The sequence below is a fragment of the Zea mays genome, chromosome 6 (assembly GCF_902167145.1).
Source record: "Zea mays cultivar B73 chromosome 6, Zm-B73-REFERENCE-NAM-5.0, whole genome shotgun sequence".
NCBI lineage: Eukaryota > Viridiplantae > Streptophyta > Magnoliopsida > Poales > Poaceae > Zea > Zea mays.
The window spans coordinates 154,042,030-154,113,624 of NC_050101.1; the positions used below are offsets into that span (position 1 = coordinate 154,042,030).

At 45.5% G+C, this 71,595-nt stretch overlaps 4 protein-coding genes and 1 long non-coding RNA gene across 12 annotated transcripts; all 5 read right to left on the reverse strand.

Annotated features, from left to right (window-relative positions):
- Positions 1–32,389: 32,389 nt before the first annotated feature.
- Positions 32,390–37,562, reverse strand: LOC103630309 (uncharacterized). Its single transcript, XR_002262893.2, has 7 exons — positions 37,250–37,562; positions 35,084–35,198; positions 34,382–34,816; positions 33,369–33,557; positions 33,178–33,258; positions 32,948–33,060; positions 32,390–32,856 (listed from the first exon to the last, which is right to left on the reverse strand). It is a non-coding gene; the product is annotated as an uncharacterized lncRNA (long non-coding RNA).
- Positions 37,563–40,189: 2,627 nt separating this feature from the next.
- LOC103630310 (actin-interacting protein 1-2) lies at positions 40,190–42,259 on the reverse strand. The gene is made up of 3 exons (XM_020540242.2): positions 42,021–42,259; positions 41,060–41,246; positions 40,190–40,586 (listed from the first exon to the last, which is right to left on the reverse strand). The coding sequence occupies exons 1-3, from the start codon at positions 42,242–42,244 to the stop codon at positions 40,356–40,358; spliced, it is 642 nt and encodes a 213-aa protein (XP_020395831.1). The 5' UTR covers positions 42,245–42,259; the 3' UTR covers positions 40,190–40,355.
- Positions 42,260–42,863: 604 nt separating this feature from the next.
- Positions 42,864–43,539, reverse strand: LOC103631504 (inositol polyphosphate multikinase IPK2). Its single transcript, XM_008652401.3, has one exon. It carries the CDS (start codon positions 43,533–43,535, stop codon positions 42,864–42,866), a length of 672 nt encoding a protein of 223 aa, XP_008650623.1. The 5' UTR covers positions 43,536–43,539.
- Positions 43,540–45,900: 2,361 nt separating this feature from the next.
- LOC100280017 (uncharacterized) lies at positions 45,901–49,131 on the reverse strand. Of its 8 annotated transcripts, none has more exons than XM_035959540.1 (4): positions 49,013–49,131; positions 48,750–48,930; positions 46,541–46,938; positions 45,901–46,379 (listed from the first exon to the last, which is right to left on the reverse strand). In XM_035959540.1, exons 1-4 carry the CDS (start codon positions 49,097–49,099, stop codon positions 46,047–46,049), a joined length of 999 nt encoding a protein of 332 aa, XP_035815433.1. In that variant the 5' UTR covers positions 49,100–49,131; the 3' UTR covers positions 45,901–46,046. The 8 variants fall into 8 exon arrangements, with proteins under 8 accessions (XP_035815433.1, XP_035815432.1, XP_035815437.1 ...); XM_035959539.1 differs by having other exon boundaries at positions 48,750–48,939; XM_035959544.1 differs by lacking the exon at positions 46,541–46,938 and adding an exon at positions 48,607–48,654 and having other exon boundaries at positions 49,013–49,114.
- Positions 49,132–52,707: 3,576 nt separating this feature from the next.
- On the reverse strand, positions 52,708–54,905 carry LOC109940637 (protein ALP1-like). Its single transcript, XM_020540243.2, has 2 exons — positions 54,581–54,905; positions 52,708–54,506 (listed from the first exon to the last, which is right to left on the reverse strand). The coding sequence occupies exons 1-2, from the start codon at positions 54,817–54,819 to the stop codon at positions 53,474–53,476; spliced, it is 1,272 nt and encodes a 423-aa protein (XP_020395832.1). The 5' UTR covers positions 54,820–54,905; the 3' UTR covers positions 52,708–53,473.
- Between the last annotated feature and the right edge of the window lie 16,690 nt (positions 54,906–71,595).

Below are 71,595 nucleotides of genomic sequence, written 5' to 3' on the forward strand. Positions count from 1 at the left end.
CTTTTATATCCTTACATCTAAATAGAAATTTATATAATCATTCATCGGACGATCTACTCTTACATTCAACGACTTCTCCACCGGGCATAGTGCTGGTAATTGGGTCGGGCCGCCTCGATCCGGGCCCATCATGCTTTGGACTAAACAGGCTCAGACCAAGAAGGCCTAAAATACTTTTGGGCCATGTTGTACTAGGTCAAAAGTAGAAAAAGTGGTCCGAACCGGCCCTAAAACATGTTCTGCCTTCGTTGGATCGTGACGGCCTAAGCCCGAGCCATATATTTGAACCATAAAATCCAAATATTACAACTACATAAGGTCCATAACTTATTAAAGTAAATACATTAAATAATGCTAATATCATTTGACCACATAAACTCCAAACATTACAACTAAATAGTCCATAATTTGCTAAATTAAAGGGATTAAATAATATGGGCCTCATTGGACCGTGTCTGTCCAAGCCCACCCCATGTGTGTGGGTCGTGATGGGGACCCCGACGGGCCAAAATTTGAGGTCCGACCTAGGCCCGCCTTTGGGTCGTGTTAGCCCTGAAAGAAAAATGGACCTAAAACATTTCCTATAATCGATTTTGGTGTTTGACCTCCATCACAAACCACATGGACTAACTAGTTTGCTTAGATGACATTTATCTCAGGTGCATAAGGTTCAACATAAACCAAGAAAGAAATTAAGTTGGGGACTCAACCATGTTTGGAGCAATGACTAGTATTGAGAGCACCTAGAGGGGGGGGTGAATAGGTGATCCTGTGAAACTTAAACTTATAGCCACAAAAACTTGTTAAGTGTTAGCACAATAATCGCCAAGTGGCTAGAGAGGAGTCTTAACAAAACACAATACCACAAGAGATCAAACACAGAGATGACACAGTGGTTTATCCCGTGGTTCGGCCAAGACCAACGCTTGCCTACTCCACGTTGTGGCGTCCCAACGGACGAGAGTTGCACTCAACTCCTCTCAAGTGATCCAATGATCAACTTGAATACCACAGTGTTCTTCTTTACTTTGATCTTTTCCCGTTTGCGAGGAATCTCCACAACTTGGAGTCTCTCGCCCTTACAATTGAATTTCACAAAGAAGTACGGAGTAAGGGAGGGAAGCAACACACACAAATCCACAGCAAAATGCGCGCACACACGGCCAAGAATCGAGCTCAAAAGACTATCTCAAAGTTCTCACTAGAACGGAGCTCGAATCACTGAGAATGACAAACGAATGCGCAAAGACTGAGTGTGGATGATCAAGAATGCTCTAAGGTTGCTTCGTATACTCCTCCATGCGCCTAGGGGTCCCTTTTATAGCCCCAAGGCAGCTAGGAGCCGTTGAGAACAAATCTGGAAGGCCATCCTTGCCTTCTGTCGTCGGGTGCACCGGACAGTCCGGTGTACACCGGACAGTGTCCGGTGCCCGATTTCCTTCCTTAATTGGCGAAGCCGACCGTTGGCAGACTTGGAGCCGTTGGCGCACCGGACATGTCCGGTGCACACCGGACAGTCCGGTGCCCCCTTCTAGCCGTTGGCTCGGCCACGTGTCCCGCGCAGATCGCGCGGCCGACCGTTGGCTCACCGGACAGTCCGGTGCACACCGGACAGTCCGGTGAATTTTAGCCGTACGCCGTCGGCAAATTCCCGAGAGCGGCCACTTCGCTCGAGGCAGCCTGGCGCACTGGACACTGTCCGGTGCACCACCGGACAGTCCGGTGCCCCAGACCGAAACAGCCTCTTGGCTGTACACAGCCAACTCTTCTCTTTTCTTCTTCTTTCTGTTTCTGATACTTAGACAAGTATATTAGTACACAAAACCAATGTACTAAGACTTAGAAACATACCTTTGCTCTTGATTTGCACTTTGTTCATCCATGGGCATAGATTCACATTTAAGCACTTGTGTTGGCACTCAATCACCAAAATACTTTAGAAATGGTCCAAGGGCACATTTCCCTTTCAATCTCCCCCTTTTTGGTGATTTATGCCAACACAACATAAAGCAACTAGAACAAGTGCAATATCACTTCAAATAAAGACTCAAATTTATTTTGACTCACTTTGGCATATATATGGATCATCCTTTGCCACCACTTGGTTTGTTTTTGTAAATCAAACTCAAATCTCTATCTCTAAGTCAAACACACATGTTGAAGCATAAAGAGAGTCATTCCAAAAGAGATTGATCAAAGATTTCAAAAACTCCCCCTATTTCCCATAATCAACACTTCTCCCCACAAGAAGCCAACTTTTGACAAAAGAGACAATGCAAGAGTTTTGACAAACCAAAAGCTCTATTCTACTATTTTCAAAGTTTCTCAAGTGGTAGCTGATCCATCTATTGCTTTGGCCTTTATTTTCTCCCCCTTTGGCATCAAGCACCAAAACGGGATCAATCTTGGCCCTTTAACCCCATTGCCTCACCAAAATCTTCAATTAAGAGCAAATAGGCAACAAGAGTATAAAGATGAACTTGGAATAAGTTACCCTCTCATCGGAGTGCAGTGGAAGTCTTTCATGGTCCAAGTCCACCTTTTTCCCTTTCAATCCATCTTCGAGACTAAATCATCAAACTCAAACACATGGTTAGTCTTCAAAGGGTCAAGTTGTAACATATCTCCCCCTAAACACGTGCATCACTTTGCAACGGACTTGTGAGGTCCAGGGAGTGTTTGTACAACTTGAGCACCACAATAAGCAACAAAATGCAGAATGAACATGATCAAAGGCATAAACACATGTATGCTACAATTCAATCCAAGTTCGCGAATCTAAGACATTTAGCTCACTACGCAACCTGCAAAAGGTCTTCTCATCTAGAGGCTTGGTAAAGATATCGGCTAGCTGGTTCTCGGTGCTAACATGAAACACTTCGACATCTCCCTTTTGCTGGTGGTCTCTCAAAAAGTGATGCCGGATGTCAATGTGCTTTGTGCGGCTGTGTTCAACAGGATTCTCCGCCATGCGGATAGCACTCTCATTATCACATAGGAGTGGGACTTTGCTCAGATTGTAGCCAAAGTCCCGGAGGGTTTGCCTCATCCAAAGCAGTTGCGCGCAACACTGTCCTGCGGCAACGTACTCGGCCTCAGCGGTGGATAGGGCAACGGAGGTTTGTTTCTTAGAGTTCCATGACACCAGGGACCTTCCTAAGAATTGGCACGTCCCCGATGTACTCTTCCTATCGACCTTACATCCAGCATAGTCGGAGTCTGAGTATCCAACTAAGTCAAAGGTAGACCCCTTTGGATACCAGAGCCCGAAGCAAGGCGTAGCAACCAAATATCTAAGAATTCGCTTCACCGCCACTAAGTGACACTCCTTAGGATCGGATTGAAATCTAGCACACATGCATACGCTAAGCATAATATCCGGTCTACTAGCACATAAGTAAAGCAAAGAACCTATCATTGACCGGTATGCTTTTTGATCAACGGACTTACCTCCTTTGTTGAGGTCGGTGTGTCCGTCGGTTCCCATCGGAGTCTTTGCGGGCTTGGCGTCCTTCATCCCAAACCGCTTCAGCAAGTCTTGCGTGTACTTTGTTTGGGAGATGAAGGTGCCGTCCTTGAGTTGCTTCACTTGAAACCCAAGGAAGTAGTTCAACTCGCCCATCATCGACATCTCGAATTTCTGTGTCATCACCCTGCTAAACTCTTCACAAGACTTTTGGTTAGTAGAACCAAATATTATGTCATCGACATAAATTTGGCACACAAACAAATCACCATCACATGTCTTAGTAAAAAGAGTTGGATCGGCTTTCCCAACCTTGAAAGCATTAACAATTAGAAAGTCTCTAAGGCATTCATACCATGCTCTTGGGGCTTGCTTAAGTCCATAGAGCGCCTTAGAGAGCTTACACACGTGGTCGGGGTACCGTTCATCCTCGAAGCCAGGGGGTTGTTCCACGTACACCTCCTCCTTGATTGGCCCGTTGAGGAAAGCGCTCTTCACATCCATTTGGTACAACCTAAAAGAATGGTGAGCGGCATATGCTAGCAAGATACGAATGGACTCTAGCCTAGCCACAGGAGCAAAGGTCTCCTCAAAGTCCAAACCTGCGACTTGGGCATAACCTTTTGCCACAAGTCGAGCCTTGTTCCTTGTCACCACTCCGTGCTCGTCTTGTTTGTTGCGAAACACCCACTTGGTTCCCACAACATTTTGCTTAGGACGAGGCACCAGTGTCCAAACTTCATTGCGCTTGAAGTTGTTGAGTTCCTCCTGCATGGCCAACACCCAGTCCGGATCTAGCAAGGCCTCTTCTACCCTGAAAGGCTCAATAGAAGAGACAAAGGAGTAATGCTCACAAAAATTAACTAATCGAGATCGAGTAGTTACTCCCTTGCTAATATCACCCAGAATTTGGTCGACGGGATGATCCCTTTGAATCATCGCTCGAACTTGGGTCGGAGGTGCCAGTTGCGCTTCTTCCTCCATCACTTGATCATCTTGTGCTCCCCCTTGATCAAGCGCCTCCACTTGAGGTACCTGTTCGTCATCTTCGGTTGGGGAATGCACCATAGTTGAGGAAGAAGGTTGATCTCGTTCATCTTGCTCATGTGGCCGCACTTCTCCAATCGCCATGGTTCGTATAGCGGCTGTCGGAACATCTTCTTCATCTGCATCATCACAATCACCAACTTGCTCTCTTGGAGAGCCATTAGTCTCATCAAATACAACGTCGCTAGAGACTTCAACCAAACCCGATGATTTGTTGAAGACTCTATACGCCTTTGTATTTGAGTCATAACCTAACAAAAACCCTTCTACAGCTTTGGGAGCAAATTTAGAATTTCTACCCTTCTTCACTAGAATGTAGCACTTGCTCCCAAATACACGAAAGTAAGATACATTGGGTTTGTTACCGGTTAGTAGCTCATACGAAGTCTTCTTGAGGAGGCGATGAAGGTAGACCCTGTTGATGGCGTGGCAAGCCGTGTTCACGGCTTCCGACCAGAAACGCTCGGGGGTCTTGAATTCTCCAAGCATCGTCCTTGCCATGTCGATTAGCGTCCTGTTCTTCCTCTCTACCACACCATTTTGCTGTGGTGTGTAGGGAGCGGAGAACTCGTGCTTGATCCCTTCCTCCTCAAGGAACTCCTCCACTTGAAGGTTCTTGAACTCGGACCCGTTGTCGCTCCTTATCTTCTTCACCTTGAGCTCAAACTCATTTTGAGCTCTCCTGAGGAAGCGCTTGAGGGTCCCTTGGGTTTCAGACTTATCCTGCAAAAAGAACACCCAAGTGAAGCGGGAAAAATCATCAACAATAACTAAACCGTACTTACTTCCTCCTATACTTAGATAGGCGATGGGTTCGAAGAGGTCCATATGTAGCAGCTCCAGGGGTCTTGATGTTGTCATCACATTTTTGGTGTGATGAGTGCCTCCCACCTGTTTCCCTGCTTGACATGCTGCACAAGGTCTATCTTTTTCGAATTGCACGTTAGTTAAACCTATCACGTGTTCTCCCTTTAGAAGCTTGTGAAGGTTCTTCATCCCCACATGTGCTAAGCGGCGATGCCACAGCCAGCCCATGCTAGTCTTAGCTATTAAGCATGCATCTAGACCGGCCTCTTCTTTTGCAAAATCAACTAAATAAAGTTTGTCGTCTAATACACCCTTAAAAGCTAGTGAACCATCACTTCTTCTAAAGACAGACACATCTATATTTGTAAATAGACAGTTATACCCCATATTGCATAATTGACTAACCGATAGCAAATTATATCCAAGAGACTACTAAAAACACATTAGATATAGAGTGCTCATTAGAAATTGCAATTTTACCTAACCCTTTTACCTTGCCTTGATTCCCATCACCGAATATAATTGAATCTTGGGAATCCTTATTCTTGACGTAGGAGGTGAACATCTTCTTCTCCCCCATCATATGGTTTGTGCATCCGCTGTCGATAATCCAGCTTGAACCCCCGGATGCATAAACCTGCAAGGCAAATTTAGGCTTGGGTCTTAGGTACCCAACTTATGTTGGGTCCTACAAGGTTAGTGCAAATCTCCTTAGGGACCCAAATGCAAGTTTTGTCTCCCTTGCATTTTGCCCCTAACTTCCTAGCAACTATTTTCCTATCCTTTCTACAAATAGCAAAGGAAGTATTCAAAGCATGATATATTGTAGAAGGTTCATTAACTCTCCTAGGAACATTAACAACATTTCTCCTAGACATATTGTGAACAGTATTTTTCCTACCAACATTTCTATCATGCACATAGAAAGAACTAGAAGCAAATATGTCATGAAAATCGAAATAATCATAAGCATTGTAACTTCTATTAGTATTTCTAGTTTGTCTCTTATCATGATACATAAACGCATGGTTCTTTTGCACACTACTAGCCATAGGGGCCTTCCCTTTCTCCTTGGCGAAAATGGGAGACTTATGGCTTGTTAAGTTCTTGGCTTCTCTCTTGAAGCCAAGTCCATCCTTAATTGAGGGGTGTCTACCAATCGTGTAGGCATCCCTTGCAAATTTTAGCTTATCAAAATCACTTTTGCTAGTCTCAAGTTGGGCATTAAGACTGGCTACCTCTTCATTTAATTTAGTAATGCAAGCTAGGTGTTCACTATAAGCATCAATGTTAATATCTTTACACCTAGTGCATGTTACAACATTTTCTACACAAGAGATAGATTTACTAGCAATCTCTAACTTAGCATTCAAATCATCATTAATGCTCCTTAATTTAGAAATTGTCTTATGGCAAGAAGATAATTCACAAGAAAGCATTTCATTTCTTTTAACTTCTAGAGCATGAGATCTTTGTGCTTCTACAAATTTATCATGTTCTTCATACAATAAATCCTCTTGTTTCTCTAAGAGTCTATCTTTCTCATTCAAGGCATCAATCAATTCATTGATTTTATCAATTTTATTTCTATCCAATCCCTTGAACAAGCTAGAGTAATCTATTTCCTCATCGCTAGACTCATCATCACTAGAAGAATCATAAGTATTACTGTCTCGAGTACATACCTTCTTCTCCTTTGCCATGAGGCATGTGTGACACTCGTTTGGGAAGAGGGATGATTTGTTGAAGGCGGTGGCGGCGAGTCCTTCATTGTCAGAGTCGGAGGAGGAGCAATCCGAGTCCCACTCCTTTCCTAGATGTGCCTCGCCCTTGGCCTTCTTGTAATTTTTCTTCTTTTCCCTCTTGCTCCCGTGTTCCTGGTCACTTTCATTATCGGGACAGTTAGCAATAAAATGACCAATCTTACCGCATTTGAAGCATGAGCGCTTCCCCCTTGGCTTTGGTCTTGCTTGGCTGTCCCTTGCGACCCTTAAGCGCCGTCTTGAAGCGCTTGATGATGAGGGCCATCTCCTCATCATTGAGCCCTGCCGCCTCAACTTGCGCCACCTTGCTAGGTAACGCCTCCTTGCTCCTTGTTGCCTTGAGAGCAATGGGTTGAGGCTCATGAATTGGACCGTTCAACGCGTCGTCCACGTATCTTGCCTCCTTGATCATCATTCGCCCGCTTACGAATTTTCCAAGGATTTCTTCGGGCGACATTTTGGTGTACCTGGGATTCTCACGAATATTATTCACCAAATGAGGATCAAGAATGGTAAAGGACCTTAGTAGTAGTCGGACGACGTCATGGTCCGTCCATCGCGTGCTACCATAGCTCCTTATTTTGTTGATAAGGGTCTTGAGCCGGTTGTATGTTTGGGTTGGCTCCTCGCCCCTTATCATCGCAAATCTTCCAAGCTCGCCCTCCACCAACTCCATTTTAGTGAGCATGGTGATGTCGTTCCCTTCGTGAGAGATCTTGAGGGTGTCCCATATCTGCTTGGCATTGTCCAAGCCGCTCACTTTATTGTACTCTTCCCTGCACAAAGATGCTAATAGAACAGTAGTAGCTTGTGCATTTCTATGGATTTGTTCATTTATAAACATAGGGCTATCCGAGCTATCAAATTTCATTCCATTCTCTACAATCTCCCATATGCTTGGATGGAGAGAGAATAAGTGACTACGCATTTTGTGACTCCAAAATCCGTAGTCCTCCCCATCGAAGTGTGGAGGTTTGCCAAGAGGAATGGAAAGCAAATGCGAATTCGAACTATGTGGAATATGAGAATAATCAAATGAAAAGTTCGAATTGACCGTCTTCCTGTAGTCGTTGTCGTCGTCCTTTTGGGAGGAGGAAGATTCGTCGCTGTCGTAGTAGACAATTTCCTTGATGCGCCTTGTCTTCTTCTTCCTCCCGTCTTTTCTTTTGTGGCCCGATCCTGAGTCGGTGGGCTTGTCATTATTGAGCTCGTTGACGAAGGTCTCCTTCTCCTTGTCGTTGATCACCATCCCCTTGCCCTTAGGATCCATCTCTTCGAGCGGTTAGTCCCTTTCTTGAAGAGAACTGCTCCGATACCAATTGAGAGCACCTAGAGGGGGGGTGAATAGGTGATCCTGTGAAACTTAAACTTATAGCCACAAAAACTTGTTAAGTGTTAGCACAATAATCGCCAAGTGGCTAGAGAGGAGTCTTAACAAAACACAATACCACAAGAGATCAAACACAGAGATGACACAGTGGTTTATCCCGTGGTTCGGCCAAGACCAACGCTTGCCTACTCCACGTTGTGGCGTCCCAACGGACGAGAGTTGCACTCAACTCCTCTCAAGTGATCCAATGATCAACTTGAATACCACAGTGTTCTTCTTTACTTTGATATTTTCCCGTTTGCGAGGAATCTCCACAACTTGGAGTCTCTCGCCCTTACAATTGAATTTCACAAAGAAGTACGGAGTAAGGGAGGGAAGCAACACACACAAATCCACAGCAAAATGCGCACACACACGGCCAAGAATCGAGCTCAAAAGACTATCTCAAAGTTCTCACTAGAACGGAGCTCGAATCACTGAGAATGACAAACGAATGCGCAAAGACTGAGTGTGGATGATCAAGAATGCTCTAAGGTTGCTTCGTATACTCCTCCATGCGCCTAGGGGTCCCTTTTATAGCCCCAAGGCAGCTAGGAGCCGTTGAGAACAAATCTGGAAGGCCATCCTTGCCTTCTGTCGTCGGGTGCACCGGACAGTCCGGTGTACACCGGACAGTGTCCGGTGCCCGATTTCCTTCCTTAATTGGTGAAGCCGACCGTTGGCAGACTTGGAGCCGTTGGCGCACCGGACATGTCCGGTGCACACCGGACAGTCCGGTGCCCCCTTCTAGCCGTTGGCTCGGCCACGTGTCCCGCGCAGATCGCGCGGCCGACCGTTGGCCCGGCCGGCCGTTGGCTCATCGGACAGTCCGGTGCACACCGGACAGTCCGGTGAATTTTAGCCGTACGCCGTCGGCAAATTCCCGAGAGCGGCCACTTCGCTCGAGGCAGCCTGGCGCACCGGACACTGTCCGGTGCACCACCGGACAGTCCGGTGCCCCAGACCGAAACAGCCTCTTGGCTGTACACAGCCAACTCTTCTCTTTTCTTCTTCTTTCTGTTTCTGATACTTAGACAAGTATATTAGTACACAAAACCAATGTACTAAGACTTAGAAACATACCTTTGCTCTTGATTTGCACTTTGTTCATCCATGGGCATAGATTCACATTTAAGCACTTGTGTTGGCACTCGATCACCAAAATACTTTAGAAATGGCCCAAGGGCACATTTCCCTTTCAAGTATTGGTGCTGCGAGTGGCGCACCGGACACTGTCTGGTGCCCAGGTCAAGGCACCAACAAACTGCCTGTGGGGGACAGATATCCCCCGGGTCCACTAGAAGGCAAGAAGGTCTCACGAGAGGCTTTAGGCCTGTTACCTCGCAAGGCCATCCCTTCGTGGGCTGGGACAGAACTACTGACAGAGTGGGCCGACACGTGAAAGAAGTGAAAGGGAATTAGGCTTACACCTAGTTCCTAAATAATTTTGGTGGTTGAATTTCCCAACACAAATAATTGGACTAACTAGTTTGCTCTAGTGTATAAGTTTTATAGGTGCCAAAGGTTCACAACAAGCCAATTAAAAAGACGAATGTTGGGTTCAAAATAGAGAGCTAAAGGCATCCCGAAAGGCTCCCTGGTCTGGCGCACCAGACTGTCCGGTGTGCCACCGGACAGTGTCCGGTGCACCAGGGGACCTCGCGCTGAACTCCTCAGCCTCGGGAATTTTCAGAGTCGGTGCGCTATAATTCACCGGACTGTCCGGTGTACACCGGACAGTGTCCGGTGCTCCAAGAGGACGCGGCTCTGGAACTTGGCAGCCTCGGGAATTCGCAACCGCTGCTCCGCTATAATTCACCGGACATGTCCGGTGTACACCGGACTGTCCGGTGTGACATCGAAGCAACGGCTACTTCGCGTCAACGGTCGCCTGCAACAGCAATTAATGCGCGCCAGTACTCGCAGACGTCAGACACGCCCATACTGGCGCACCGGACACTCTACAGTACATGTCCGGTGCGCCACCGGACATCCAAGCGGGCCCAGAAGACAGAGCTCCAACGGTCAGAACCCAACGGCTTTGGTGACGTGGCTGGCACACCGGACATGTCCGGTGTGCACCGGACTGTCCGGTGCACCATGCGACAGACAGCCCCACCAAACGGCTAGTTTGGTGGTTGGGGCTATAAATACCCCCAACCACCCACCATTCATTGCATCCAAGTGTTCCACTTCTAAACCACTTACAAGAGCTAGGCATTCAATTCTAGACACACCAAAGAGATCAAATCCTCTCCAATTCCACACAAGGCTTTAGTGATTAGCGAGAGAGATTTGTCGTGTTCTTTTGAGCTCTTGCGCTTGGATTGCTTCTTTTCTTTCTCACTTGTTCTTGTGATCAAAACTCCATTGTAATCAAGGCAAGAGGCACCAATTGTGTGGTGGCCCTTGCGGGGAAGTTTTGTTCCCGGTTTTGATTTGAGAAGAGAAGCTCACTCGGTCGGAGGGACCGTTTGAGAGAGGGAAAGGGTTGAAAGAGACCCGGTCTTTGTGACCACCTCAACGGGGAGTAGGTTTGCGAGAACCGAACCTCGGTAAAACAAATCCGCGTGTCACACTTCTTATTTGCTTGTGATTTGTTTTGCACCCTCTCTCGCGGACTCGATTATATTTCTAACGCTAACCTGGCTTGTAGTTGTGATTATTTTTGAGAATTTCAGTTTCGCCCTATTCACCCCCCCCCCCCTCTAGGCGACTATCAATTGGTATCAGAGCCGGTGCTTCATTAGAGCCTAACCGCTCGAAGTGATGTCGGGATATCATGCCAAGAAGGAGATAGAGACCGGCGAAAAGCCCACTACAAGCCACGGGAGCACTTCATCGGAAGAGTCCCGCACCAAGAGGAAGGAGAAGAAGAAGGACTCCTCCAAAGGGAAGGAGAAGAGATCTTCTTCACACCACAAAGAGAAGAAGGAGAAATCCTCTTCCCACAAGCCGCATCGGAGTGGGGACAAGAAAAAGAGGATGATGAAGGTGGTCTACTACGAGACCGACTCTTCATCGGCATCCACCTCCGGCTCCGACGCGACGTCCGTCACTTCTAAACGCCAAGAGCGTAAGAAGTATAGTAAGATCCCCCTACGCTACCCTCGCATTCCTAAACATACACCTTTACTTTCCGTCCCATTAGGCAAACCACCCACATTTGATGGTGAAGATTATGCTAGGTGGAGTGATTTAATGCGATTTCATTTAACCTCACTCTACAAAAGTATATGGGATGTCGTTGAGTTTGGTGCACAGGTACCATCCGTAGGGGATGAAAACTATGATGAAGATGAAGTAGCCCAAATCGAGCACTTCAACTCCCAAGCCACAACCATACTCCTCGCCTCTCTAAGTAGAGAGGAATATAACAAGGTGCAAGGGTTGAAGAATGCAAAGGAGATTTGGGATCTACTCAAGACCGCGAACGAGGGTGATGAACTCACCAAGATCACCAAGCGGGAAACGATCGAGGGGGAGCTCGGTCGCTTCCGTCTTCGCCAAGGGGAGGAGCCACAAGATATGTACAACCGGCTCAAAACCTTGGTGAACCAAGTGCGCAACCTCGGGAGCAAGAAATGGGATGACCATGAGGTGGTTAAGGTTATTCTTAGATCACTCATCTTCCTTAACCCCACTCAAGTTCAATTAATTCGTGGTAATCCTAGATACACACTAATGACTCCCGAGGAAGTTATCGGGAATTTTGTGAGCTTTGAATGTATGATCAAGGGCTCAAAGAAGATCAACGAGCTTGATGATCCCTCCACATCCGAAGCACAACCGGTGGCATTCAAGGCGACGGAGGAGAAGAAGGAGGAGTCTACACCAAGTAGACAACCAATCGACGCTTCAAAGCTCGACAATGAGGAGATGGCTTTAATCATCAAAAGCTTTCGCCAAATCCTCAAGCAACGGAAGGGGAAGGATTATAAATCCCGTTCCAAGAAGGTTTGCTACAAGTGTGGTAAGACCGGTCACTTTATTGCTAAATGTCCATTATCAAGTGACAGTGACAGGGATAACGACAAGAAGGGCAAGAGGAGAGAAAAGAAGAGGTACCACAAGAAGAGGGGCGGCGATGCCCATGTATGCCGCGAGTGGGACTCCGACGAGAGCTCCACCGACTCCTCTGACGACGAGGACGCCGCCAACGTCGCCGTCACCAAGGGGCTCCTCTTCCCCAACGTTGGCCACAAGTGCCTCATGGCAAAGGACGGCAAAAAGAAGGTTAAATCTAAATCCTCCACTAGATATGAATCCTCTAGTGATGAAAATGCTAGTGATGAGGAGGATAACTTGCGCACTCTTTTTGCCAACTTAAACATGCAACAAAAAGAGAAATTAAATGAATTAATTAGTGCTATCCATGAAAAGGATGATCTCTTGGACTCCCAAGAGGACTTCCTTATTAAAGAAAATAAGAAGCATGTTAAGGTTAAAAATGCTTATGCTCTAGAAATAGAAAAATGTGAGAAATTATCTAGTGAGCTAAGCACATGCCATGACACTATTACCAACCTTAGAAATGAAAATGCCAAATTAATTGCTAAGGTTGATTCTCATATTTGTAATGTTTCAACTTCCAATCCTAGAGATGACAATGTTGATTTACTTGCTAGGATTGATGAGTTGAATGTTTCTCTTGCTAGCCTTAGAATTGAGAATGAAAAATTGCTTGCTAAGACTAAAGATTTGGATGTTTGCAATGCTACTATTTCCGACCTTAGAACTAAGAATGATATATTGCATGCTAAGGTTGTAGAATTAAAATCTTGCAAAACCTCTACATCTATCGTTGAACACACTTCTATTTGTGCTAGATGTAGAGATGTTGATGTTGATGCTATTCATGATCACATGGCTTTAATTAAACAACAAAATGATCATATAGAAAAATTAGATGCTAAAATTGCCGAGCATAACTTAGAAAATGAAAAATTTAAATTTGCTCGTAGTATGCTCTATAATGGGAGACGCCCTGGCATCAAGGATGGCATTGGCTTCCAAAGGGGAGACAATGTCAAACTTAATGCCCCTCCTAAAAGATTGTCTAATTTCGTTAAGGGCAAGGCTCCCATGCCTCAGGATAACGAGGGTTATATTTTGTACCCTGCCGGTTATCCTGAGAGCAAGATTAGGAGAATTCACTCTAGGAAGTCTCACTCTGGCTCAAATCATGCTTTTATGTATAAGAGTGAGACATCTAGTTCTAGGCAACCAACCCGTGCTAAGTTGCCTAAAAAGAGAACTCCTAATGCATCAAATGATCATGACATTTCATTCAAAACTTTTGATGCATCATATGTTTTGACTAACAAATCCGGCAAGGTAGTTGCCAAGTTTGTTGGGGGCAAACACAAGTGCTCCAAGACTTGTGTTTGGATACCCAAAGTTCTTGTTTCTAATGCCAAAGGACCCAAAACCGTTTGGGTACCTAAAGTCAAGAACTAAACTTGTTTTGTAGGTTTATGCATCCGGGGGCTCAAGTTGGATCATCGATAGCGGGTGCACAAACCACATGACTGGGGAGAAGAAAATGTTCTCCTCGTACGAGAAAAACCAAGATCCGCAACGAGCGATCACATTCGGGGATGGAAATCAAGGTTTGGTCAAAGGATTGGGTAAAATTGCTATATCTCCTGACCATTCTATTTCCAATGTTTTTCTTGTAGATTCATTAGATTACAATTTGCTTTCTGTATCTCAATTATGCAAAATGGGCTACAACTGTCTCTTTACTGATGTAGGTGTCATTGTCTTTAGAAGGAGTGATGATTCAATAGCATTTAAGGGAGTGTTGGAGGGTCAGCTATACTTGGTAGATTTTGATAGAGCTGAACTCGACACTTGCTTAATTAATTGCTAAGACTAACATGGGTTGGCTCTGGCACCGCCGACTAGCCCATGTTGGGATGAAGAATCTTCATAAGCTTCTAAAGGGAGAGCACATTTTAGGACTAGCCAATGTTCATTTTGAGAAAGACAAGGTTTGTAGTGCATGCCAAGGAGGAAAGCAAGTTGGTGCCCATCATCCACACAAGAACATCATGACGACCGACAGGCCGCTTGAGCTACTCCACATGGATCTATTCGGCCCGATTGCTTACATAAGCATCGGCGGGAGTAAGTATTGTCTTGTAATAGTGGATGATTATTCTCGCTTCACTTGGGTGTTCTTTTTGCAGGAAAAATCTCAAACCCAAGAGACCTTAAAGGGATTCTTGAGACGGGCTCAAAATGAGTTCGGCTTAAGGATCAAGAAAATTAGAAGCGACAATGGGACGGAGTTCAAGAACTCTCAAATTGAAGGCTTCCTTGAGGAGGAGGGCATCAAGCATGAGTTCTCTTCTCCCTACACCCCACAACAAAACGGTGTAGTAGAGAGGAAGAATAGAACTCTATTGGACATGACAAGAACCATGTTTGATGAGTACAAGACTTCGGATCGGTTTTGGGCCGAGGCGGTCAACACCGCTTGCTACGCCATAAACCGGTTGTATCTACACCGAATCCTCAAGAAGACATCCTATGAACTCCTAACCGGTAAAAAGCCCAATATTTCATATTTTAGAGTCTTTGGTAGCAAATGCTTTATACTTGTTAAAAGAGGTAGAAAATCTAAATTTGCTCCTAAGACTGTAGAAGGCTTTTTACTAGGATATGATTCAAACACAAGGGCATATAGAGTCTTTAACAAGTCCTCTGGGCAAGTTGAAGTTTCTTGTGACGTTGTGTTTGATGAGGCTAACGGCTCTCAAGTAGAGCAAGTTGATCTTGATGAGATAGGTATTGAAGAGGCTCCATGCATCGCGCTAAGGAACATGTCCATTGGGGATGTGTGTCCTAAGGAATCCGAAGAGCCTCCAAATGCACAAGATCAACCATCCTCCACGCAAGCATCTCCACCGACTCAAAATGAGGATGAAGCTCAAGTTGATGAAATAGAAGATCAAGCAAATGAGCCACCTCAAGATGACGACACTGATCAAAGGGGAGATGCAATTGATCAAGACAAGGAGGATGAAGAACAGAGGCCGCCACTCCCAAGAGTCCACCAAGCAATCCAACGAGATCACCCCATCGACACCATCCTCGGCGACATTCATAAAGGGGTAACCACTAGATCTCGTGTTGCACATTTTTGTGAGCATTACTCTTTTGTTTCCTCTATTGAGCCACACAGGGTAGAGGAAGCACTACAAGATTCGGATTGGGTGGTGGCGATGCAAGAGGAGCTCAACAACTTCACTAGGAATGAGGTATGGCATTTAGTTCCACGTCCTAATCAAAATGTTGTAGGAACCAAATGGGTCTTCCGCAACAAGCAAGACGAGCATGGTGTGGTGACAAGGAACAAAGCCCGACTTGTGGCCAAGGGATACTCCCAAGTCGAAGGTTTGGATTTCGGTGAAACCTATGCACCCGTAGCTAGGCTTGAGTCAATTCGTATATTATTAGCCTATGCTACTTACCATGGCTTTAAGCTTTATCAAATGGACGTGAAAAGTGCCTTCCTCAATGGACCAATCAAGGAAGAGGTCTATGTTGAGCAACCTCCCGGCTTTGAAGACAGTGAGTACCCTAACCATGTTTATAGGCTCTCTAAGGCACTTTATGGGCTCAAGCAAGCCCCAAGAGCATGGTATGAATGCCTAAGAGATTTCCTTATAGCTAATGGCTTCAAAGTCGGCAAGGCCGATCCTAATTTATTCACTAAAACTCTTGACAATGATTTGTTTGTATGCCAAATTTATGTTGATGATATTATATTTGGGTCTACTAACGAATCTACATGTGAGGAATTTAGTAGGATCATGACACAGAAATTCAAGATGTCGATGATGGGGGAGTTGCAGTATTTTCTAGGATTCCAAGTCAAGCAACTCCAAGAAGGCACCTTCATTAGCCAAACGAAGTATACTCAAGACATTCTAACCAAGTTTGGAATGAAGGATGCTAAGCCCATCAAGACAGCCATGGGAACCAATGGGCATCTCGACCTCGACACGGGAGGTAAATCCGTCGATCAAAAGGTATACCGATCGATGATAGGTTCATTACTCTATTTATGTGCATCTCGACCGGACATTATGCTTTCCGTTTGCATGTGTGCAAGATTCCAATCCGACCCTAAGGAATCTCACCTTACGGTCGTAAAACGAATCTTGAGATATTTGGCTTATACTCCTAAGTTTGGGCTTTGGTACCCTCGGGGATCCACATTTGATTTGATTGGTTATTCGGATGCCGATTGGGAGGGGTGTAAGATTAATAGAAAGAGCACATCGGGGACTTGCCAGTTCTTGGGAAGGTCCTTGGTGTCTTGGGCTTCAAAGAAGCAAAATTCGGTCGCTCTTTCTACCGCCGAAGCCGAGTACATTGCAGCAGGCCATTGTTGCGCGCAATTGCTTTGGATGAGGCAAACCCTGCGGGACTACGGTTACAAATTAACCAAAGTCCCTTTGCTATGTGATAATGAGAGTGCAATCAAGATGGCGGATAATCCCGTCGAGCATAGCCGCACTAAACACATAGCCATTCGGTATCATTTTCTGAGGGATCACCAACAAAAGGGAGATATCGAGATTTCTTACATTAACACTAAAGATCAATTAGCCGATATCTTTACCAAGCCTCTTGATGAACAAACTTTTAACAAACTTAGGCATGAGCTCAATATTCTTGATTCGCGCAATTTTTTTTGCTAAATTGCACACATAGCTCATTTGTATACCTTTGATCATGTCTCTTTCATATGCTATGACTAATGTGTTTTTCATGTCTATTTCAAACCAAGTCATAGGTGTATTGAAAGGGAATTGGAGTCTTCGGCGAAGACAAAGGCTTCCACTCTGTAACTCATCCTTCGCCGTCGCTCCGCGCATCTCTCCATATTTTTGGGGAGAGTTCAAAGCAAAAGGACTTCGTCTTTGGTATAATCTTCACTCATTTACTTATGACCAAAGGGGGAGAGAGTATTACCAAGGGCTCTAATGATTCCGTTTTTGGCGATTCATGCCAAAGGGGGAGAGAGTAAGAGCCCAAAGCAAAAGGACCGCACCACCACCTAATTTAAAACTAATGATTTTCAAATTGGTATCTCTTTGTGTTCAAAAGGGGGAGCAAGTAATATTTTCAAAATTAATATCTTAAAACCCTCTTGAACACTAAGAGGAGGATTTTATTAAGGGGGAGTTTTGTTTAGTCAAAGGAAAAGCATTTGAAACAGGGGGAGAAAATTTCAAATCTTAAAAATGCTTCGTAAAAATCTTATTCATTTACCTTTGACTATTTGCAAAAGAACTTTGAAAAGGATTTACAAAAGAATTTGCAAAAACAAAATCTATGGTACAAGCGTGGTCCAAAATATTAAAAATGAAGAAACAATCCATGCATATCTTGTAAGTATTTATATTGGCTCAATTCCAAGCAATCTTTGCACTTACATTATGCAAACTAGTTCAATTATGCACTTGTATATTTGCTTTGGTTTGTGTTGGCATCAATCACCAAAAAGGGGGAGATTGAAAGGGAATTAGGCTTACACCTAGTTCCTAAATAATTTTAGTGGTTGAATTCCCCAACACAAATAATTGGACTAACTAGTTTGCTCTAGTGTATAAGTTTTACAGGTGCCAAAGGTTCACAACAAGCCAATTAAAAAGACGAATGTTGGGTTCAAAATAGAGAGCTAAAGGCATCCCGAAAGGCTCCCTGGTCTGGCGCACCGGACTGTCCGGTGTGCCACCGGACAGTGTCCGGTGCACCAGGGGACCTCGCGCTGAACTCCTCAGCCTCGGGAATTTTCAGAGCCGGCGCGCTATAATTCACCGGACTGTCCGGTGTACACCGGACAGTGTCCGGTGCTCCAAGAGGACGCGGCTCTGGAACTTGGCAGCCTCGGGAATTCGCAACCGCTGCTCCGCTATAATTCACCGGACATGTCCGGTGTACACCGGACTGTCCGGTGTGACATCGAAGCAACGGCTACTTCGCGTCAACGATCGCCTGCAACAGCAATTAATGCGCGTCAGTACTCGCAGACGTCAGACACGCCCATACTGGCGCACCGGACACTCTACAGTACATGTCCGGTGCGCCACCGGACATCCAAGCGGGCCCAGAAGACAGAGCTCCAACGGTCAGAACCCAACGGCTTTGGTGACGTGGCTGGCGCACCGGACATGTCCGGTGTGCACCGGACTGTCCGGTGCACCATGCGACAGACAGCCCCACCAAACGGCTAGTTTGGTGGTTGGGGCTATAAATACCCCCAACCACCCACCATTCATTGCATCCAAGTGTTCCACTTCTCAACCACTTACAAGAGCTAGGCATTCAATTCTAGACACACCAAAGAGATCAAATCCTCTCCAATTCCACACAAGGCTTTAGTGATTAGCGAGAGAGATTTGCCGTGTTCTTTTGAGCTCTTGTGCTTGGATTGCTTCTTTTCTTTCTCACTTGTTCTTGTGATCAAAACTCCATTGTAATCAAGGCAAGAGGCACCAATTGTGTGGTGGCCCTTGCGGGGAAGTTTTGTTCCCAGTTTTGATTTGAGAAGAGAAGCTCACTCGGTCGGAGGGACCGTTTGAGAGAGGGAAAGGGTTGAAAGAGACCCGGTCTTTGTGACCACCTCAACGGGGAGTAGGTTTGCGAGAACCGAACCTCGGTAAAACAAATCCGCGTGTCACACTTCTTATTTGCTTGTGATTTGTTTTGCACCCTCTCTCGCGGACTCGATTATATTTCTAACGCTAACCCGGCTTGTAGTTGTGATTATTTTTGAGAATTTCAGTTTCGCCCTATTCACCCCCCCCCCCTCTAGGCGACTATCAAGAAGCAGACTCATGCCCAAGCAACACGTCAGACTTGAGCGCTATCCATACTGCCCACCCGACTTTCCCGCGTGCAGCGCCCTGGAATATCGGGGCGGAATAGGGATTGTTCGAACCCAAAAATGACCGTGCGGACGGTCCGACCCGGAGGCCGGACGGTCCGCGGTCCGGACCGTCCGCGGTGGTGGCGCGGACGGTCCGCGCGTGCGCAGAGTCAGTTAGGGTTCCTAGTTTCTCGCGGGATTTGTTACCTAAAACCGCGGGATTAACTCGGAAATCAGTTGGAAGCGGATCCAGACCTCCCCCTTTATATAGATGAAGGGCTACGGCCGATTGAACCCCCCAACAATCGAACAAATCAAGTCTATTACTCGTTTTACCTTATGCATTAGGAGTAGTTCTAGTCTAGTTCTAGTTTAGCCCTAGTTTAGTATTCCAATCCCCAAATTCTCCGCCTCTCCTCGACTCTACGTCGATTAGAGGAGTCTAGGTCGGCCTGCCCGAGCCTAGACAACTCCTAGGATCTCTCCTCCCCGACGGGGTCCCTCCCGGGAGCGAGATCCAGGCGCCGTCGGCGATCTTCCGCCGCCCCTGCGCACGCGCGGACCGTCCGGCCCTAGAGCGCGGACCGTCCGGCCGTCAGGCAGGGAATTCTAGCTCCTGCACCAGGTCGCGGACCATCCGGCCCTGTGCTGCGGACCGTCCGCGTCCGACCAGAGAGCACCGCCGCCTCGCACCAGGCCGCGGACCGTCCGGCCCCTGCGCGCGGACCGTCCGCCCCTGTGCAGAGGGCACCGCCGCCGGTTCTTCTTGAGTGATTGGCGCTCCGAAAAGGCGTCAACATACTTTTGGCGACTCCGCTGGGGACTAGGTGTCTAGATCTGCTAAAAATCGGCCCATAAATCGCCAGTTCTAAGGATCACACCAAGATCTCCACTACCAACATCATCAAGCCGGCCATGGAGGCGCTCCCGGCTGATGACCAAAGGCCCTTTGAAGACCTCGTAATGCACGATGAGGCGGAACTGCTGCATAAACTCTCCGAACGGCGCAAGGAGGCGGCGGACAAGTACTTGTCACACTTCACGGTGGATCGCCACCAGAAGATCGTCCGTCAAGGGGAGATCGATATGGAATCTCTCCTACCTCCACTGCAGGGTCCCGCTGTAAGTACTCCAGATCTATCTCTTACGACTTTCATGGATCAACGAGGAGATCAGTTAAAGCGATATGTAGATGAATCTATTAAAATGCATTTACGTGCATACGAGAAATCAGCTGCTCCTAATTTTCCATCGCGAGAGTCTAATACAGTGCCACCCACGTCAAACACATCGGCTATAAACGGGTCACCTTTGACCCAGCCATCATATGGTATGCCGATGCACACTTTCGTGTCACCATCACAGCCGCAACCACTAGGCATGCGGCAGGTACTGGACGCGACCGGACCGTCCGAGCATCATCTCAGACAGTCCGGTTATACCGCGGACCGTCCGGCGTATTTCGCCGGACCGTCCGACCAGATGCAGGCCCGCACACAAAACACTCAGGTCGCACCGTACATGACCGGAACATCAGGATACAACCCTGAACACTTCGGCCCCATCACGGACCGTCCGGTGCATCACGCCGGACCGTCCGGATATGTTGCGGACCGTCCGCCATCTTACGTCGGACCGTCCGGATATGGCATGAACCGGCCGACGTATTACGCTGGACCATCCGACTCTACACGGGTCCATGCGCAGACTGCCCAAGTCACGCCATATATGGCCGATCCATCCGGGTACAGCCCTGGACCATTCGGCCCGATCGCGGACCGTCCAGTTCTTTACGACAGACGGTCTGGGTACGAGACTACCCACGTAGCACCATATACGGCTGGACAATCTGGATATACCTTCAGACCATTTGGCCAGGTCGCGGACCATTCGGCCTCTTACGCCGGGCCGTCCGGATATGCATACGCAGAGCCGAGAGCTGCGCAATACGCACAGTTCCCACATTCATCGCAGCAACATTATGGTGCCCCACCAGCAACACATTATAATCATGCCATACCACCTCATGGACATAGGGCTGAATACTATTCGGCCACAAGAGAGCCTGAGGGGTATAGGGCAGGAGCTGGTGACATGAATAGGACACCTAACACACACCTCAAACATACCTGGGAGGAAAGCCGATAGAGTAATGTCATGCAACCTGAAATCTCCACCCACAAACTCAATGGATGGTCGCCAGACATGGCAGAGAGGGTCAGAGACGAGGTAGCCGGGATGTTCAGGGACAAACTCGGTGTTAGTGTGTCAGGTACAGGGCAATCGTATCGGAAGCCTTATAGCCACCGATTCGACACCGTGCCATACCCACAGGGAACTAGAATACCAGACTTCTCTAAGTTTTCTGGTGAAAGTGGGAAAAGCACACACGAACATATAAGCCAATTCATAGCACACTTGGGAGAATTGGCTGATGGGGAAGCCTACCGCGTTCGTTTATTCTCGTTGTCCCTTACTGATACTGCATTTGCATGGTACGCTGCTTTGCCACCAAATTCTATTAACTCTTGGGAAGAATTAGAGCAGAAATTTCATGAGCACTTCTTCTCAGGAGAACATGAGTTAGAATTGGCTGACTTAGCTTCAGTCCAACAGGGGCCTGAAGAATCGGTTAATGACTATATCCGGAGATTCCGGGACACTAGAAACCGATGCTTTCAGATTCATGTCGCGGAAAAACAACTAACAGGGCTAGCTTTCAATGGGTTGCGACCCTACTTAAAAGAAAAATTAGATGGCACTCAATTCTTTTCGCTAGTGCACTTGCACCAGCGGGCTATGACATGTGAAAGCCGAAGTAAGGAAACATCAAAATCGGCTAGCCATAAGATGCATCTAGTGGGATACGATAACTCGGACGATGAATCCACGGATGTATACACCGCCGAACTGGTTTGGCCAGGGCAGGCTAAACCTTCACCATGTTCTGCTTTACAGTCGATTCGAAAGAATCGACAAGAAGAAGTTAAGTTTACGTTTAATGTTGCCAAATGCGATAAAATATTTGACGAGTTACTGAAAAACGGCAACATTAAATTAACTCATACTATTCCTCCTCCTGATGAATTAAAGAGGCGTGCTTATTGTAAGTGGCATAATTCCTTTTCTCATGCCACCAATGATTGTAATGTTTTTCGTCGACAGATACAATCGGCCATAAATGAGGGTCGATTGGCTTTTCAGGAGATGCAAGTAGACACACAACCCTTTCCTGTTAATACAATAGAACTCACATGCAAAAAGGTCTTGGTTCGGCCCGAAATGGCCGATAAAGGCAAAGACAAGGGTATCGTCATTTGCGATCCCCGCATGTCAGATATATCACAAAAGGAGATTGCTCGAAAGGCTTCGGACGAGAAGGCTAAAAAGTCCGAAGACACTGGGGGGCAGGCACAGTTAATGAACCAAACATATCAGCCTAGCCCGAACATCGTAGATGGTCCGGCACCTACGTGCGGACGATCCGGTGCTCAGACAAACGGTCCGGCTAACTCAGCCGGACAGTCCCCCTATGACCAAAGGCGTCAACCTCTACATAAAGCAAGAAAAAAGACGCAAGGTCAAAGCACATATAATCGGCTGATCAAAGCCGATCCTACTTTTGATCAGTTGCTCTCCAAAAATGCTAGCAAAAAGACTGTTCCACGTGATCGGTCAACAAAGAAACCCTGGCCACCTGCTAAAACAAAACGGTTAAACAAAACGGCCCAAAAGGCGACACAACAAGCATCGCCTATTCATTCTATGAGACCAGGGTACTTTCCACCTATTTACTCATCGTCGGTATATTATCATGTTCAAACATGGAATGGCACGATGATGAATCCATGGTACATGTATAATCCCTTCGTCTATCCAGACTGGGGGGCACCTCCATTCTATTCCTTTTGATCCATTGATCAAATGGTCATGGCCGAGAAAGATACAATCCGAAACGGCCTTTATATTGGTGCTTTATTGAATAATCTCCATATCGAAAAGCCGGTGACTTACATCAGGTTTAGTTCATATGCTTTTGGTTCGTCAACCTTCACCAAAAGGCAGGGGGGCATATGTTCGAACCCAAAAATGACCGTGCGGACGGTCCGGCCCGGAGGCCGGACGGTCCGCGGTCCGGACCGTCCGCGGTGGTGGCGCGGACGGTCCGCGCGTGCGCAGAGTCAGTTAGGGTTCCTAGTTTCTCGCGGGATTTGTTACCTAAAACCGCGGGATTAACTCGGAAATCAGTTGGAAGCGGATCCAGACCTCCCCCTTTATATAGATGAAGGGCTACGGCCGATTGAACCCCCCAACAATCGAACAAATCAAGTCTATTACTCGTTTTACCTTATGCATTAGGAGTAGTTCTAGTCTAGTTCTAGTTTAGCCCTAGTTTAGTATTCCAATCCCCAAATTCTCCGCCTCTCCTCGACTCTACGTCGATTAGAGGAGTCTAGGTCGGCCTGCCCGAGCCTAGACAACTCCTAGGATCTCTCCTCCCCGACGGGGTCCCTCCCGGGAGCGAGATCCAGGCGCCGTCGGCGATCTTCCGCCGCCCCTGCGCACGCGCGGACCGTCCGGCCCTAGAGCGCGGACCGTCCGGCCGTCAGGCAGGGAATTCTAGCTCCTGCACCAGGTCGCGGACCGTCCGGCCCTGTGCTACGGACCGTCCGCGTCCGACCAGAGAGCACCGCCGCCTCGCACCAGGCCGCGGACCGTCCGGCCCCTGCGCGCGGACCGTCCGCCCCTGTGCAGAGGGCACCGCCGCCGGTTCTTCTTGAGTGATTGGCGCTCCGAAAAGGCGTCAACAGGGATAAGTCGGCAAGATTGTAGGGAGAACAGTTCAGTCGGTTCACTATCATTTATGGTATGCATGATCATTGTGTATGCATGTAATGCCCCACAGTCGAGTATATAAGGCCTAGGGGGTACCCCATCATTTCCATCGATCATCTACCTATCTCATTAGCTTTTCTCCATCCTAGAGACTTCCTTTGTAACCTACCAGAAAAAGATCCACACCAGGAAGTAAGGTATTACGCCTTTCCAAGCGGCCCGAACCTGTAGAAAATTGTCTGTCGTCTCTCGTGCATCCCGCACGAACCATTGAGTTACAGTCAACAACACCGTCCTACCCAAAAGCACCGCAAGGGGTAACCCTGGGTGTGCGGTCAGACTCTAAACACCAACAGCTGGCGCGCCAGGTAGGGGGTGTGTCGTTGACTCAAGCTAGCTCAATGGTCGTCATATCCTAGTGCAAGATCGCTCTTCGTCCTGGATCCGTGTTCTGCTTCGGAACCATCTCGTCCATAGCAGATGAGAGAGGAACTCTACATCGCATAGCAGATCCGCTGTAGAAGAAGTTTTCCCCAGAGATCCCCAGGAAAGCCGAAGCAAGACAATGGACGGCGCAGCTTCCTGCGCCTCAAGCGAAGATTGCCTCTTATAAACCAAAAATCGGGACTTTACCTGCCCGAAGAACTCCGCTGCTCACTTCGCCCACAAAGGAGTGGACGTGGATTACAAGAAAGAAAGAGGCAAGCGTTCCGAGAAAGGGGACGAAGCTTCGTCGAGTTATCTTTCCGGCACCTTCGCCCTCAAAGGAGGACGGAAAGAAGCTCACCATCACAACAACTCCTTTCTACCCCGACATCCTCTTCATCGGGGGAGATTGGAATCGTCTCCCATCTCCGACGACAAGCCGACCGTGCAGGGGGGAGAGCCTCCCCGACGTGAAGCACGGCGACGAAGGTACAGACACCGGAATATTCGGTGACATCACGAGGCTGGGGAGCAGGACCCAGCGCAGCCCGTATCTCGGGATGAAGTTTCAGAAGTTGGAGAAACCCCCGACGAGCAAGTATACCGAGAAAGGCAGAATTCTCACCGACGTGATCGCCAACAAGCTCAGGACCGAGAGCGAGAACAAGCCGAGCAGGGCACAAGGTTACGCCGAGAGAATCCCCTCTTTGCTCGAAACCTGAACCCTGACTTCGCCCGTGCAATGAACACGCCAAGTGAAGTCGGAGGAGTGCTGGCCCTGATAGCTGATGGCCTCCCGCGAACTCCGGACGTTGAAGGCTATCGACAGCTGCTTACTCGGGCGGCTAACCACCTTCTACCCATCGCTCATCCCCCGAGCGACCTGTGACATGCCATCAATAGTTAGCGAGACGCGCGGAGCTCCATCAACGCTTCGTGCGACCGACGACACGAAAATGAGATAAGGCGCCGAGAGGAGTATGACCGGGACCACGGCGTCCCGGCTCAAAGTCACGCCACCTGAGTTGAGTCGGTTGCGGCCTCAACTAGTGGTCCAATCTAGGGACGGTTGAGACGACACATCATCGACTCCCCTCCCCAAGACTGACACCACGAACACCGACAAGAAGACATATTTGGGGTCTCTTCGCTCACTCCGCATCTCCGGGCCATCCAGTGGCCACCTAACTTCAAAGTCTCCAACGTCGACAAGTATGAGCCTAAGTAGGACCCGAGGGCTGATTGACTGTCTACATGACCACCGCTCGGGCCGCTGGGGCGACAGAAGACATAATGACAGCCTATTTACCCATTGTCCTGGGGCAAGATGCACTGCAGTGGCTATGACATATGCCACAACATTGCATTGATGACTGGAGCGACTTTAGTCAGTGTTTCATTGCCAACTTCCAGTCCCTCTCTGACAAGCCGGTGTAGCCATGGGACCTCAAATCCATCAGGCGCCAGGACGATGAAACACTTCGGTCATACCTCAAGAGGTTTCAGACCATGATAAATCGCATCCCCGAAGTCACCGAGGCAGCGGTGATTGAAGATTTCTACTGGGGATCCAATGACTCGGCCTTCGTCCGAGCCATACTGCAGAAAGCGCCGACCACCTCCGAACAACTGTTTTGAGAGGCAGACCTCTACATCACCGCTGGCGAATGGGCCCAGGACCTCATCAGAGGTGTGAAACCTGCACCACCAGCGCCACGGTGTGACACGAACCAGCAACCTGACAGGCGCTGGGAGAAGAGGCCTCGTGAGGAGGTACACGTCGCCGGACCACGCGTCGCTCGAGTCCGAGGTGCGCCTCGTGGAGGCGAACGAACACTGGATGACATCCTCGATGCCCAGTGCCCGTACCACAAGGACATGCGCCACACCCTATGGAACTGTAGGGACTTCAAGTACTCCGTCGGACATGGCCGACCGTTCCAGCCTCTACCACCTCCCCCACCACGAGGAGAGATCGGCGAGCCCAAGCAGCCTCAACAACCAGAAGGGGAGGGGTGGAGCATTCCCACGCGTTGACAGGGAGGTCAACGTCATCTTCGGAGGACACGGGTCGCAGGAGAACAGAAAGCAACAGAAGCTCAATGACCGGCAGGTCCTGGCAGCAACCACCAGTGCCCCAGCTCCTTATCGGTGGTCAGAGCACGCGATAACCTTCAGCCGGGCGAATCAGTGGATCAACTTCGACCACCCCGGAAAGTACCCGCTCCTCGTTGATCCAGTGATCCGAGAGAGCAGGGTAAAGAAAGTACTAGTGGACGGGGGAAGTAGCATTAACGTTACCTTCCCCCGGACACTCCTAGCCTTGGGGGTTGCACTCAAAGACCTCACCGAGTCAGATACACCTTTCTTCGGTATCGTGCCGACCAAAGGAGAGTACCCACTCAGGTACATCTACTCTATTATTTTATTATCGATGTTTTGTCTTTTGTTATGGGTTCCAGATATCCATTATACTTCTTAAGCTTGCATTTTTTGTTTTATTGTTTTAATATGTTGGTTCGTGATGGCACTTCAAATGGTCAGGAGAACTTTACGATTCCTGCTACAAATTTAGTTGATAATCCTCATATTCCTCCATATGGTATGCTACATATCGTAAAGGAAACATATATATTGTTATTAGCTCTGTTATATATTTTATGAACTACTTTGATTATTTGAGTTATGCAATTGTGTTTGTTTTTTGCTGCTTGTGCTAGAAGATTTCTTGCTTCTTTTAATGTTTGAGGTTATTTTATCATTTGTTTTATTTTACTACAACATTGATTTTCATTGATGAGTGTTGCTTGGCTATAACACAAATATAAAAAACTGAAGAACATTGTTTGATCTATTTCACGCCTTTCATACATTGTAGGTTTTGTGTACTCTAAGTTTACGCATATTCCAAAAATTACTAAGGAACCGGTTGATAGAACAAGTTGGAATTGTAGTGGAGATTGTTTTAGCTCTAAAATTGCTTGTGTGCTAAGCGCAAGGACTCTGATCTACCTTATGTATCAATGCAAAGGAGAAGTTCTAAGCCCCAATGGTTCTAAACATAATAGTATTGTCTTCAAACAATGGAAGGGTTGGAAGGAAAACATGATTGGATGTTTTCCTTGTTTGCTGGTTAAACATAGTTGTTCTATTGGACCCCTTTTTCTTATGGATTTCCCTTTTGGAAGTGAAACTAATCTAATCTTGATTCTCATCTTTTGGATGCATCTTAACTCCTTTTTTCTTGAACACATTTGAGAGTTGCATATCATTAAATAAAGAAGAGGAAAAATGGAGAAAAAGAGCCATGAGAGGGAAACAATAGACCAACACACTCACAACAGCCAACCATAATACCACCTCCTAACCACGATGAAAGGTCTGGAGCAAGGACAAGCCCTTAGCACCCGCCAAACACCAACCTAGAGCCTCATTGTAGGATCTAGGACACCGGCTAGAGGGGTGTGTGAATAGACGGTTTTAACTAAAATCAAAGAAACTAGAGAAATTTAATCAATACGACAAGAGATATAATTTCTCTAGCTACAACAAGTAAGTAATCTACGAGGAACAACTATGGCAATGCTAGAAATGAGAGAAAATGCACAAATTACTAACTACTTGCAAAGTGATAAGTAATGAGTAAAGAGAATGACATCAAATTTTATCACGTGGTATCAGTGATTTGCCGATCACCCCTAATCCACGTTGAGGTGAACTTCAAACTCTCACTTGCTCCTCTATCAATTCACGGTTTGATCTTTGAGCCAAGTGGACAAGAAATCACCAAATACCTTGATTCCATTAGGGTCGCCTTTGCCGCTTCGGTGAGGTAGGCGCGAACCCCTCACAATCAACACCGCGGCTCCTCCACAATCTTCACGGAGAGCTCGACGGAGACAACACACGAGCCGTCTAGGAGGCGGCAACCTCCAAGAGTAACAAGCCGATGTCGCTTCCTCAGTGTACCACCTAGTGCCTCAAGAATCACCAAATGATGCAAATGCACTAGGAGCTCTCAATCTCTCATTAGAATGCAATCTCAAAAAAAGAGTGCGAGAGAATGAGTTAGAGGAACACAAATGAGCTCAATGTATGCTAGAAATGGCCAAGAGAGCCCTCACACATGAGCTCCACTTCTATTTATAGCCATCCACTCTTTTCTAACAGTTAAGTGCAAGTAGCACACCTTCTACGCACACTCGGACGGTCCACGCCTTATGGTCGAACGGTCCAGCGTACCAATAACGACTATTTTTACCATTTGAAACGTGTCAGAGCTGTCAGAAAAGGCAGGTCTGAACGATTCGCCATCCCTGGCCCGACGGTCTAAGGCCTGGCAACTAAAAAGGTACCCGAGGGCTGACCAAATATATTTACACGGGCGGACTGTCCGTCCTCAAAGGTCGGACGGTCTGCCACTAGTAGTCAGTACTGTCTGAGCTCAAACACCGAACAATTCGTAGTACATTTTACCAAAAACACGCATTCCCTGCCCAAATCTGTTTTGGCACATGCAGACGATCCGCCGACCCTGGCCGAACGGTCCAGTCCCAATGCTCGGACGATCCGTGGTACAAATATTCCGGACCCCTGTGACATGAACATTCTTCGACCTCTCTGAATGGGAGGTGGACGGTCTAGCCTCCAAGTCCAGACGGTCCGCCGACCATATAACATAGCCACTTTCCAAACACGCTTTTGAAAAGATTTTAGCTATCAAAATCGGAAGCGTTGTTAGTCCTCATGCAAATGCAACTATCTGATACTCTATGAGTCATTAAGTTTTACACAAACCAATCTTTTTATAGTATAGCTATCTAGCCTAATAATCCAATCAATTTTTTCTCTAAAACACCTAGTGACCAGCTAAAACAAAACTTATGTTATACATTTGCTTTTACTTATCTACGACTAATGCTTTAAGTCTCCAAGACATACTTTTCTCTGTGGTCCAACCTGCATTCTTATTTCTCCAAGAATTGCTAGTGCACAAATGGCTGTCATTAATTACCAAAACATCACTAAAGGGCCTAGATGATTCACACTCATTCCTAGCATTTAGGATAGCCACTTGCACATTTGGAGCACTACCATCAAAAACACTTCTACTCCTATGCTTCCAAATCACCTAAACTCCAAAAATAACTAAAGAGTTGAAACCCTTCTGGTACAGTCCCTCGAGCTGACAGCTTTGAGTTCAATAATCTTCAAAGGAGCCCCTGCTATGGTGCTAGAGATTGGAGCGCCACTTAACGCAGATGCTCAAACCAAAATTTCCTACAAAAAATGCAAGTGGCCAGCAGGTGCTCCAAAGTTTCTTCCTGTTGATCACACAAGGGCACCGATATGGATGAGACAGCCTAAGTCTAGCAAGCCTGTTTGCAGCGCAGCAGCGGTCATGCTCCATAAGCCATAATAAAAACCTATATTTGCTCGGAGTCAAGGTCTTCCAGATTATATCCGTGGTCCCAAAGAAGATAGAACTAATGAAAAGAGCATCATAGGTTAATTTAGTGGAGAACTGGCCACTGGTGAAAAATCTCCGACTGTGAATATCAGGAGTCCCTAAAAGCATTATTCATACTTCGTGACAGCACAAGACTACCTGGTCTTATTTTACTGATCTTGGTTGCTTCAGAAGTAACTAGGTGAATGTCCGTGCGTTGCTACGGAGTAAACATATTATGATAAGATATATTGAAATTCAAAAATACTAATTGTTATGGTATGTTTTTGTTAACATCTTGTAAAAGTTAAGAGTTTTTTGCATACGTTAAAAGTCTTACACATCGAACAAATCTATCATATCCATAAAATGCAATGTTCATCGATCACTCAAGTAATATGCTTTGGTAACTTGAAGCAATCAAAATAGGGCAATGATCAGCAACCGCCTTGTGCTAAGGAGAAAAATAACAAGCAGAAAGTTATAATACAAGATATCATGCATTGTATCCGAGTACAAACACGTGTAGATCCACCAAATAAGTTCGTTACAAGGGAGAACCAGTGAGAGGTATGATAACCGTAGAATTTGCATGCTTGTCAAGATCAGCTAGCACCTCCAGACCTTTATACAGTTTATCATAATCTAGTGACTTCGCTGTAACAAAATAAAAAAACACAAACTATCATTAAGCAATTCAAGCATGGCTTATCTACTAATTCCAAATCACAAACCAATAGAAACAAATGAAACACAGAGACCACACTGCACATACATTCTTCTATGCATTTCTCATATTCTTCCTTGTATTGCTTAGAGAGCATGTTCCACGAATTTCTTAGGTCTCCCAATTTTCCCAATTTTGCACGATCGAGGTTATTATCAATTCCACTTTGATTTGCCTTTTGGAATGACAAAATTGCAATCTCCGCAAAAATGGCAAATGAATCAACAATATTGCACATCAAATCAAAATTTGAAAATATCAAGGGTTTATTTTTTGGATCACAATATCTTGAAAATGGAGCTACAACAGGTTGGTCTACAAGTTGAGAGCTGCAGTTATTTCGGATTTCTGTGAAAATAGTCACTTAAATATGCAATTATTTTAGATTTTTGTGAAAATAGTCACTTGAATGTGCAGTTATTTTAGATATATGTGAAATTGAACAATATTTATTTCTAAGAAACTATACAATAGTTCATGACAGCATGGTCATGGTGAGGTTTTAGGTCCATCTTCACCTGGTGAATTGTCCATTGCATGCTCTTTAGTTTCTGAAGCTCGACCATGGTTAGCAAGCAAACTAATGGCAGCAACACCGGAAAGATTACCCATACAATTTCAAGGTATTGTCTTGCAATCACATCAAAACGTGAATCTACACCCTGGTACTCACGCAACCGTGAAACCTGATGCCAATAACAAGCGTCAGTGAACTTGGCTTCAAAATTGTGCCTACACAGTTGAATTGAGTTTTCCCTATTTTATTTTTTAGAACAAAAAATGTATGTGAAAAATCCTTTAACATTGATAGAGACAAATGTCTATATAAAATTATTGCTCATAAAAGCAATTAAACTGCATGGCAAATGCCTTAGTTATCGCTCTTTCATTGACATTGTTTTGTCACATATTACAAAGTTACAAACTAAGTGCATTCATCAAAATAGCATTACCGACCAAATGCGTCGAGATCACTGTTTGTTGTTTGTGATCAATAGATTTTTGCTGCTAGTGATACTACCCAAACACTCAGAGTAGGTGGATGCTACCAGGGAGACATAGATGGGAAGTGCTAACAGAAGATTTTGAAAGGAAATAACAAAGATATATATATATTAGGATTGCCGACTTCAAGTGTTTACTTATCATTCGGGTCTGAATTTTAAAAAATCAAAAGAAATCTTGGCAAAGTAGGGAAAAGAAGGTACCTGGTGTTCAACACGAGTAGCATCCACATCAGGCAATGGAAAAAAAACGACGATTGAGGAAGAGAGTGAGAAAAAAGTAGATTGAAGTAACCTTATTTTGATGAAGACTTGAAAGTAACCGTGTTTTGATGAACACAACAAAATTGTTGAATATGTTCTAGTTATCATACTGATGAAAAAAAATCTCCCCAAGATTTTGTGATATCCATTAGATTAGAATTAAAGAGTAGAATTGATTGAGATGTTCTAGCTACCCATGAGCAGATCTGTAGCATTATTCATTCTTGACATGTTCTATAGCGGCCCAAAAAATACCCCACAAATTCACAATTTTAACTGATAAGCGAGATTATTCTATGCCATCAACCAACAAAAAGTGTTGTGGTGCCTTTGAAAAGAGTTAATGCATAGTTAACTTTATTATTTCACAAAGGCGCATACTCATTGCATTTTCTTTTGCAAATCACATAAACAGATTAAACAAATTCCACCATGATAGTCAGACCACATAATACAAAGAGATTGTTCCTCATCTAAGTAATGATCAGAGGAATACATAATTAGTTTGTTCGCATCAACGAATGCAGGTTGCAGTAAAGAACAAAGTAGCATGGTTCAGAAGAACACAACTTAGTTGGGGATGGCTGACAAGCTGAGTCATAACCTCTATGGGGCGTAAGCAATTTTTCATGCTCACAACCGCTACTCAGGGTATGATACACCAGTAAAGCAGTCATGGTTAAAAGTTATTGGCTCACAAATATCAACACATAAACAGGAGCAGCAAACAAGCACTTATGTCTTCTTCATCTGCGCCTTCTCAGCATAGCGTTTCTTGACAAACCTCTTGCCCTTAGTACCAATCAACTACAACAGCACAAGACACGTGATCATCAACAATGGGCGCACATGAACAGCAAAACCAAAAGTGCGTAAACTTATCAGATCAGAACTACACATTGTGAGTGTCCTTCGAGGCCTATGCACCTCGCGCGCCTCGTGCTTGCGCACCTCGTGGTCCAAGTGCTTACCATGGCGCTTCTGGTGCAGCTCGATGTGGTCTCCCTGTGGCTGCAGGGACACTCGTGCACGGGAGGAAATCAACATGGAACTTGTAAAAATAAATAAAATCACGAAAAATAAACAAATTCAACCACGATACTCAAAAAACAATATTCAATGGCTTACTTGTTGAGCGAGCTCCCTCGTTGGCGATAGCACGAGGCACCGTGGTACGACCTACTTCCCTGCTTTTCCCCTACCTTCTTCCTGGTGGGAATGAGAAAGAAGCTGCTCGATCAGAAATCCAAACCGGATTGCATATGTAGATGAATGAAAATGTATCAGAGTAGCTAGGTATCACTGATACACGCACGTACCGAGGAAGTCGATGGAGTTCTTGCCATTGCTGAAGCAGCCGGTGGCCTTGTGCCCTAGGTAGTCGATGTTGTTTCGTAGGAAGTTGGCCTTGAGCAGTGTCACCAGGTTATTGTTGTTCTCGACAGGCGCCAGGGAGTCTCCGAGCACGTAGATCATGGGTAATGTGGTACCACCTTGTGATGCATTCCCTGAAAAGGCAACTATATGCTGAATCTACCAATTTGAGACCGAGTATTCAAAATTTCAAAGGGTAAAAAAATCGTTGATCGCATAAATCATACTTTCTGTAATGTATATTTGATTAAAATCACACAATACTAATTGTATGTATGATTTTGGGTTGATTACTTGAATAGCCTATCATTTTGTGTCATCTTTTTAAATATATGTACATAATATATACTATATATGCATAACTTTTTGGCAAACGTATCTATGCGTTCAGCTAAGTCTACCCTGTCATGGGTTGCTGTTTGACACAAAGCAAGAATGTTAGATTATAGACGTGTTTTGATTGGTTATGGTTCTAGTTTGTTTGAATGACTGACAGACATTGTGTAATGGCTAGTCTCATTTCATATTTTTCAATAGAAAATCTACACTAATCTAACAGAACCTTAATCTGGAGGTTGGGAATGGACTATGCATTAAAAGATAGTGTTGTAACTTCTTTGTAACCATACCTACCACATCGTAATCAAATTGGCAATGCATACCTAATAACATAAACATTAGTTGACCAGTGATCAAAATAATAACCTATTTCCCTTTTCTGAGTTAACTACTACCTGCTTTTCTTCCCTAAGTTTTTGAGTCAGCCACAACAAACTCTCCTACCTATGATTCAACGGTTGTTGTTTGGGAAAAATCCATATAAAAAAGGTACCACGGATGCAAGGAAAACAAAATAATAGAAAACTGATCAGCACTGGTGTTATGTTTCAGAAAAGGTATCGATTTGCTATCATGTAATTTTTGCATTAAAAATAAACAAGAAAAGGCAAGAACTTACTATGGATGAAATCTATGGCTTGAGAAATATCCTAGAGTGAAGGTTCAAAGAGGTAATCTGTTGCTGGAATTACCAGGTGCTCAATCTCATTAGCCTAGGATGACAGAGTGTCACTATCCCAGGTCTTTTGTAACCATTTCCTCCATATTTAAATCCAAAGAAATTGTCCGAGGCCTAAAGCAACAAAAAAACACATCTTCCAAGTGCAAGGAATGTTTCATTCAAAAAAATAGATGTTCAAATCAACCCCAAATCACGTCATGAATGACAAGAATATGCACGATAGATACAGGAATCAAAGAGGAATTTTATTGAATGCACCTGGTTGATAGGTCGTCGTCGATGATAGAACAACTGATCTTGTAGAGCTCAAAGAGGGCCTCGGCCTCAACTAAATTTTAGTGGCTGAATCCAAACACCCCTGAGCGGTTTTAGCTTTTCAGCAAGCAAAGTGTTAATTAACATATGTAGCAGACTAAGTAAGAGTACCCATGGTCACAATAAAAGCAGAACTCTCTCAGATTGCTCAACAGAAATAAGTTCAATGTGGTTAAGGGTGACAATACATGATGATCTCACACTGACAGGATTGGCTAATGAACATTCAGCCGCCACTATGTGCAGATGCACACATGGAATGGAACAAAAGGGATGATATCAATTGGACGGTCAGTGTAAGTGAGCAGAGGCTGAGGCGCTTACATTGGTAGGAACCAGCACGGAGAGGCAGTAATGGTAGACGATGAGCCTGCACCCCATGGAGCGAGCATTGCAGGACCCTGTCCAGCTGCTGCTACAAGTACAAGCTGATTTGCAACTGACAAAAGCAAGATTCACAAATAGTGAACTGAGTCACAAGCAGAATAAGAACCAGATCCCAACAAAGAAATATGTATAGTGGCATGCAAACATAAAGGCACTCACTACCTAGAGAAGTGAGTGATATTAGATATCTTTTGTCAGAAATATTGGATATGATGGGTAAATATAATTAATGAAGTGGAGTTGTCATCTGTCAATTTCTTGCCTCTCCTCATATGTTTATTAGATAACTCGATAAATATAGAAGGCTCATTCCTACCACAAAAATGGTATTCGTTTACCAGCACTTGTAAGTCAAGATTAAATGTGCATTTGCATTGCTTTGTTGTTGCCACTTAACAAGTGTTGCCGTGCACACTCTGTTGTATGAGTTTAGTGATGTCAAAATTCTTAGGGTGCCCTATTCTAATTCTATATCATAGTTTCATTAAGAAGGTAGAACCCTGAAGCACTAACAAAACATGAAAAATTCATGTATGAGATTTGAATTAGCATGAGAAGTGCCTAACTCATTTGAACACAAGTGTTGCAGTCATGATAACTTGTTCATCATAACCTAGGACTAAACAGGAAAGAATCACAACAATGATGATATAAAAAATTATACAGTCTGGACAATCTGCAACAAAAATAGGAGTAAACAAAAATTGTGTGGCATTACTTACCTAAGCGTGAACACAAATTATAATATAAAAGAAATTATGCAGAAGAAAGGCTGGGAGGATGGGATCGCGGCGAGCGTCGCGGTCAGGAGGAAGAACGGCATCAGGGCATGGCGTGGGACGCGAGGGAGAGGAAATCGCTCGGGTGGTGGGAGACGGAGGATGTTCCGCTAGTTCAAGGGCGAGGATCGCAGGGATATAGATAGACTGTGTGGATTTATAGAAGGCAGAACCAAGGGAGGGAGGCTACCCTTTTACAACCTTAATATAGTAGTATATATATAAATTGGACCAAGAAATTAGTGCACAAGAAAATCAAAATGACAACGCAAATACTAAAATTTCAAACAAAAATCTTGGAATAGTAATTACTCCCTCTTCTATACAAGTTATGGAGTCAATCACTTTAGCTTTATCCTAAGTCTAACTTCTCTAGCTCTGACCAAGTTTACAGAAAATAAACCGATATATACGGCATCAAATTAGTTTCATTAAATTATCCATAAAGTATGTCTTGAATGCCCGTGCATATATTTCAACTCTTTTTAGCGAAAGATACAGCAGGGGAGACCCCCACACACATATATTGTAAAAGAATTTTATTAATATAAAAGAAGAGAAGCCTGTGCAAAGAGGTCTCAAACTATACCAAAAAAACAACCAGAAAGAGAGGAATAGAAAGACTGAGGGAGGCAAAAGGGAAAGCTAAGATAGAGAGTCTAAACAGAGCAAGGCAAGCCGATTACCATCACTGAATCTAAGGGCTTGAAGCTTAGCTTCCTCGTGGAACAACCTCTTCCAAGAACAGAAAGAAGGGCAACCTCCATAAAAATGAGGTCATATTTCAACTTGTAGATGTTAATATATTTTTCTAAAACTTTTATTGAAGTTAGAGAAGTTTAACCTAGAACAAAGCTAAAGCGAACTATAATTTGTAAACAAAGGGAGTATTATATTCAGATGAGCATGCATTTAATCCTCTTAAAATAAAATAAAAATGCAATTCAGTTGCATGAGATATGTAAGGAACAAAGACTCAGCTTTTATGCTCAAAGGTATAGTATTCTCGTTAGTTCCAAATGTCACATGTAGCTTCTCAAATCCCAATATCAAACGGAATGCACAAGCAATCTATCCAGTCTAACAACTCAAAAGTACATACCCTAATACTACAGGCCCCAAATGAACACATGAGGCAATGAGGAACTATGAAATGTGTTACACCATAAGTGAACCAATTGTGAAATACGTGCCTCACCATATTTGACCCAAAATTAATTTGATTGATCAGTCACTCAGGTAACTTTCATCATCTATTTGACTTGAATATGTATACTATTCAAGAACACCTAAAGCAAATATTGTAACTGAGTAAATTACATACCTGTCCAAAGGCACCTTTGACAAGATGTAGAGGCTTTTTATCATTGTTTTGGTCTTTTCCACCACAACTTCCTCTGCCTGTACATGGCATTCAACAGATAAGTATGCTGGTGTCACACATATAAGAATAATTGATGGACAACATTAAAAACGAAAACATATTGTGATACAACATGCGAGATTGAAAAGGATTGCGCCGCCCCTCGTAAAAAACAATAACAATCCGTAAAAGACCAAAACCATCAGAACCAACCATTTCCACCGTCCATAACAACAACTACAATCTTCAGAAGTATCATGACCAGGGAAAGCCTGAGATCAGTATCGCAATATGTGTTAGAATTATATATACTATATCCACAGTGCTAAAGTTCACATGTTTCGTAACACTACAGCATGCCAGCAAGCTGCCAGCTCAACATGCAACAAGAAAGACCAGCATGCCACATGCGCCCATAGAGTGTCATGCAATAAAAAACAAAAACTCAATTCAGTGACAAAAGCGCACGTCAATTTCACATAAAGTGAGGGGAAGGTTAAACTAAGAATGAACTTTGGCCATACTAAAAACCAATGTTATCGAATCGTCTAATCATTCCTAGTCACTGATGACATCAGTCAGTCCAAGACTAATCATGACTAATCATAGTTCATAGCTGATCGCCATGGTAGCGATCAGCCCAGCTAATCGTGAGTAAAAACCAATGTTATCAAATCATCTAAATCGATTCTATTGACCATGAGACCGACCAACCTAACTAATCATAGTGCATAGTTGATTGCCATGGCAGCAATCAACCTGCAAATCGTGATTAGTCATACGACTTGATAACATTGCTAAAAACAGATTCTTGGACTATCCCTACAAAAGTGTGTTAGCAGAGGCCCAAGTTAATAGAAAATGATTTAAAGTCATCCTAATTTGGGTGCTCTAATCTTGTACTCCAGCTCACATGAACCATCCCTCTGAAAGCACATGATATGCATGACTAATTCCACCAGTAGCAATAAACAACTATCACTTGTGAATAAAACCGAAAAATCTCTTGTTTGTGTACCTTGTCGGCAAGCATCTGATGCAGCACCCTCACAACCTACGCGCCAGCAGAGTGCCCCACAAAATGCACTGGGTTGTGCTCGTAACAAATAGGATAGTGCCCTGCACCAAATTAGAACAGCCATGTAAGAACTAATGGATAAATAAATTTCTGAAAGGCCATGGTCATGTATTGTGTTCTTTGGAATTTCCTATCTGTGTGATATATTCTCCCAAACCTGTTGTGGCCGCAAGTCTTGTTGTGATCCTCGCCATAGTCCACCTGCCCACCCTTGAGGTAGTAGAAGAGTTCACGCGCCCTCCATCGCCAGGAACAATAAACTCTCAGCGATCTATATTCAGAGGAACATAATATTTCTTGTTCACAGACACGGAGAAGATACCAAATCATAATAAAAAACATAATAATCTACTATTAAGGCGATTGAAAAAGCTAAAGCAGCGGGCAACTACCAAACGAGAATATTTGGCAGGTTTTTTTATTACGATGAATTGATTGATAATGATCAAAGAAGTATCTCTGCTAGTAGTAATAGATTTTTTCGAACCACCCACCTATCATGGATGCTGGTGAGCGACCCCAAATCTGGCACGAGCACGCGATCGTCCTTCTTCTCGGCGCCTCGACCTGAAGGCCTCCGCACCTCCGTGAGAGGAGCTCGGCTGCTCAGCGCCGGCGGAGAGGAGCTCGTCCAGTCGTCCTACCGAGCAGGCGGGCGGCCTGGGCGGAGCTCGGGTAGGCGGCGCCTCAGCCTGGTCGCGGGCAGGTCCGATCGAAGCTCACGGCTACCCGGCGCCGGCGGTCCGGGGCGACAGAGCTCGGAGGCACGGTCGCGCCTCGCGCGGAGGCTCGGCGTGGAGGCCTGGCGTGGCGTCGGCGGCTCGATGGACGACGGTTGCGGCTCACGCAGATGAGGGGAGTGGGATGCAGTTGATGCGAAGGGAGTAGTGAGAGCTAGCTAGGGTTGCGGAAATGACAGGAGTGTGTGCGAAATCTCACCTCGAGCTTCTGCTGCTCGATCTGGGTGGTGAGCTCCTCCGCGGTCTACGCCGTCATTGTCTCGGTGTCGTGGGAGGGGATACGAGGGCAGAGCGACGGCGACGGACTCGAGCGGAAGGGGAGGGGAATAGGGGCTCTTTGCTCGCGCGGCCCTTCCTCTTCCTCGCCTCAGCCGAAGGGTCCGCGTCCTCGTCCGCCAACCCATAGTCATCCAGCCCGTCATCGCTGGGCATGCCTCCACCACCGCCCTTCTTGAGAAGGTGCTTCCGGGGCTTGGAGGAGGACCCTGCCCCGTCGTCGCCGTGGACGGGGGTCGGAGAGCGGTCGCGGGTCCAATCGCCGCCGCCGTCGAGGTCGTCATCGAGGTCTTCATACGGCTGATGCTCAGGGGAGGGTTCCCGTTCGTTGAGGTTCATGATCGGCTCGCCTTCGTCATCGTAGCTGGGAGAGTAGATCGAGGAGGGGAATCAAAGTGAGGCGTCGAAACCCTAGGAGAGGCAGAGAGAGATAGGGGGCACGGAGCGGAGAGATACTTACTTGTCCCCCATGCTGACGACGGTGAGACGGGAAGCGAAACCCTACGCGAGGCGAGGAGAGAGACGAGCTAGAGCTGGAGCGGGAGGGAGGTGAGGAAGAAGAGTCGTTGGTGGACCGTGGCAGCCGGCGACGCTGCGACGGGGAGGAAAAGGATTGGGGGCGACGGAAGGCAGGGTGGGAGAGGCCGCGTGGGGTTGGTGGGCAGGATCGGACGGCTGAGATCACAGAATGGTAGAACGGACGGCTGAGATCACAGAACGGCAGGCTACCCTTGCAGCCTTAATAAGTAGTAGAGATAGAGATATGGGCAACCTGTTGATTTTTCTTACCTTATAATCATAACCTGAGGTAACAAGCTCTTCTTCTACTGCAGCAAAGCATTTTATTTGAGTGTTGTTTTTGCGCATCAGTCTCCCACCAAATCCAACACCCAATATCCACCTCATGATGACACCATCATAGCTAGTAGATAGTATAGTTCTTGGGCTACTTTGAGGAAAGAAGACCAAAGAACTAACCGTCTTCAAATGTAACTGGTTCTTGGTCTGGGTTGCTTGCAGAGAACACATTAAATGTCCCACCAAGAGAGACTGTCACGAGATGATCATTCTGCCAGAGACAACCAACAAGCATATCATCCACACCTCCTATACCAGGGCAAACCAAAGTTCGATTCAATTTCCCACTTGCATCTTCAAAGATATCCCATACTTTCGCAGATTTATCAGCAGAAACTGTTAGAACCTGAATGCACCGGTAAAATAAGAGAAAACCATTAGAAGTGGATAAACACTTGAAATTATACGATATTGATTAGATAGTCATACATAGGTCATGAGCACCAAACATCCATTGAAAGAAACTAAAATGCATGAGTGCAATGCTACAAAAAAAAGTAACACATTTGAAGGAAAAAGATAAGATGTTCATAAAAAAATGATATCACGCATATCCTAGATACAGGCTAGATCATTATGGGATCTAGGTTGAAAAACAAATACTTTGTTTACTGTCCAGTAGCCTTATAAGTGGATCATGTTATCTGTTCAACAATGTTAGGTTTTATCAAGCATATTTTCTAAATCTGCGCGTTGTTCCTCAATCATGCCTAACAAATAATTCCACGTCAAATCTGAGAAAATATAGGTACACTATAAACACGACATTTCGAACTGTGAATGAGAACTAAAAACAGAGAATACTTAATATCGGATTACCTGTTTACTGTCAGGATTCCAGCTAACAGCATATATGCTCCCTGTGTGTCCGCCTTCAGTGGAAAGCTCTCCTATTTTTTCTCCAGTTTTACCATCATATATCAAACCCTTCTTATCAGAACTCACAGTGATAAACTTACTACCATCAGGAGCATACCGGATACAGTTAACAAAATTCGAGTGATCCCTGAAATGCAAAGTGAATTGAAAAATGTGAAATACGCATCCTAGGTGCCAGAAGTAAAATGCTGCTACAGTATGATGCATAGATACATAATAAATAACAATTTAAAGAAGTGTTTGTGAAATGTTCAAATCATGTAAACCAGTAGGAACATTCTACTTTAAATGCATGGAGCAGGTGCAGGACAAAGCATCTACGTACTCCAGTAACTACAATGTGTCAGCTTCAGTTTGTCATACTGGACATAGAATTAGTATACAGGAACAAGCTTACATCTATTGAAAAACCTTAATTATGAAAAAAACAACTACAATTTCTGCATAGGTCAAGAAGTAAACTAAAAAAAGGAAATGGCACCACTATAGGTGTTGAAACAGATCCTGCAGTAACCAAAATTTAAGTCAGGCTACAATTGTTTTTTCTGTCAAGCGTTAAACTATATGCATGTAAAGCTCAATAAACATCAGTGTTACGGAAAATTAGAGAAAAATAAAAAGAAAAGGTAAACTGTATTAGAATAGGTCAGAGTGTAACTGCATAAGCAAATGCAAGACTGGATGATAGATGACACCCGTGTTAACATGACTACATCACTGATACAGTGGTAAATAAAGGGTTTAATTCACACACTTGTAATAAATGTAGTATAGTAATCCACATCAGATGTGTATATCTAGCCCATTGGCAAAAGGTAAGCAAGGTCGTAACAAAACAATTATGGCAAAGAGCTAGCTATACACTGTTAGGTAGGTCTGAAAACCAGCAATGACTACCGACCTTATGGAATGCTTGAATTTGAATGGTGGTCCTTCATAAAAGTTAGCCAGAAAATCTTCACCGCATGTCACAATGCGAAATGGACGTGTTGGCTTGAAGTCACAGCTCAGAACCCTCTTTGAGTGCCCATCAAACTCACCAACTGTGCTGTCAGAGTCCCATCTACATAATGCAAAGAGCTTAAATAAGTATATAAAGAAATGAACACACAAACAAAAAGTCATTATAGCCCACGCCTGTTCCTATGAGGGAAGATTTTCCTTCAATTATGTATTACTTATTATTATATGAACTAAATGTCAACCAAATAATCATCATTCAAACAAACAACAGTACATGTATAGTCTAAGTGCCTAAGCTAATGCCAATTGATGGTGATGCTTAATCCAAAATAAGATAAAGAGCATGTGAAAGTTTTAAGGAATAAGGACTGGTCTGTTTGGTTTGCCCCCAGGCAAACTACCTGGACCAGGCAGCTCTCCCATGCCTTTGAATTTCCAGCACTGGGGCTCAGACCTCAGATGCATGCCTGGGCCCTGGAGCAGGCTGGTCATTGAGGGCACCAACCAAAATCGTCCCGATTTCAACAAATACTTCATCCATTGCACACAAGCCTCAACAATCCACGTTTGATGGGGACAAGGGCTATCCCGTTATCCCCATTGCAAATCACTTCATAGAATACATCCCTCGAACGGCCTCGTATGGCCAGATCATCAGATAACGGCCAATGCCAGTCCGAACCATCGAATCATAGCACTTTCTATGCTCTTTCCCGAATCCCGATCACGGCCATCCCACAAAAAGGCGGCACCATTGGCTTTCCCCTAACATCCGAATTCTTCAAATGAGATCAAGGTAGAAGTGGAACAGAGTCTGCTCCTCGAACCACGCCTTGAGCTCGCGCAGCTGTGACAAGACTCCACCTTTTCCTCCGTACACCACCGCCGCGAGCACGCAGTCAATCCCCTCGTCGGCAACGGATGACACGTAGCGCCGGAGCACGCGGCGGACAACGACGGTGTCCATAGCCTTCACCTCCGGGCGCTCCGTCCGCCACACGGCGCCCTCGGGGCCGACGACTCGAACGCCGGAGACGCGGAATCCGAGCAGAACGCTCGTGGTCCCGCGGTCCTTGGCGAGGCACTTGGCGATGTAGGGCTCCGGCGAACTCGGTGGCCACGTGATGGCGCCGATCTTGATGTCTGTGACGCAGGGCGCCTCAAACCCCGCGAGGAGGTCGTCGAGGACGAGGTGCGGATGCGGCTCCCCGGGCTGCGCCTCGGTGGGGAGGAGTCGCGTGCCGTGGAACCGGGGGAAGAAGGTGTCTCGGATGCGGGCTGGGACGGCGGCGTGGGCGGAGAACGCCTCATAGAAGGCGACCTCGTGCTCCCCACGGTCGCCGGCCTGGAGCGGCTTGTAGAAGAGGCCGGAGCCGTCGATGAGCGGGCCCAGCTTGCTGGCGGAGGCGCGGTGGCCGGCGACTTGGTGCTCCGGCGGGTGGAGGTCGGACATGGTATGGGGAGCAAGGGGTGACGGGTGGCGATGGTGGAAGTGGTGGGTTTGCGGCGCAGTGGAGAAAGAGATTTTGGGGGCGGGGTGGTTGCCAAAGGCAGGGACGGCTGGAACGAGCGAGGCGGAGGGGGCGGGGGGCGGAGCACGGTCGGATCGCTCTGGACGAAGTGAACGGTCTAGATTCACGGATGGCAGAACGAAAAAAGGCAGGCTACCCTTAGAGTCTTAATAAGTAGTATAGATTTTTATTCATTGATATGGACTAGTCAGCAGAAATAATATTAGAAAGTAAAAGTCCAAATTACTCCCCTTATCCATGGATAATGTTCACATAACCCCTTAAAGTATTTTCTAGTTTATTTTACCCCTCCACTCCTTTAAGTTGGTTCAATTTACCCCTTAACAGAATTTGTCTTTTTCATTTCTTTATGTACAGACTGAGCGGGTGTTTGGGAACAAAGTTTTTCTGCAGTTTTGGAAGAATACTACAGTATTCTCAAATACTGCAGTATTATATACATAATGGTGTTTGGCAAGCTGGGTAAAATCTCTGTTTTCAAAACTGAAGTATTGCAAATACTATAGTTGTTTTAAGGCATTCTAAACTTAGCTCTGGACCTCAGTTTTCAAAACTGCGGTATTATAAACTACGGTATTGTCATAACTAAAGTATAGTATAGTATTTCAAAAACTGTGGTTTTGAAAAACTTTGTTCCCAAACAGGGCCTGAATTTTCAGTTCAAATTTTGTTGGTTAGTAGCAAATAACATAATTTAAAATATTTATATGATTTTTTATAATTATTTTCATAGGTTAATGAAAGGATAATATAATAACTTGAATGGTGCAAAAATAAATGTGAAAATAATGATACAAATTCTTAATATAATTTTGGTAACATAAATTATAACGTGTTTAATCACCTTAAAAATATAAACTTGAAATTCCACTTTTGCATGGAGAAGCAAAAAAGACAAATTTTATTAGGGGAAAATTTGTCTTTTTCGTTTCACCATATACAAATTGAATTTTAAGTTTATTTTTTTCTGAGGTGAATGAGGACATAATAACTTATGTTATTAGAATATGTTTAAAAAATTCCATCACTATTTCATATTTAGTTGGATATCATTAAGTTATTATTTTATATGATATCTAATCTATCAAGATAACTATAAAAAATCATAATTTTTTGGCTAAATTATGCTATTAGCTACTAACCAACAAAATTTAAACCAAAAACTCAATTTGTACATAAATAAATAAATAATCTGTTAAGGGGTAAATCAAACCAACTCAAACGAGTAGAAGTAGAAGGATACTAGAAACTTTAAGGACTAGTTTGGGAACTCTAATTATCTAAGGGATTCCTATTCCCAAGGGAAAATAAATTAATTTTTTTGGGAAAATGGAAATATCTTTGACAAATGAGGTTCTCAAATTAGCCTAGGTGAGGGGAGTAATTTAAGGCTAGTTTGACAACCTCATTTTTTTCATCCATTTTACCAAGAAAAATTAGTTCATTTTCTTCACTTGGAAAATTGGAGTTGCCAAACTAGCCCTTAGACTTTTTCCTATTAGAAATTGATGAGCTAATCTGTCCCTGCTTTAAGTGGTCAATATTTTTCTTGTTAAGGAAAAACATTGCCATTTTTCCCTTTGTCGAAATGTCGGGTGTTGTCGTACAGTCACAATGTTGTTTAAGAGGGTGTTTGAATGCACTAGAGCTAATAGTTAATTAGCTAAAAATGATACTAGAATTAGCTAGATAACTGGTAGATAACTAAAATATTAGCTAGAGTGTTGGAATGTCTATAGCTAATTTTAGTCTCTAACTATTAGTTTTAGTGCATTCAAACACCTTCTTAATTGTTTTTTTTTCTAAAGCAAAGGGCTGGCTGAGAACCAATATTATGATGTAACTGTTGCATGAACTCTCGTACGACTATGGGTATCAGCTGGACACTGTCCATGGGGCAGATGGCAATGTCGTGAACCTGGCTTGGCACATGGTGTATGATTGAACTCAGACACTATACTCCATTATGACGTCCTTTTGGATTATACTTCAGTCTTCAGGATGCTTCATAAGAGAGTGTTATGTTCATTGTGCGGAATAGTAGAAGTAATCCTGATAAAACTTCTCAATGCATCCTCTGGGTAGTTGAACATTCTATTGGAATTCCATTTCGATATGAGGCACTCTTGCTAGTTTGCGAAAATGTGGCCTTCATTGATGAAATAAATTCGTATAGTTCAGTATGGAATTCTGTAGTTTAATTAACTTCATGTTCCCATAGATTTCCTATAGTTTGTGTTCGTCAGATAACCAGGCCTTTCAGGGTGACAGGGTAACCATGATCCATGAACGAAACATTAGTTAGTATTTTAACGGCCGAACTCAAACCAAGTGGATAGAGAATTTGGAAGAGAAGATTTATGTGCATGATCAGATTGTTAAAGCAACACAAAATCAGAGGCACCAAATAGCCAACCTCAGAACCACGCACATCAAACCGCTTGCCTACTTGCTGGACCAAATTTTCCGTTGAAATCACGGTGACGCGTTTGCAGGGCGTTTGCAGGGACGCCGCCTTTGACTACCGGCGCGACGTGGATCTCCTGAGACACTGTTTCCACGTTGGCATCCCCGGCCAGCTTGGTCACGCCGTCCAGGAACTCCATAAGCACTGGGTCTTGCACCGGCGAGGACTGCACGCAGCAAACCCGCTCAATGCCGACCTCCTCCATGCTCCCAGCGCGCGGTCCATCCGACCACTGCACCGCGAAACGGCAGGCGCACCGCTCCATGCCGTCAACGATCTCGTGAGCCGCTGGATACACCTGCATCAGCGTGTCCAGCTCTCACGGTCTCAGATCTCAAACGCCAAACAAGAAATAAAACAAACGGTCTCAGATCTCAAACGCCAAACAAGAAATAAAACAAACGACGTTGTCATTTGCATCTGCGTATTATGTGCAAGGATGAAATAGAAGGAACACACGGAATCGAGGATGGCGTCGTAGAACTTGAGGTCACCGCCGTCGAGCGAGCAGGAGACGCAGAGTCGTGCGCCGGCTTGGAGATCGCGGCACTGGGTGTCTTCCAGGGGTGTGGACGGCACACGAAACCTGGCGCGGAGCTTGACTACGTCCCACGCGGAGGAAGTCGCGAGCCCGGCGGGGTCGTACCACTCGTCCTGCTCCTCGAGGAACTCCTCGTACATGACCCGCAGCGCGCCGCACTGCACAGCCACGCGTGCCTCGTACCACGCGCCGTCCACTGTGGCACGAAACTCCAGGCGGGATGGCGAGCGCCGCCGTGGCTCGTACGAGGCCGCCTTCCGCTTTCGTCGCGGCGGCGGCATTGCTGCGACGCGGTGGTGTGGCGCAGTGGCGGAGACTACGGAGTAGCAAAAAAATTGAAGGCCATTAAAACTCGGGGGTTCATTCCAGTTTCCAAGAAGGCCATGTCAATAGAAAAATAAGCTGCAACGTTTTTCCTCACATTTAAATAATAAAAAAGTTAAAATTATATATAAATAAAAATTCGAATCATAATTATTATTTCTAAACTTATATTCACGCTAAACAAACCAATAGGGCACACATGTCTTTTTCTTAATATTCTATACTCAACATAAATAGTAATTATAAGGCAATTTGCTAGCCTTTACACCATCGTCGTTCGCCAACACTTTTTTAATATATACTGTACATTTCTTTGTAATCAATATGTGGTCCAAGTCTCCCCATCCCTACTCTACCTCCATCACTCTGGCTTGCTCTCTCACATAACTCTAGGCTCTAACTCTAATTCCCTCCCATTGCGCTATCTCGCCCCGTTCTCTCGTATCACGCCACGGAAGCAGCAGCCTCTCCTCTTTATTTGGACGAAGACTTCTACATAGAGACAACAACAGGCTTACTTACAGGTTCCAAATGTTATACCTATTAGACCTAACCGAGTCGTATGAGTTAGCGTCACTAGGCTCATACAATCCATGGGAGGAAGGGGTGCTAAAAGATTTTATGTCGACGAGCTCCATAGCTTTCAGTTCTTCCTCGGTCCCCTCCATCTCAGCGTCACTAGTAGACCTATCCTGCTCCATCACCTCGACTTCTTGTTGGATAGCAAGTAGAACATTGATAAGGTAATGCTCATCACCCAATTGCATGAAAGCATCTTCTAGCAAACTTCTAATTTTGCATGCGCTAGTTTCCACTATGGATCTAAGATTGAGGGCCAAGGTTTGCAGCAGTTTGGCATCTTGGATGCTCATCTTGATTCCTATCCTAAGGGAGTAACTCCTTGGCTAGACATAGATCATATGTCAAAGTATTAGGTGCAAAGGTGGACTGATGGTTCAATTTCAAGTACTCAAGGAAACAAATTTCACCTAACAAAATGATAAGGAGGAGGTAATGCGGATGTGGTAAAAGTAGTTCAATAATTCCGAATCATTTCATACTAGATAAATTGACAGGCAAAAGGGTTTAATGCATTCACCCAGTTTGTAGTATGTTTTCGATAGACTATGTAATTGTTACATGTGTCAACAAACAAGAAGCATGGGTACAAGTATAATGAAATGAATTCGCAACAAAGAATATAAGAGCAAAAGAATATATAACAACAATTAGTTGAAGACATCTAATAAGGTTTCAAACTGCATAAATAAAGTTGTTTGTTAGCTCAATGCATGGTTAAGTGACATATCACTATCTAGCTTTACATTCGAGGTTCAGTAAATATATGAAAACATTGTAAACCAATTTACAACAGTTTGACATACTTTTCTTCCTATGTTTACGAACTGAAGGTGCACACAGTCCCTAACCCTAACTAATATTTGTATCGTTGCCATGGAATAAACATATACTATGTCAACTATTATGGCCTAATCGATGAATCGTGCGAACCTAACACACTGATCTGTAATCCCTAGTTCCCTACACACATATCAACTAGATTCCAACCGAATCAAGCCAAAATCGTTGTAGTTCTTCAACGGATTTGCCCGGGACAAAGGAACACGAAGTACAAAGCAACCAAATCGTACATTCGTACCTGAGTAGTTTGAGATCCAAAGAACCAGATCGGGTAGGAGAGGTCACGCTGTGGATCGATGCGCACCCTTCCGTCGACGAGTGAGAACGAATCACCGGAGGAAAGTGAAGAACGGCGGTGACGATGATGAACGTGGTACTGACCTCCGCGCTCGGAAAACTCGTTCGGCGAAGAATCCTCCAGGTTGTCCTGCCAGACTGCACAATCGCTTTGGAGACTTCCAAAGACGAGGTGGAGAGAGGAAGTGGGATGGCAGGCAACGAGCGCGAGCTCGTAGAGTTCCCCTCCTTGTAGTGTGAGAGAAGAAATCGCCAGCGAAGAGGACTGTATCCCCTAAACGAACTACAATATTAGGAGAGGTGGTCCAAGAGGCAACTGTTGAAGACGGTTTGAGCGCGCAGCCAACCTTGGAGAAGCAGCCAAGCTCATCGATAGTGGGACAGCGCAAGAGAAAGAGGAGACAACGTGATCCACGCAGGAGACTATGCGACATAAATGGAGGGCTAGAGTCTAGAGAAGGCGAGAAGCCATCAAGTGATCTCTCAGACTATCTGCAGCGCTCCCCCCCTTCGCACCCCCTCCCCTATCACTGTGCACGCTATAGGGGGTACTGTTCACCCCTTACCGCCGCAGCGGTCGCCGCTATCCGCCTCCCCTCGCCGCCGCCCTCTTCTCTCTCACGCCAGATGCAGGGCGTCACTGTGCACTCCCCCTCCACTTCTTCGCGCGGAAGAATCCGCCCGCGGCACGGACCGGAAGCTTCGCGGTCGTCTTCTCTCCTGTTCGAGGCGACTGCGTTTCGGCGATTCGCGACGAGGCGACGGCGATTCGGGCGCGCTAGGGAGCCGGTCCGCGTCGGAGCTGTGGACGACGAAGCCGAGGTGGTCAGCAAGGTGCTCCGTTCAAGACCGAAGACGAAGAGGGCGCAAATCCGGCTCCCTCCAGGTTCGTCGCCACTGCTTGGTTGCTTTCACCGTCCGACCATCGACTCCAGCATCGGATCCCCAATCCAGCAGTTCGAATCGTCTTATTACCGCCCAAATCTTCGGATCTTGAGGTACGCCCTTGGACCCGTAATGATTATGTTACTCTTCCGCACATCTTTCAACATCTTTTTAATACGGCAATCCAGTTATCCTTTGAACCGTAAGATATTTCATCCGCAAACAACCGATGAATCCCCAGTTCACTCATTTCCGCGGATCTGCTCTGCCTATTAGGGTTTCACACTTCTAAGGTACTGACCCGGTTAATGTATTTCAAACTTGGTCCAACTAATTTTGGTTGTGCTTACAATTCGGGCGTCAGGTTTTTCACCTGCCATAAATTTGTAATCCCTAAACTACGAAGTTGCTTGCATACTGGCTTCAACTCTAGTCGTCTCCAATTAATTTAGGATGACCACTGTCCACAACAACAGGTCATTTTTATAAAATGTAGTAGAGTGATAATAGTTGGGTGCCCAACAATGTGTTAATTCAACCAACTCAGTGTAATGTTCATTGTTTATTATGCGTTCTAAAACTCTCATTGACATAATCAGAGGGGGCATTACTTCTGAACTTAGTATGCCTCAAGTTCATTCATAGTGTGAGGTCTATGGGAACCCTCATTGTGTTGCTGTACTACCCCCCAATTTGTTTGTCACCCTTGTATACGAGTGGACGAAACTAAACAATTGTCCACCTTCATATAGTAGGTTTCTATATTCATACAACAACTTCTTTATTTCTGTTGTAGTATTGTGTATAACCCTAAATTAATTGTGTTGTAGTATTGTGCATATCTTCCCATTAACATTAAGTTTTCTTTTGCAAGATATGGTTTGAGCAGACAGTTATTTATTATGTTCATTATGTTTGTGCTTGCATGGAGTACATACCTTGTTTTTTGTATCCTACAATGTTTTGTTCAACCCTCGCATTAAAGCATTGTTTGTTTCTTACATGGAGTGCATTGTTTGTTATTTATTTCCTTAACTGTTATATACAAGACTGACATCAAACATCTGTTAGTGCTGGACAATGAGTGCATTGCTTCTATTTCTAGTCCATGAGCACATGATACAACAATATATCGAACTTGTCAGATTTATGGTATTCCTAATTCCCATAAGTTGGCCTTACCTGTCATAACAATTCCAGTCTTATACTAATATAATTATGTTATGTTCCATGGTTGAATATGACTAGTACAATTGAAATCTTTACTTGTTGCATGCAACATCATTGATAAATATGTAGGCCTGTTCTGAATTCGTTCCGCCTGTTTGGTTCATAAGGAAATCGTAGTGTTTGTTCATTTATTATTCTTTGCAGCACAGTTACGAATGGCATCCTCGAAAGAAGACACCATGAAGTCTTTGGTTAAAGTACTTGTCGACTGTGCCGAGGATGCCACAAAATCCCTTCGTGGATTAGTAGATCATGCATTAGACCACATGCATGACGAAGAGATATTAGCTAGAACCCTCTTTGCCATGAAAGAAAAACTTGATTTGCTTCACCAAGATGCCTTAGAGGCAAAAGTCCAAGCTTTTCCTGAAATTGCTAAGTACGAGGGGGATGACATAAGTGTTCAACCGACATCTCCTTCGACCCCTCCAACAGTTACTGAACCATCTGTCGACGAAGAGGAGTTCTACTGCCCGGATGTGAGTGACGAGTGGTACTTCAGCGACTCAGATAGGTCAACTCGTAATAGCTATTGGAATATTTATTAGTTGACTGTACTCGAGATGTACAAGCAGGATTTGCTTTTGAACAACCCACTACTGGGGTTCTCGTAGTTGTCATGTTGTCGAACTAGTCGTGTCATGTATGTCTAATTCTCCATGCTACCTCGTCCGCTTAAGTTAGTATGATGTCCAGAACGTTGTCGTCTGCGAACTGTGATGACTCTTAAATGTTCTGATGCTAGTCCTTAATAAGTTGATGAAATTATGGTTCTATTATTTGAGTGTCTTTATATGCTTTGTCTTAAGTTTAACGTACCTCGATTTGTCGATTGGCTACAATGTGTTTCAAAAGACTAAATGTGTGCCATCTCCACATATCCTAGCATGGACCCTGCCAGCAATGCGACATCGTCGCAGGCGATGTCGAATCCGTCAAATGCCCAGCAATTTCCTCCACCACCACCCTTATGGCCAACAGGTTACATGCAGCAGAATCCAGTCGATTGCAACATGATGGGAAACATTAATTTTCCTAGTCCTGGTCAAGGTCCAACTACAATGTGGGCGCCAATTCAGGCAGGGAACACTAGTTCCCAATCAACCATGATCCCTGCTTCCCAATCTGCACTATATTGGAATCACTACATGAATTTTGTGAGGAACCCTCTTGGCTCGGTGGGAATGAGTCCATACACGGATTCATATCCACCTTCACTATCAAGTACACCGTTGCAGGGTTCTAATACTATACCACAAATGCCTGTAAACTTGGAGTCAGATGCTGAACACAGTGTTCAGGACATCAATAGTCCTGAGAAAAATGCACCTCCAGTTCAAAAACAAAAGAAATCTAAGGAACAAAACTTTATAGCCCCAGAAGACAGACTCCTTTGTACTACTTGGTTGCAAATAAGTAGTGACCCCATTGTGAATACTGGGCAAAGGAGGGAGGGTCTCTGGGCCAGAATTGAAAAAAGGTACAATGAACAAAGGGGGGAATTTCCTTGTCGACTTAACAGAGCACTCAGTAGCCGATGGGACAAGATAAGGGCTGATGTCAGTAAATTCTCTGGATACTACGCGAGAGTTCTACGAGAAAAACAAAGTGGTCTAAGTGATGACGATAAGGTACGACTAATGAAACGATGATTATATCAACTACATATGTCTCTGCTGCAACTAATTGTACAATGAATTCGAACTTTGCAGACATCGAAGGCAGCCACATTGTTCGCTCATGAGGAGGGCAAACCATTTCATTATATGCACTGCTGGCATCAACTGAAGGGGGAACCCAAATGGGAGAGCATATGTCAAGGACACTCTTTTAGAGGATTACATGCAAGATCATTACCTTCGTCGGGGTGTCCATCAGTGCAAACACCGGAGACTGACAGTGGATCCGCTGGACTCTCAGGAAAAAGGCCCCGTGGCCGTGATTTCAGTAAAGCTGAGAGAAAGAAAGCTGGTTCATCTTCGTCCCCGGAGTACTTAAGCCGATTACAAGAAATTACTGAGAAACAAATACAGAGGTCCATTGAAAAGGGGGAAAAAAAAGAAAAGACCACTGAAGAAGATAGGGAGATACAAAAGAAGAGATTGGACTTGGAAGCCCAAAAGTTAAGCATAAGACAAAGGGAACTCAAACTAGAAGAACTCAAATCGGCAGAACAACGTTTGCAGATGCTGTTGTCGACAAACGAAGAAGATGTAGATCCTGAAGTTTGGGTTGTCATGAAGGAACAGAAAAAAAATTGCAGCAGTTCATATTTACTTTTGAGCAATGATGAAAGGTTGTGTACGCTGTGCGCCTGTGCTATTCACACTTGTTGAGACAATTTTAGGTTACTTCGTTTACGAATTTGTAATATGCGGAACCGTATTTGTTTGGTCGAACCACTGTCTCTTAAGTTGTTTGCTGTTGTATTAGACAATAATGAGCTTGGATGTCATAAATGTTTGAACAATATTATTGACAATCGAATGGTATGTTATAAATTGTTCAAGAAAACATGATTTCTTATGTTCCGTTGTGTGTGGTACAATAAAACTTAGTATGTGAACTAAAATGTACAAGGCTGTTTGGCAAATTTGTGAAACGTAGCTTATTTATTCGAATACAAACTTAGACGAGAACACATAACAAGTAGTGATAGTAAGTACGAACTCAGCTGCTACGACACTCTAGTATTACATACTTCCACGGCGACTCCATAAGTGCTCGACAAGATCATTTTGAAGGGAGCACGATCTATCTTGGCGACGTAGATCGAAGTGGTTAATAACCCATTCGGCACGTCCTTCCGCTATTATTTGAGATGAATCAATCCTTGAAGAGTTGTCTCCGAAATCAATGTTTGCAGCAAATGGGCCTTCGTCTTCAACGATCATGTTATGCATGATGATGCAAGCCGTCATTATCTCTGTCAAACGATTACGATCCCAACCATAAGCTGGTCCACGGAGCACCGCCCACCGGGCTTGAAGTACTCCAAAAGCACGCTCAATATCCTTTCGGCAACTTTCCTGCATCTGAGTGAAGTAGACTTTCTTTTCCTCGTATGGGTGTCGGATTGCTTTCACAAAAGTAGGCCAGTTTGGGTAAATACCATCAGCGAGGTAATAACCGAAGTTATACGCATTACCATTAACTGTGTAATTGACAGGGGGCATTCGACCAGTAGTGATTGGGTCAAAGACGTGGGAACGGTGGAGCACGTTCACGTCATTGTTTGTCCCAGGCATGCCAAAAAATGCATGCCAAATCCATAGATCATACGTTGCAACAGCTTCAAGTATCATGGATGCCCTACCATTTCTACCACAAAATTGACCTCGCCATGCCGTTGGACAGTTCCTCCACTCCCAGTGCATGCAATCGATGGATCCCAACATGCCAGGAAAACCCCGCGACTCACTATTATGCATGATGCGATTAATGTCATCTTGAGTTGGAGTGCGTAAATACCAAGCACTAAAACAATCAATGATTGCGCGACAAAAATGATGAAGGCATTCCCTAGCCGTTGATTCCCCAATTTGAATATACTCGTCTACCGCATCTGAAGGTAAGCCATAAGCAAGTATCCGCATGGCCGCACATACTTTTTGTAATGGTCCTAGTCCGGGCATACCAGTTGCGTCAACTCTTTGTGTAAAGTAAATATCGTGTTGTTGAAGACCTTGCAGGATGCGGAGAAACAAAGGCCTACTCATGCGGAACCTATATAAATGGTATTGCGTAATTGTCAAAACTTGAACAAATGATGACATAAGACTAATGTATGAAGTGCGCACCTTCTACGAAACACATGCGGTGGATACACTGGGTTAGCGGCGAAGTAGTGATGTTGGATGAGGTTTTCTCCAGCGAAATGATCTCTGTGAATGACACGGCGGGGTAGACCGGACCGTCGGCGGTGAAGGTGCTGCGCCGCAATGTTTAGGGTTAGTAGGTTGACAAGCAAAAGAGTTTCATCCTCACTATCACTCGAATCACTCGAAGCAAACTCATCTTCCGTATGGCTAGGAGACATAACGAACTTTCGATAACTTGATTCACTGAGTACTATGGGTGAAGAATATGGTAGAGGTTCATTGAATATATATAGGGGAGAGGAAAGGTTGGGGGGGAGGGAAGATGGCTTCCGTTGAAAGCCATCCGTGGCTTCGTATGAAAGGCAATGGTGTCTTGCATCGTAAGATAGTCGTGCCTTGCAGCGTACGACTGAAAGGTTTGTCTTCGAAAGTAAGTGTGGTTCAGAGAAGTTCATGCACAAATGAATGGAACAATTCCGAATACCGGTGAGGTTCATTTATTGTACCTCTCTATTTTGTAAGATGGATTACAATTAAATATTGTAATATTTTATTATGTACTAAGTATGTCTTAATTAAGAGTAATAATTTAAAAAAATTTGTGAACCAAGTTTCATGTAGTAATGACAACGTGTTGAAAAAAGAAATAAAAATGAAAAAACAAGTTAGTTATGTTAGTTGTAGGGAAATGTATATTTAATGAGTAGAGGGATATGTAGGGGAATATTTAGGGGGAACGGTTGCGGAACGAGTAAATTTAGGGGAGGGAATCTTGCTGACGTGGCTGCATAGTAAGATTTAGGGGGAAAAATATAGGGGGAACGGCTGCGGATAGTCTCACGGTGTGAACTGCAACGGCCGCACCAGCTAGCACCAGCCTGGCGACTACGACTAGAGTCGCAAAAGGACGCGTTAAATCCTATCTCATCACGAACTGTACCGTTTTCACATTTGATCCATCTATTTTCGTATTTACGAAAAAAACTAGAAATTAGACAGAAACGGGTAATATCAATTTCATCCATTCTTATGGGATCTTACTTTTATCTAATTGAATCCATATTTATCCCTTATTTGAGATATCATATCCTTTATTTGAGATATTAGGGAAAAACATATTATGCATTATTACATAAACTAAAGTTATATTCTTATGTGACAAATTATAGCATAATTGGACATTCTAGTCATCTCCTCTCTTCAATGACAAGTGACATAAAAAGCCTCAAATAATATCGGTCATAGCTACATGTACACTACTAGCAAGCAATATAACAATTGAATGTTGTCTCCTTGTATCTATTTATTTCACGTTATTATCCTACTAGTCAATCACCAATCACCCATCAACATCATACGTGTTTGTATTAAATTACGAGTTTTCTGAATAAAGACAAATATCAGGCGACCATGTACAACTTAGTGCTCGTTGTTAATTGTAATTATATACGTTGAACAAAAAAATATTTACTAGATGATAGATTTTGCAATACTTCCATTAACACATATGTACCGACACCATTAACAACCATGACCAGGCATCTTGCTCCTTTGACGTGGCAAACCGCTCCTGGTCATAGGCATCCACAAGGTACATCATTGGATGTACCTAATCAGAATAAAAACAGGAAGGTTGCAAACCAAATATAGAAAAGCACACATTATTCAGTAATTGAAACTACCGTGCAGAAAACAAAATATGGCACCATGGTAACTCCATACGACTTTGATATCTCATGATGTTGTTTAGTTGAAACCTGAAAATAAGTCATCAGTGCAATAAATCACCAATAAGTAAACAATGGTATCATCCTAATTTTGTTGGCAATAAATAATTAATAATTACTAGAGATAAAGGAGATTGAAGTAACCTCTGAATAGAATGGGCATATCAATGAGAAAATGAAGTAATGATGGACCATTGAGGACTGAGGAGACCAAACACGGATAGGTGGGAGCCAATCAAATTTTACTGCTGAACACTGAAAATAAGCACTTCACTTCAATTGAAATAAAGTAAGCACTCAAATCAAAATCGCATCAGCAAATTAGTGATCTCATGATTTCAAAATGTTCCTAATACCCACACAAGATCAGCAAAACAAATGGATCGTAAATCGGACACCGAAAAGTCTAAATCAGTCCAAAACTGTGTCGCGAACGGGTGCTGATTTCAGGAGCATGAAATTTTGTTGTCACATGCAAAACTGAAGCAAACAAACTCCAATTGAGATGAAATTCTGTACACACCTGGAAAAATATGTTTCCAAGGTCTACACAATTTTTGAGCTCAATCGGACTTGTGAATCAACTACAGATCTGAAAAAACTAACAAAATTGAGGTTTTGTTGGAGTTTTCTAGAACAAACCCAAAACGAGATCAGCTAAGATCACAACCACAAATTACACCGACAGGGCGTAAGTAGTGATCCTAGCAGTATACCTCACCCACTAACAAATCCCAACAACACCCGAAAAACAAGAACTCGAAGAGAAGAGAAAGGAAGAACTCAAGAGCAAAAGACTCCAAAATTCAACAAGGGCACAAACTGAAATTGAAGTAAACCGAAAGTTGTGGGCCGATCTGGCGACCCTTCCTAAAATGAAACAATACCTGCTCACAAGAACAGTCGACAGATAAAATCATTGTGGATCCACTCGCACAAGTGGTAACTACCTATAGAGGAAAACTATGAATTCTAAACAAGATAGACTAAACAAATGGCAACCAAGAGGTGGTTGTAACAACCGTCTTATGCCTCTACTAGGTATGTGCCCGTGCGTTGCTACGGAAGTTAGAAATTTATATAAAACATAGATACGGAATACGACAAACATCATTATGATATGCAAAATTCGTGTGGTAAACCATCACCATAACTAATATTAAACACTTGTTACGAATAACCTTAAACTTGTTTAGAGACAAAATCTTAGTGATAGAAGAAAACACGAAGCCAAGACAATTCTATAAGTTCACGTTATAAGCAACCTCTTGTTCAGACTCGCCTAGATATAGAAGTAGCAAATAAACTACTCGGCAGCAACAACCTCAGGTTGGTCTCACCTCCCTCGACAGTACCGCATGAGTCTGAACAGAGTGACACCCTCTTATTCGATAAGTACCACATGAGTGGCACCAAGAGGTTGAGATTTTACAAGTGAAGGATGGTAACATGCAACCTATCAAGCTGGATAATGTCAATAAAGAATGAAACTGAGGATGTCAGACCTAAAATAATTCTAGAGACTGTAACTTGAATTATATGTCTTAGATAGCCTCCAACAAAAAACCAAAGGATAGAGTAAATTTGAACTGCATTAAGAGAAATCATGCAATTAGAGCGATTAAGAAATAAACTTTTAAGGCAATCACCAGTCGCAGTTCCTCTACATGCTTAGACTCTCTCTAAATTTCGCCCTCTAAATCCTCTATACCTTCTTTATCTCCAGCAGCGTCCTTAAAATTCAGTCCTCTGTATCTACAGTGTTAACAGAATACATAACTACCTTATTTATTCATTTTTCTTTGAACATTCAACTTGCATGCAACGTGTGACATTGTAATTGAAGAAATTATTTTTTAACAATGATATTAATACAATTTGAACTTATGTAACACAAAAAATGTAATATTTTTCGAACTCATTGTCACACATTTGAAAAATGATTTCTTTTTGCAATTTAGAACAGTGCACTTCAACGTCCGTGCCTAGAAAAAATATTCTTTGTTTTGGCGATATGGGTTAGTTGCAACTTCGATTAATTTAAACCGCATGTTAAATAGTGTACGTGGGCCCGACATGTGGGAAAGACAGGGACTGGAGTCTTCAACAACGACGCGGGAGGAGACCTGCCAGCGTATAGCGCACGCTCAGGGAGCCGCTACGTTTAGAGGACGAGAAGAGGCCGCCAAATTTTAATGGACACGACAGAGGACCTTGCTAGAGACGTAGGGGCAAGCTCGGTCGTTAATAGGGTGTTTGGTTCGAGGAATGAGTTAGTCCATCATCTTCTCACTCCTCACTGATTTTGTTTGGTTTGTGGAATGGAATGAGTTGATCCATCACCACCTCATTTCTCATAGTTAGTTAGTTAGTACTAATATGAGGAATGAGCTCATCCCACCAAATTTGAGGAATGAACCCATGATGCACCACCTTAATTTGGATGAAGTGATTCCTCAAACCAAACACCTCCTAAATATACCGGACATGATTTGTCGGGGACCATAATTAGGGGTACCCTCAAGGCTCCTAATTCTCAGCTGATAACCCCCATCAGCATAAAGCTGCAAAGGCCTGATGGGTGCGATTAAGACAGGGATCAGCCCATTCGAGGGACTCGATCACGCCTCGCCCGAGCCTAGCCTCGGACAAGGGCAGCCGACCCCGGAGGATTTCCGTCTCGCCCGAGGCCCCCCTCCAGCGGCGAATATATTTTCGGCTCGCCCGAGGCCCTGTCTTCGCCAAGAAGCAACCCTGACCAAATCGCCGCACCGACCGACCAAATCGCAGGAGCATTTAATGCAAAGGTGGCCTGACACCTTTATCCTGACGCGCGCCCCCCAGCCGGCAGAGCCGAAGTGACCGCCATCACTTCGCCGCTCCGGCCTGACAGAAGGACAGCGCCGCCTGCGCCACTCCGACTGCGGTGCCACTTGACAGAGTGAGACTGACAGGCAGTCAGGCTCGGCCGAAGGCACCCTAGGAAGCTCCGCTTCGCCCGACCCAGGGCTCGGACTTGGGCTAAGTCCCGGAAGACGGCGAACTCCGCTCCGCCCGACCTAGGGCTCGGACTCGGGCTAAGTCCCGGAAGACGGCAAACTCCGCTCCGCCCGACCCAGGGCTCGGACTCGGGCTAAGTCCCGGAAGACGACGAACTCCGCTCTGCCCGACCCAGGGCTCGGACTCGGGCTAAGTCCCGGAAGACGGCGAACTCCGCTCCGCCCGACCCAGGGCTCGGACTCGGGCTCAGCCCCAGAAGACGACGAACTCCGCTTCGCCCGACCCCAGGGCTCGGACTCCGCCCTGGCCTCAGCCGACGGCCTCCGCCTCGCCCGACCCAGGGGCTCGGACTCGGGCTCAGCCCCACAAGACGACGAACTCCGCTCCGCCCGACCCAGGGCTCGGACTCGGGCTAACTCCTGGAAGACGACGAACTCCGCTCCGCCCGACCCAGGGCTCGGACTCGGGCTCAGCCCCAGAAGACGACGAACTCCGCTTCGCCCGACCCCAGGGCTCGGACTCCGCCCTGGCCTCAGCCGACGGCCTCCGCCTCGCCCGACCCAGGGGCTCGGACTCGACCTCGGCCACGGAAGACAGACTCGACCTCGGCTTCGGAGGAGCTTCCACATCGCCCAACCTAGGGCGCAGACCAGCCACGTCAACAGGAGGCGCCATCATCACCCTACCCCGAGCTGACTCGGGCCACAGGGAACAAGACCGACGTCCCATCTGGCTCGCTCCGCCAGATAGGCAATGATGGCGCCCCGCATACTCTGTGATGACGGCGGCTCTCAGCCCCCTTACGGAAGCAAGAGGACGTCAGCAAGGACTCAATCGCTCCAACAGCTGTCCCTCCGCCAGGCTCCATCGCTCCTCCGACGGCCACGACATCACACCAGCTGGGTGCCAAAATCTCTCCGGCTGCCACGACGGCATGTACTTAGGGCGCTAGCTCTCCTCCGCTAGACACGTAGCACTCTGCTATACCCCCCATTGTACACCTGGATCCTCTCCTTACGCCTATAAAAGGAAGGACCAGGGCCCTCTTAGAGAGGGTTGGCCGCGTGGGGACGAGGACGAGACAGGCGCTCGCTTGAGGCCGCTCGCTCCCTCTCCCGCGTGGACGCTTGTAACCCCCTACTGCAAGCGCACTCGACCTGGGCGCGGGACGAACACGAAGGCCGTGGGATTCCCACCTCTCTCACGCCGGTCTCCGGCCGCCTCACTTTCCCCCCTTCGCGCTCGCCCTCGCGCTTGACCCATCTGGGCTGGGGCACGCGGCGACATTCACTCGTCGGCTCAAGGACCCCCCCGGTCTCGAAACGCCGACAGTTGGCGCGCCAGGTAGGGGCCTGCTGCGTGTTGACGAACAGCTTCCCGTCAAGCTCCAGATGGGCAGCCTCCAGCAACCTCTCCAACCCGGGACGGTGCTCCGTTTCAGGAGTCTTGAGTTCATGTCCCTCGACGGCAGCTACGACATGATACTCATTCCACCGCCGGGCGACAGCGGCGATGGCGGCCGACAGTCCGCCCGCTGAAAGGGAATTAGGCTTACACCTAGTTCCTAAATAGTTTGGTGGTTGAATCGCCCAACACAAACAATTGGACTAACTAGTTTGCTCTAGATTATATGTTCTACAGGTGCCAAAAGTTCATCTATAACTATACTAAATCGACTGTCCGGAATACCGTAGATTATTCCGGACAGGAGAAGCTTTTTGGAGAAACAGGCCAAGCGCGGACCGTCCGGGCCCTTGCGGCGGACCGTCCGCAACACTAGAATGACTCTCGGACAGAACCAATGCAAAAATACAAGTTTCCATTACGGACTGTCCGTAGGAAAAGCAAAGACCGTCCGAGCCCTCGCGCGGACCGTCCGGCCTTAGGCACGGACCGTCCGGTCGGTAAGAAACCGAAAAACCCGAAGGTAACGGGTTCGGAGAAATGAATTATAGGGGGCCTCGCGGACCGTCCGGGGTGCACGATCGGACCGTCCGCGACTGGCTCTGTCTGACATCTGACGACGCATTAAATGCAATATAGCCGTTGATATAGCCGTTACTGCTGACCGTTGCATTTACAGCCGTTGATCTACAGGGGCGGACCGTCCGGACCTGGCTCGCGGACCGTCCGCGCTCAGCAGAATGGCCCAACGGCTAGGAAGTGGTTGGTGGCTATAAATACAACCCCAACCACCTCCATTCAAGATACATCCAAGCATTCCAACCTTCAACATTCAATACAAGAGCTAGCAACCCATTCCAAGACACATTCAAAGCCACCATCTCTCCAAGTTTCACAATTGAGAAAAGAGATCATTAGTGATTAGTGGCTTGAGAGAGAAAGTGATCCGTGTGTTATTTGTCGCTCTTGTCGCTTGGCTTTTTCAATCGTGCTTTCTTGATTCTTTCATTGCGATCAAACTCACTTGTAATTGAGGCAAGAGACACCAATCTTGTGGTGATCCTTGTAGGAACTTTGTGTTCCAAGTGATTAAGAAAAGAAAGCTCACTCGGTCCGAGGGACCGTTTGAGAGAGGGAAGGGTTGAAAGAGACCCGACCTTTGTGGCCTCCTCAACGGGGAGTAGGTTTGCGAGAACCGAACCTCGGTAAAACAAATCCTCGTGTCTCACTCGTTATTCAATTGCGATTTGTTTTACACCCTCACTCTCTCGCGGACTCGTTTCTATTTCTAACGCTAACCCGGCTTGTAGTTGTGATTATTTTTTGAGAATTTCAGTTTCGCCCTATTCACCCCCCCTCTAGGCGACTATCAATTGGTATCAGAGCCCGGTGCTTCATTAGAGCCTAACCGCTCGAAGTGATGTCGGGAGATCATGCCAAGAAGGAGATGGAGACCGGCGAAAAGCCCACTACAAGCCACGGGAGCACTTCATCGGAAGAGTCCCGCACCAAGAGGAGGGAGAAGAAGAAGAGCTCCTCCAACAAAGGGAAGGAGAAGAAATCTTCTTCTCACCACAAAGAGAAGAAGGAAAAATCTTCTTCCCACAAGCCGCATCGGAGCAAGGACAAGCCAAAGAGGATGAGGAAAGTGGTCTACTACGAGACCGACACTTCATCAACATCGACCTCCGACTCCGATGCGCCCTCCGTAACTTCTAAACGCCAAGAGCGTAAGAAGTTTAGTAAGATCCCCCTACACTATCCTCGCATTTCTAAACATGCACCTCTACTTTCCGTCCCATTAGGCAAACCACCAACTTTTGATGGTGAAGATTATGCTAGGTGGAGTGATTTAATGCGATTTCATCTAACCTCACTCCACAAAAGTATATGGGATGTTGTTGAGTTTGGTGCACAGGTACCATCTGTAGGGGATAAAGACTATGATGAGGATGAGGTGGCCCAAATCGAGCACTTCAACTCTCAAGCAACAACAATACTCCTCGCCTCTTTGAGTAGAGAGGAGTATAACAAAGTTCAAGGGTTGAAGAGCGCAAAGGAGGTTTGGGATGTGCTCAAGACCGCGCACGAGGGAGATGAGCTCACAAAGATCACCAAGCGGGAAACGATCGAGGGGGAGCTCGGTCGGTTCCGGCTTCGCAAAGGGGAAGAGCCACAACACATGTACAACCGGCTCAAGACCTTGGTGAACCAAGTGCGCAACCTCGGGAGCAAGAAATGGGACGACCACGAAATGGTTAAGGTTATTCTAAGATCTCTTATTTTCCTTAACCCCACTCAAGTTCAATTAATTCGTGGTAATCCAAGATATACTAAAATGACCCCCGAGGAAGTAATCGGGCATTTTGTAAGTTTTGAGTGCATGATCGAAGGCTCGAGGAAGATCAACGAGCTTGATGATCCATCTACATCCGAAGCTCAACCCGTCGCATTCAAGGCGACGGAAGAAAAGAAGGAGGAGTCTACACCAAGTAGACAACCAATCAATGCCTCCAAGCTTGACAATGAGGAGATGGCGCTCGTCATCAAGAGCTTCCGCCAAATCCTCAAACAAAGGAGGGGGGAAAGACTACAAGTCCCGCTCCAAGAAGGTTTGCTACAAATGTGGTAAGCCCGGTCATTTTATTGCTAAATGTCCTATATCAAGTGACAGTGACCAAGGCGACGACAAGAAGGGGAGAAGAAAGGAGAAGAAGAGGTACTACAAGAAGAAGGGAGGCGATGCCCATGTTTGTCGGGAGTGGGACTCCGACGAAAGCTCTAGCGACTCCTCCGACGACGAGGACGCCGCCAACATCGCCGTCACCAAGGGACTCCTATTCCCCAACGTCGGCCACAAGTGCCTCATGGCAAAGGACGACAAAAAGAAGGTTAAATCTAAATCCTCCACTAGATATGAATCCTCTAGTGATGATAGTGCTAGTGATGAGGAAAATAATTTGCGTACCCTTTTTGCCAATCTTAACATGGAACAAAAAGAAAAATTAAATGAATTGATTAGTGCTATTCATGAAAAGGATGACCTTTTGGACTCTCAAGAGGACCTCCTAATTAAGGAAAACAAGAAACATGTTAAGGTTAAAAATGCTTACGCTCTAGAAGTAGAAAAATGTCAAAAACTATCTAGTGAGCTAAGCACTTGCCATGAGATGATTGACAACCTTAGACATGAAAATGCTAGTTTAAATGCTAAGGTTGATTCACATGTTTGCAATGTTTCAATTCCCAATCCTAGAAATAATAATGATGATTTGCTTGCTAAGATTGAAGAATTGAACATTTCTCTTGCTAGCCTTAGAATTGAGAATGAAAAATTGCTTGCTAAGGCTAAAGATTTTGATGTTTGCAAAGTTACAATTTCCGATCTTAGAGATAAAAATGATATTCTACATGCTAAGATTGTTGAACTTAATTCTTGCAAACCGTCTACATCTATTGTTGAGCATGTATCTATTTGTACTAGATGTAGAGATGTTAACATTGATGCTATTCATGATCATATGGCTTTAATTAAACAACAAAATGATCATATAGCGAAATTAGATGCTAAAATTGCCGAGCATAACTTAGAGAATGAAAATTTTAAATTTGCTAGAAGTATGCTCTATAATGGGAGACGCCCTGGCATCAAGGATGGCATTGGCTTCCAAAGGGGAGACAATGTCAAACTTAGTGCCCCTCCTAAAAGATTGTCAAATTTTGTTAAGGGCAAGGCTCCCATGCCTCAGGATAACGAGGGTTACATTTTATACCCTGCCGGTTATCCCGAGAGCAAAATCAGAAGAATTCATTCTAGGAAGTCTCACTCTGGCCCTAATCATGCTTTCATGTATAAGGGTGAGACATCTAGCTCTAGGCAACCAACCCATGCTAAGTTGCCTAGAAAGAAAACTCCTAGTGCATCAAATGATCATGACATTTCATTCAAAACTTTTGATGCATCTTATGTGTTGACTAACAAATCCGGCAAAGTAGTTGCCAAATATGTTGGGGGCAAGCACAAGGGGTCAAAGACTTGTGTTTGGGTACCCAAAGTTCTTGTGTCTAATGCCAAAGGACCCAAAACCATTTGGGTACCTAAAATCAAGAACTAAACTTGTTTTGTAGGTTTATGCATCCGGGGGCTCAAGTTGGATCATCGACAGCGGGTGCACAAACCACATGACAGGGGAGAAAAAGATGTTCTCCTCCTACGAGAAAAACCAAGATCCCCAACGAGCTATCACATTCGGGGATGGAAATCAAGGTTTGGTCAAAGGTTTGGGTAAAATTGCTATATCTCCTGACCATTCCATTTCCAATGTTTTTCTTGTTGATTCTTTAGATTACAATTTGCTTTCCGTTTCACAATTATGTCAAATGGGCTACAACTGTCTTTTCACTGATATAGGTGTCACTGTCTTTAGAAGAAGTGATGATTCAATAGCATTTAAGGGTGTGTTAGAGGGTCAGCTATACTTAGTAGATTTTGATAGAGCTGAACTCGACACATGCTTAATTGCTAAGACTAACATGGGTTGGCTCTGGCACCGCCGACTAGCCCATGTTGGAATGAAGAATCTTCATAAGCTTCTAAAGGGAGAACACATTTTAGGACTAACAAATGTTCATTTTGAGAAAGACAGGATCTGTAGCGCATGCCAAGCAGGAAAGCAAGTTGGCACTCATCATCCGCATAAGAACATAATGATGACCGACAGGCCACTGGAGCTCCTGCACATGGATCTATTCGGCCCGATCGCTTACATAAGCATCGGCGGGAGTAAGTACTGTCTTGTTATTGTGGATGATTATTCTCGCTTCACTTGGGTATTCTTTTTACAGGAAAAATCTCAAACCCAAGAGACCTTAAAGGGATTCTTGAGACGGGCTCAAAATGAGTTCGGCTTAAGGATCAAGAAAATAAGAAGCGACAACGGGACAGAGTTCAAGAATTCTCAAATTGAAGGCTTCCTTGAGGAGGAGGGCATCAAGCATGAGTTCTCTTCTCCCTACACGCCTCAACAAAATGGTGTAGTGGAGAGGAAGAATAGAACTCTATTGGACATGGCAAGGACCATGCTTGATGAGTACAAGACTTCGGATCGGTTTTGGGCCGAGGCGGTCAACACCGCTTGCTACGCCATCAACCGGTTGTATCTTCACCGAATCCTCAAGAAGACATCATATGAACTCCTAACCGGTAAAAAGCCCAACATTTCATATTTTAGAGTCTTTGGTAGCAAATGTTTTATTCTTGTTAAAAGAGGTAGAAAATCTAAATTTGCTCCTAAGACTGTAGAAGGTTTTTTACTAGGATATGATTCAAACACAAGGGCATATAGAGTCTTTAACAAGTCCACTGGACAAGTTGAAGTTTCTTGTGACGTTGTGTTTGATGAGACTAACGGCTCTCAAGTAGAGCAAGTTGATCTTGATGAGATAGGTATTGAAGAGGCTCTGTACATCGCGCTAAGGAACATGTCCATTGGGGATGTGTGTCCTAAGGAATCCGAAGAGCCTCCAAAAGCACAAGATCAACCATCCTCCTCCACGCAAGCATCTCCACCAACTCAAAATGAGAATGAGGTTCAAGTTGATGAAGTAGAAGATCAAGCAAATGAGCCACCTCAAGATGACGGCATAGATCAAGGGGGAGATGCAAATGATCAAGACAAGGAGGATGAAGAGCAAAGACCGCCACACCCAAGAGTCCACCAAGCAATCCAACGAGATCACCCAGTCGACACCATCCTAGGCGACATTCATAAGGGGGTAACTACTAGATCTCGTGTTGCACATTTTTGTGAGCATTACTCGTTTGTTTCCTCTATTGAGCCACACAAGGTAGAGGAAGCACTTCAAGATTCGGATTGGGTGGTGGCGATGCAAGAGGAGCTCAACAACTTCACTAGAAATGAGGTATGGCATTTAGTTCCACGTCCTAATCAAAATGTTGTAGGAACCAAATGGGTCTTCCGCAACAAGCAAGATGAGCATGGTGTGGTGATAAGGAACAAAGCTCGACTTGTGGCCAAGGGATACTCCCAAGTCGAAGGTTTGGATTTCGGTGAAACCTATGCACCCGTAGCTAGGCTTGAGTCAATTCGCATATTATTAGCCTATGCTACTTACCATGGCTTTAAGCTTTATCAAATGGACGTGAAAAGTGCCTTCCTAAATGGACCAATCAAGGAAGAGGTCTATGTTGAGCAACCTCCCGGCTTTGAAGACAGTGAGTATCCTAATCATGTCTATAAGCTCTCTAAGGCGCTTTATGGGCTCAAGCAAGCCCCAAGAGCATGGTATGAATGCCTTAGAGATTTTCTTATTGCAAATGGATTCAAAGTCGGAAAGGCCGATCCTACGCTCTTTACCAAAACACTTAAGAATGATTTGTTTGTATGCCAAATTTATGTTGATGATATTATATTTGGGTCTACTAACGAATCTACATGTGAAGAGTTTAGCAGGATCATGACACAAAAGTTCGAGATGTCTATGATGGGGGAGTTGAAGTATTTCTTAGGATTTCAAGTGAAGCAACTCCAAGAAGGCACCTTCCTAAGTCAAACGAAGTACACTCAAGATATTCTAAGCAAGTTTGGAATGACGGATGCCAAACCCATCAAGACACCCATGGGAACTAATGAGCATCTTGACCTCGACACGGGAGGTAAGTCCGTGGATCAAAAGGTATACCGGTCGATGATAGGTTCATTACTCTATTTATGTGCATCTCGACCGGACATTATGCTTTCCGTTTGCATGTGTGCAAGATTCCAATCCGACCCTAAGGAATCCCACCTTACGGCCGTAAAACGAATCTTGAGATATTTGGCTTATACTCCTAAGTTTGGGCTTTGGTATCCCAGGGGATCCACATTTGATTTGATTGGTTATTCGGATGCCGATTGGGCGGGGTGTAAAATCAATAGGAAGAGCACATCGGGGACTTGCCAGTTCTTGGGAAGATCCTTGGTGTCTTGGGCTTCAAAGAAGCAAAATTCGGTCGCTCTTTCCACCGCCGAAGCCGAGTATATTGCCGCAGGCCATTGTTGCGCGCAATTGCTTTGGATGAGGCAAACTCTGCGGGACTACGGTTACAAATTAACCAAAGTCCCTTTGCTATGTGACAATGAGAGTGCAATCAAAATGGCCGACAATCCCGTCGAGCATAGCCGCACTAAACACATAGCCATTCGGTATCATTTTCTTAGGGATCACCAACAAAAGGGAGATATCGAGATTTCATACATTAACACTAAAGATCAATTAGCCGACATCTTTACCAAGCCTCTTGATGAACAAACTTTTACCAAACTTAGGCATGAGCTCAATATTCTTGATTCTAGAAACTTCTTTTGTTGATTGCACACATAGCTCATTTATATACCTTTGATCATATCTCTTTTATATGCTATGACTAATGTGTTTTCAAGTCTATCTCAAACCAAGTCATAGGTATATTGAAAGGGAATTGGAGTCTTCGGCGAAGACAAAGGCTTCCACTCACCTCCAAAGGCTTCCACTCCGTAACTCAACCTTCAACGTCGCTCCATACCACTCTCCATCTTTGGGGGAGAAAGCGAAAGGACTTCGTCTTTGGTATAATCTTAACTCGTTCATTTATGACCAAAGGGGAAGAAAGTACTTCGAGGGCTCTAATGATTCCGTTTTTGGCGATTCATGCCAAAGGGGGAGAGAGTAAGAGCCCCAAAGCAAAAGGACCGCACCACCACCAAATTCAAAAACTTCGTGTTTTCAAGTTTTCAAAAGAATTTTATCAATTGGTATCTTATTGTGTTCAAAAGGGGGAGAAAGTAGTATTTCAAAGATGTTATATCAAAACCCTCTTGAACACTAAGAGGAGGATCCCATTTAGGGGGAGTTTTGTTTAATCAAAGGAGAAGCATTTGAAACAAAGGGAGAAAATTTCAAATCTTGAAAATGCTTTGCAAAATCTTATTCATTTACCTTTGACTATTTGCAAAAAGAACTTTGAAAAGGATTTACAAAATTGTTTGCAAAAACAAAACATGTGGTGCAAGCGTGGTCCAAAATGTTATATAAGAAAGAAACAATTCATGCATATCTTGTAAGTATTTATATTGGCTCAAATTCCAAGCAACCTTTGCACTTACATTATGCAAACTAGTTCAATTATGCACTTTTATATTTGCTTTGGTTTGTGTTGGCATCAATCACCAAAAAGGGGGAGATTGAAAGGGAATTAGGCTTACACCTAGTTCCTAAATAGTTTTGGTGGTTGAATCGCCCAACACAAACAATTGGACTAACTAGTTTGCTCTAGATTATATGTTCTACAGGTGCCAAAAGTTCATCTATAACTATACTAAATCGACTGTCCGGAATACCGTAGATTATTCCGGACAGGAGAAGCTTTTTGGAGAAACAGGCCAAGCGCGGACCGTCCGGGCCCTTGCGGCGGACCGTCCGCAACACTAGAATGACTCTCGAACAGAACCAATGCAAAAATACAAGTTTCCATTACGGACTGTCCATAGGAAAAGCAAAGACCGTCCGAGCCCTCGCGCGGACCGTCCGGCCTCAGGCGTGGACCGTCCGGTCGGTAAGAAACCGAAAAACCCGAAGGTAACGGGTTCGGAGAAATGAATTATAGGGGGCCTCGCGGACCGTCCGGGGTGCACGACCGGACCGTCCGCGACTGGCTCTGTCTGACATCTGACGACACATTAAATGCAATATAGCCGTTGATATAGCCGTTACTGCTGACCGTTGCATTTACAGCCGTTGATCTACAGGGGCGGACCGTCCGGACCTGGCTCGCGGACCGTCCGCGCTCAGCAGAATGGCCCAACGGCTAGGAAGTGGTTGGTGGCTATAAATACAACCCCAACCACCTCCATTCAAGATACATCCAAGCATTCCAACCTTCAACATTCAATACAAGAGCTAGCAACCCATTCCAAGACACATTCAAAGCCACCATCTCTCCAAGTTTCACAATTGAGAAGAGATCATTAGTGATTAGTGGCTTGAGAGAGAAAGTGATCCGTGTGTTATTTGTCGCTCTTGTCGCTTGGCTTTTTCAATCGTGCTTTCTTGATTCTTTCATTGCGATCAAACTCACTTGTAATTGAGGCAAGAGACACCAATCTTGTGGTGATCCTTGTAGGAACTTTGTGTTCCAAGTGATTAAGAAAAGAAAGCTCACTCGGTCCGAGGGACCGTTTGAGAGAGGGAAGGGTTGAAAGAGACCCGGCCTTTGTGGCCTCCTCAACGGGGAGTAGGTTTGCGAGAACCGAACCTCGGTAAAACAAATCCTCGTGTCTCACTCGTTATTCAATTGCGATTTGTTTTACACCCTCACTCTCTCGCAGACTCGTTTCTATTTCTAACGCTAACCCGGCTTGTAGTTGTGATTATTTTTTGAGAATTTCAGTTTCGCCCTATTCACCCCCCCTCTAGGCGACTATCACCCGCCGGCGGCGGAATCGACGACGTCTTCCCTGCGTGGTGGAAGAACAACCTTCGAGCTCATCCCGCCCTCTTCCCCGCCGACGGAGGGGAAGGCGGGGCAACCAAGGCTAAGCAGGAGGCAGCGCCTCGTCGGCTGTCGAGCGAGTCGACAGCGCCGGCACCCCAACGGGGGGCGCACCGGGTATCGACTTCGCGCTTGAGACGAAGACGAGTGCCGTCTCCCCGCGACACGCCAATCCCGAGCAAGCGGACGACGCCAGCACGCTCGCGAAAAGCTTGCTGGACGTCACCCTCGTACCTGAGACGACGGTGCATTCAGTCCCCAACGTGACTTCATCACCGCCCGTCGACCAAGAGGTACCGACCGATTCTCATCCCACGTCATTTGGATTCAGCCTCAACCCACCTAGCGACTTCGCTTTGGCGGGCGTTCTCGTAGAGGCGAGTCCAAACCCTCTGGGGTTTCGTATGCGGTCACCTTGGTACCGGCTGACGGACGTCTCGACCTACGGGCCCTCCGGGTCCGAGGAAGACGACGAGCCCAGCTTCTGTTGGGATTTCTCTGGACTTGGCAACCCCAGTGCCGTGCGGGACTTCATGACCGCATGTGACTACTGCCTCTCCGACTGTTCCGACGGTAGCCGTAGCCTCGGCGACGAGGACTGCGGCCCAAGTCGCGAATGCTTCCACGTCGATCTGGGGGGTCCCTCCGAAGGCAACCATCTCGGCATGCCGGAGGACGGTGATCTCCCTAGGCCGGTGCCTCGCGTTGACATCCCACGGGAGCTAGTTGTGGTCCCCGTTCAGGCGGGGGGCCATGACCCACAGCTCGAGCAAATCCGCGGGGTGCAGGCCAGGCTCGACGAGGGAGCAGGAGCGCTTGAGCCGATTCGCCGGGACGTCGGGCAGGCATGGGCGGGCCAGCCTCCGGCCGGAGAAATACGTCATCTACCCCAGGGCTTCCAGCACCGCATCGCCGACGACGTCAGGGTCAGGCCACCACCCGCATCTAGTGGGGTCGGCCAGAACCTGGCTGCAGCAGCAATGCTCCTCCGCGCGATGCCGGAGCCATCAACCACCGAGGGGCGGCGAATCCAGGGAGACCTCAAGAATCTCCTGGAAGGCACCGCGGTCCGACGGGCCGAGAGCTCTGCCTCCCGAAGGCAGGGGTACCCCTCGGAACCTCATGCCGCGACTTCCCGATTCAAGCGGGAAGCCTCGGTCTACACCGGGCGCACGCGCAACACCGCGCCTGCGGCCCCGGGTCGCCTCGGCAACGAGCACCATCATCGCGACCGTCGGGCCCACCTCGACGAGAGGGTGCGCCGAGGCTACCACCCCAGGCGTGGGGGACGCTACGACAGCGGGGAGGATCGGAGTCCCTCGCCCGAACCACCC

Bases quoted from the DNA above. Each gene is read 5' to 3' on its own strand.
- LOC103630310 (XM_020540242.2), bottom strand. From the start codon at position 42,244: ATGACTTTTTGTTTGTGTGTTCATTTCTTTATATACTTATTTAAGCTC. The intron at 41,247-42,020 runs GTCGGTAGTCAT...TTTGCATTTCAG, and splicing joins AAATTCAAGCATTCCATAAG to GGATCACTCGAATTTTGTTA. The intron at 40,587-41,059 runs GTAATCCGATAT...CGGTGCATTCAG, and splicing joins GGAATCCTGACAGTAAACAG to GTTCTAACAGTTTCTGCTGA.
- LOC100280017 (XM_035959539.1), bottom strand. From the start codon at position 49,099: ATGTCGCATAGTCTCCTGCGTGGATCACGTTGTCTCCTCTTTCTCTTG. The intron at 48,940-49,012 runs GTTGGCTGCGCG...TAGTTCGTTTAG, and splicing joins AGCTTGGCTGCTTCTCCAAG to GGGATACAGTCCTCTTCGCT. The intron at 46,380-46,540 runs GTGTGTTCCTTC...ACGCTGATGCAG, and splicing joins ACGACGCCATCCTCGATTCC to GTGTATCCAGCGGCTCACGA.
- LOC109940637 (XM_020540243.2), bottom strand. From the start codon at position 54,819: ATGTCTCCTAGCCATACGGAAGATGAGTTTGCTTCGAGTGATTCGAGT. The intron at 54,507-54,580 runs GTGCGCACTTCA...CCATTTATATAG, and splicing joins CCGCATGTGTTTCGTAGAAG to GTTCCGCATGAGTAGGCCTT.
- LOC103631504 (XM_008652401.3), bottom strand. From the start codon at position 43,535: ATGTCCGACCTCCACCCGCCGGAGCACCAAGTCGCCGGCCACCGCGCC.